Source organism: Triticum urartu, chromosome 5 (genome assembly GCF_003073215.2).
Source record: "Triticum urartu cultivar G1812 chromosome 5, Tu2.1, whole genome shotgun sequence".
In the NCBI taxonomy this organism is placed as follows: Eukaryota; Viridiplantae; Streptophyta; class Magnoliopsida; order Poales; family Poaceae; genus Triticum; species Triticum urartu.
This window is the reverse complement of record NC_053026.1, coordinates 573630546-573702634: the sequence shown is the minus strand read 5'-3', so window position 1 is coordinate 573702634 and position 72089 is coordinate 573630546. Positions and strand designations below refer to the sequence as shown.

The 72089-nt window shown below is 45.7% G+C and overlaps 4 protein-coding genes across 5 annotated transcripts; 1 reads left to right on the top strand and 3 right to left on the bottom strand.

The window, feature by feature from the left end:
- Positions 1–36671: 36671 nt before the first annotated feature.
- LOC125506079 lies at positions 36672–37669 on the bottom strand. Its single transcript, XM_048670956.1, has 2 exons — positions 37407–37669; positions 36672–37305 (listed from the first exon to the last, which is right to left on the bottom strand). Exons 1-2 carry the CDS (start codon positions 37640–37642, stop codon positions 36672–36674), a joined length of 870 nt encoding a protein of 289 aa, XP_048526913.1. The 5' UTR covers positions 37643–37669.
- A 992-nt stretch (positions 37670–38661) lies between these two features.
- Positions 38662–45006, bottom strand: LOC125510864 (cullin-4-like). The gene is given in 17 exon segments (XM_048676138.1): positions 38662–38862; positions 38864–38950; positions 39044–39124; positions 39406–39486; positions 39581–39661; positions 39732–39869; positions 39962–40093; positions 40164–40224; positions 40465–40571; positions 40693–40746; positions 40837–40938; positions 41406–41531; positions 42699–42986; positions 43199–43321; positions 43422–43602; positions 44459–44805; positions 44886–45006. Coding segments are annotated over 16 exon segments (1911 nt in total). The 5' UTR covers positions 44635–44805; positions 44886–45006; the 3' UTR covers positions 38662–38769.
- A 4726-nt stretch (positions 45007–49732) lies between these two features.
- LOC125510863 (protein WHAT'S THIS FACTOR 9, mitochondrial) lies at positions 49733–54768 on the top strand. Of its 2 annotated transcripts, none has more exons than XM_048676136.1 (2): positions 49733–51237; positions 54019–54768. In XM_048676136.1, the coding sequence occupies exon 1, from the start codon at positions 49880–49882 to the stop codon at positions 51089–51091; it is 1212 nt and encodes a 403-aa protein (XP_048532093.1). In that variant the 5' UTR covers positions 49733–49879; the 3' UTR covers positions 51092–51237; positions 54019–54768. The 2 variants fall into 2 exon arrangements, with proteins under 2 accessions (XP_048532093.1, XP_048532094.1); XM_048676137.1 differs by lacking the exon at positions 54019–54768 and adding an exon at positions 52101–54010.
- A 1334-nt stretch (positions 54769–56102) lies between these two features.
- On the bottom strand, positions 56103–56876 carry LOC125506078 (protein TIFY 5). The gene is made up of 2 exons (XM_048670954.1): positions 56666–56876; positions 56103–56552 (listed from the first exon to the last, which is right to left on the bottom strand). The coding sequence occupies exons 1-2, from the start codon at positions 56840–56842 to the stop codon at positions 56277–56279; spliced, it is 453 nt and encodes a 150-aa protein (XP_048526911.1). The 5' UTR covers positions 56843–56876; the 3' UTR covers positions 56103–56276.
- Between the last annotated feature and the right edge of the window lie 15213 nt (positions 56877–72089).

Genomic DNA, 72089 nt, shown 5'->3' with positions numbered 1-72089 from the left:
GATCAGAATGAAGAAGATTATGACGACTCCGGATATCTAAACAACACCGGGGAGGGTGATATGATATTCGATCGCGACGACCGAATTGATGAAGTCATGAACTATGATTACTAGTCGTCAACCCGTGCATTCGCACGGGCACCTCAAAATAATCATGGTTGACCATATTACATATGGTGAGCTAAACATATAACAGCTTCATAGAATAATTATTTTCCTTTCATACAAAAAAACATTATTATGAAGTATAGTATGAGCGATCGAGACTTCCTACTATGTAGCCGACTACTTAATTAAGAAATAAATCCACGTGAGAATCGGCGAAAAATGTTTGTAAAATCCACCCTACCAAACCAAATCAATTTGTAGATAGGATATGTAAACTGGAATTGCGGTGAAAATCATAAACAGAAGTATATAATGAGACTACCTAAAATAAATAATAAGTCTGAACTAAATTAATTTATAGTAAGACATGTATATATGGTCATATACGTGAATAATATATTGTGCTTATGACAGTCCATGAGCATTCATTTTATTCCTGAACAATATGAGTCTAATTTATATTCTTTTTCTAAATTATACTCTACCACATTACATTTTTGCAATGATAATACCGGATATGCCGAAACAATCTACAATTTTCCAATTTATACTATAGGTTAGACATGCTAATAATTATATTTTCACATGATTATTTCTGATACTTCGATTATAGTTGACATGTATTTATGGCTATATACTTGAAAACAAATTGTTCTGATGACCCCATGAGCATTCACTTTTTTCCTGAACAAAATAAGAGTCTAATGTATATTGTTTTCCTCAATTATACTCTACCACCTTTCATTTTTGTAACAATAATACCAGATATGCCAAAACAATTCTGACTATAATTTTCCAATTTATACTATAGGTTAGACATATAAATATGGATGAATACGCTAACAATTATATTTGCACATGATTAGTTTGTTACTTCGATTTTATGTGGATAAATTATTGTTTTATCCTAGAAACCATCACCACATGGTGGAACACAAACATTTCGTCCGTGCTGACAGCTTGGCTTAGAAGTCACTTCTATTCTTCTTCACGATCAAATCAGCATGATCATTGGCATGTGAATATTACATGGATTTCACTCTTGTGTGGCGGAGGACAGAAGATGAGTGACACATGAGAGGATTTGGATCAGTAGAACCATAAGAGCAGAACAGAGGCCCAACTATAAAAATATACTGACCCGCTGTCCTAACATCCTGCTAATCACATCTCATCATTATACGCGCACACGCATCTATGACCTGCAGCAAAGGGCATGTCCTGGTGGACTCGACCGTTGTGGTTGCGGCAGGATCCGGAAATCCTGGCCGTTCAGCCACACTTAGGCAGTACTTGATGGGTTGATTCATTGCTCTCGCAGTTGGAGTCGATGGTAGGCATGATTGTTCTTCTAGCTTACCTGATGAATTGCTAGATTTTATGCATTGGACAACGTCTAATGGCTGGCATCGATGACTGTAACTAATAAATATGACTGTAAAAAATCATATATAGCTGCTGAGTAGGTTATATAACTGATGATTAATGTCTAGTTATATTTTATATTCGTGTGCTTTATCGAATCCGGATGATCCTGTTACCCTTTGGTACGCATGGTCAGACTGACCATCCTATAGATGTGCGGCGTGCTTTCACTCAAATCTACCATATCCCCCATCCGTATAGATCCCATCACCTAGCCATGAAATCAATAGTAGAACAATGGTTAGATTAATGTAATAATGATTTACTGATTTAGCATGGAACAAAAAGAATCAGATTGAAATTTAGCCGATCTATGCACGCATGTGTGCCTGCGCAGCTCCTTGTTGCTGGTGAGGGCTCGAGGCTATCATTCAACCTATGCCGACTGCACAGGCTAGCATCTTCTAAAGAACACACATATCAAATATTTTCATACAAAAAAATTATTTTAGTGAAAATTATGAAAGACGTAAAGCTTGAGGATGTAATATTTTATAGGAGTTGTCCTTAGGGAAAAAGGAATTATTATACCCTTCCAATTTCTTTCATTATATTATTGGAAGGGGATTGCCTCCCTACTAATCATATGTGTTCCTGGTCCTTGGATAAATATTCAACATATAGTAGTACTATCTTATTAAGAACATCAAGCTAACATGTGAATTCATGGATACAAAAAAAAGGCACTCTTGAAAAAGCAGCTGCTATATAGTATACTGAGCTAGAGAGAGCACTAATTCTGAATGTTCTAAGAGCAATGAAATGACTAACTGACATCTCTAAAGCTAAAAATAATACACGAAACTATAAGGGACCGCTTTTAGCAGTAATAAAGAGTGCGGAATTTGCATAGGGTACCAGTAGAGCAATAGAGCTGATATAACCTTAGTCTGCTATGTGATGCAAGTATTTTTATTGTCGATGAGAATAAACTTAAAATTCCATTAGCAAATCCGCAGGTTTGGAATGAACTGAAGTTAATTGATGCGGGATATATATATATAAATATCACCCAACGCAATTTGCTTTACACAAAGAAGTCAAAGAGAAGGGGAAATTACATTACGATTCAGAAGAAAAAACTCACTCTGATCCCAGTTAGAATAGCAGGAAAATATCATATGAATTTTCTTCTTTGTGTCAATCCAGAGCCTTTTTCCTGTACAATAGGAATACTGTAACTGAAAATATATGAAGCTGATAGGTTGGATTCTCGTAATGTATGGCCAAAGAAAAAATGATTCAATATTACCACACAGATAATCAGAACTTTAATTAGCATTTATTTTAAGAAACATACAATATGTTGTTTCTATATACATAAAAAATATCAATAAATTTGGCTGTCTAATATGGGTTAAGATAACAAAACATCTGAAATTAAAGCCTCCTATAAAAAAGTGAGTGGCTTGTCTCTGATATACAGATTAGAGTTCTCATAGATACAAATGTATGCAATTGCTTTTTGCTTGATCAAACAATTGGGATCGGACCAAGACAATTTTGTGTTCGTGAGAGGATTTAATAGCCAGAGAATAGACTTACACCACCTATCATCTACTCCACTTTCTCCAGTTGGCAGCCTCTGCAGCAAGAGAGGGCAGTGTGATCTAGTTAAAAGTGGCGCCAATAAACCTCCTCATGTGCCACACCAACAATCTCGATGTTGTGTTGCAGTTTGGAGGGTGGTTGGAACTTTAAACATGAAGAGATTCAAACATCAGAGAAGAAGGGATTGGTGAGAAGCCAGATTGAATTGTGGCTTCCATGCAACTTTGGTGTACAGGACGACCTGGCAAAGAGCCATGCGGGAGCTTATATTCTGCGGCCTCTACTAAATCCACAAAGGAATTGAGAGTTGAGACCCCTGATCTAAAAAAACAGGTGATTGAATCATACCAGAGGAAGATCCATATGTGGGGTGTCCTTCTGCGCCTCTTGGCTCTTGACGAACAGATCGAGGGCTCAATGCTGCCATGAACAGGGCGGTGTGCTGGAGGAGGAAAAGCTGGATAAGACCATCGTATTTAACAACAATAGTTATAAAGAGAGGAGGAGGACTGGAGTTGCTGAGTAATGACTCACATCGCACAAACGCCCGGCTGCCATGCACGTACACATAGCCAAACTTATTCCCAAAGCAGGTTGATCTATTCTGGCTATAGATACATCAGTAGATAGGTATGCACAGCCGTACAGGTAACGGAGATTTCTTCCAGCAGGCACGCATGAGAGGCACAATTGGTAGCAATAGGTTTTCTTAATCTTACATGCTTGCAGCTTCGCCTTGGAAACTGCCACGATCATGCATGGAGGTCAACCTAAACATATACATGCACAACGTCCTGATCCAGCATGCACTTGATTAAGCTTTGTGGACAGAAACGAAACACACGCGGACGGAACATGATGTGATTTACTCTAGCAATTAGGTTAGAGGATGGGAGAGAGATCAGGTGGAGGAGGATTTGTTGGCCGTGGCTGTAGAGGCTTGCGCCTATAGCCAATTTAGATGGATATGGGCGGCGGGTACATGACGTGAAGAGAGAGGTTAGGGAAAGATCAACCTGTCGTGCACAACATTAGAAAGATTGAGATTGATACTTCCTAAAAAAAAAGATTGAGATTGGTGCCTGAAAAAAAATCAGATTGAGATGTGATTTTTGGAGCATTACAAAGATTGAGATTGATCCTTCCTCAGAAAAAAAGATTGAGATTGATTCTTCCTCAAAAAAAAGAAGATTGAGATTGATCCCTCAAAAAAAAAGATGGAGATTGCGATGAGATTTTTTTTTCTTCTGTTTAGATTGAGATTGACCCTTCGAAGGAAAAAAAATATAAAGATTGGGATGAGTTTTTTTTCTTCTGTTTTCAGGTTGATCTACACAGTAATAACTTGGTCCCACCAAATTAACGGCCGTAAATTCTAATTAACATGGGATTTTCTAGGGAGTCTAGGATGATATTGATGACGAAGAAAATGTTGATCTTGAAACAATAAAGACCGGCGAGGTATATTTATATAAGCAGGCATCTGGTGATCATCACATGTTTTAAATGACTTGAAGATATATTAACGAATCGATCTTTCTTCTTTCAGCCTTCAGGATCGAGCAAATCTTCAGGCAGCAGGAAATGAGGCCCGAACAAAAAGTTGAAGCAGGGCATAAAGTACAATATCGAGGCCATCAAACCTAATGGCGAACCATTAGAGCCTAAGAAGATCGCGGACAAGTTCATTCATCAGTGCGGAGTTCTTGTGAAGGACCAACTCCCGATCTCCCTTCAAGAATGGAGAGAGCCAGCAAAGCCACGTCCAGATCTTACTTTTGTCGACGACAGACAAAAAGTTCTGCTTTGGGAAACTCTCATGGAACATTTCACCCTACCAGATCATTTCACAGATGCAGATGTGGAGAAAGTCAAGGACGCTGTTCTTAGGAAGATGGCGGTTGAATTCAACAACCACAATGTTGGGGATATTACTGCTGGGCGTAAACCGGCCTATCTGGGCTGGGTCAACTTCATCAGTAGTTCCAGAAGTGATAAAGCCCAAGAAGGCAGATGAGGGCCTAAGGCCCGTAGCCGGTTCAAGACTTGTAGCTGTAAACCGGAATTTGTATATAAACTTGTATTGTAAGTTAGGAATAAGGAGAGACCAACCCGGATACAAATATCGACCGGTGTTGGGACTCTGTGAACCGACGGGTGTCACCTGTGTATATAAGGGGACGACCCGGCGGCGGTTTAAGGACAACAGACAACAACTCGAGACATAGGCGAAGCTTGTTTGCTCCCTAGTCATCAAAACCCCATCAATTCCATCACAACTAGACGTAGGCTTTTACCTTCATTGAAGGGGCCGAACTAGTATAAACTCTCTTGCGTCCCTGTGTCCGCTTTAACCCCTTCAAGCTAATCCGGCGCGATGGCTCCACGACTAAGTCCTTTCTCTAGGACATCTGCCGTGACAAAACCACGACAGTTGGCGCCCACCGTGGGACATCTGCCGTGACAAAACCACGACAGTTGGCGCCCACCGTGGGACATCTGCCGTGACAAAACCACGACAGTCGGCTCAGGTTCTATCAGAACTATTTGATGCGTTGGCTGTGCTTATGGCGGAAGTTAATCCGCCGGATCAGGACGTTCACAACACGGAGATTGCAAAGGTAAAGGAACAGATCACCCAGGCCAAGGAGGATCTGGAGGCTGAGGACACCAGGATGGCCGCAGAGCGGGCCGCTTTAGACGCACAGGCCTACAGGCTTATGTTGGACCAGAGTGCGTCGCATGAAGTCATGAGGAGGAAGCACAGATCCCGCTTACCTCCGGTTTTCGAGGCCAGAGACCTTTTCAACACTCCAGGACCAAGAGCCGGCAATCCGCTAGAGGGAAACCGGGCAGAAGCCCCTGGGACCGGTGCACCGGTTCAGCCTCGTCAGATGGACCCGCCTCGTCAAAACACCGTTATACCTCAGGCTGCTTTAACACCTCCGGGTCACTACTCCAACCCAATGGACAATCTTGTTGCCGCTGCTACACGGCTGGAGGCCATTCCAATTGAGGGTGACTCGCCGCAGGCAGTAGATACGCGACGGGTCAAGGAACTTCTAAGGAAAGCTTTGGCCCAACAGGAAGCGTACTCGTACAGCCGCGACCGAATCCACTCGACCCCCCGTCCAAGCCGGAGCTATAGCAGACATATGGATGAACCAGCAGTGTCGAGTAATGAACGACGTGGGGCACCCCATGACAACAACCCGGCGGGTGGTGCTGATAACGCTCAGGGAGTGGTGGACCGGGCCCGCGCGCGCAGGGAGGCCGAGTTAGCCACATAGCATCAGGCTCAGCAGCTCACGCCGGTTCGTCCAACCACCTTGACTGAACCTGGTGTTACTTCTAGTTCTTTGGGGGTGCCTTGCCTTATCCCCACTTTACGCAATGTGCGCCTGCCCAAGGATTTCAAAGGCCCGCGCAAGGTACCAAATTACACGGCGGATCAACCTCCAGAGACATGGGTGGAGAGCTATGAGATGGCCATGGAGATGCTTGATGTGGATGACGTGGCGTGTGCGAAATACTTCACCATGATGCTTGAAGGAACGGCCCGTACTTGGTTAAAAAACTTGCCGGCTAATTCTATCAGTTCATGGGCCCAATTACGAGCCCCGTTTATCAGCAATTTCAAGGATACCTGTAAACAGCCTATGTCGATAGTGGACTTAGCTGCATGCGTCCAGGAGGAAGGAGAATCAACGACTCATTGGGTGTGCCGGGTTTCACAAGTGTTGCACTCCTCAGACCGCATCAACGCTGACACCGCAGTATTAACCCTAGAAGGCAACTGCCGGTTTGGGCCCCTGAAGCTGAAGTTGGGACGGATGAAGCGTCATTGCACCGACATGGGGACCCTCATGGCCGCTTTGGTGAAATATACTGATTCTGATAGTACCAAGGATCCCGAATCTGATGATGACAAGACAGGGAAAGGGAAGAAGAACAGCAGCTCCAAAGGTCAGCAGCATCACTAGGCAGGCAATGGTGGTGGAGGCAAGCGTAAAGCAGATGGTAACATGGACTTTGTGGCTAATACCAACGCACAGGACAATGGCCAGCGACGCAAGGGTAGACCGAAAAATCGTAATGGAGCACCCAACTGAAAGTGCAACTATCCCTAGGTGGTTTTGGTAACTCATAACAACATATAGCTCATTGAGCTAATGCTATTCCAAGATGATTATTTCAGGAAAGCTCAATGATTGGCATGGCATGGATGTGAAAGTGGAACCCTCAAAAGGCTAAGGAAAAAGGATTGGCTCAAGCTCAAAAGCTCAAGACTCTTCATTTTATATTTTAGTGATCCAAGATCACATTGAGTCTTTAAGAAAAGCCAATACTATCAAGGAGGGATGAGGTGTTGCTTAATGAGCCTCTTGCTTCATGTGCTTAGTGATATGCTCCAAAAACCCTCAACTACTTTCCCATATCCACATATGAACTAAACTCTAAGCCAAACTCGGTCCTACCGATTCCTATCCGGCGCCACCGAGTTTCACTTGTCATTAGCCACTGCCAAACCCTAGCAATTCGGTTCTACCGATAGGGATCTCGGTCTCACCGAGATGGGATTGCAAACTCTCTATTTCCCTTTCGTAACTTTTCGGTCTCACCGAAAGAGCGAATCGGTCCCACCGAGATTGCAATGTAAATTCAGGGTTTCCCCTTTGTAACTTTTCGGTCTCACCGAAAGAGCAAATCGGTCCCAACGAGTTTGCCTGACCAACTCTCTGGTTAGCTAATTACCAAACTCGGTCTCACCGAGTTTGTGTAATCGGTCTCACCGAGATTACGTTATGCCCAAACCCTAACCATATCGGTCCTACCGAGTTGCATGTCAGTCCCACCGAAAATCTCTAACGGTCACTAGGTTTACATTTTTGGTCCGACCGAGTTTGTTGATTCGGTCCCACCGAGATTGGAAAACTGTGTAACGGTTGGATTTTGTGTGGAGGCTATATATACCCCTCCACCTCCTCTTCATTTGATGAGAGAGCCATCAGAACGCATACACCATTCCAACTCATATGTTCTGAGAGAGAACCACCTACTCATGTGTTGAGACCAAGATATTCCATTCCTACCATATGAATCTTGATCTCTAGCCTTCCCAAGTTGCTTTCCACTCAAATCTTCTTTCCACCAAATCCAAATCCTATGAGAGAGACTTGAGTGTTGGGGAGACTATCATTTGAAGCACAAGAGCAAGGAGTTCATTACCTACACACCATTTGTTACTTCTTGGAGAGTGGTGTCTCCTAGATTGGCTAGGTGTCACTTGGGAGCCTCCGACAAGATTGTGGAGTTGAACCAAGGAGTTTGTAAGGGCAAGGAGATCGCCTACTTCGTGAAGATCTACCGCTAGTGAGGCAAGTCCTGTGTGGGCGATGGCCATGGTGGGATAGACAAGGTTGCTTCTTCATGGACCCTTTGTGGGTGGTTGCTTCTTCGTGGACCCTTTGTGGGTGGAGCCCTGTGTGGACTCGCGCAACCGTTACCCTTTGTGGGTGGATCCCTGTGTGGACTCTCGCAACAGTTATCCTTTGTGGGTTGAAGTCTCCATCAACGTGGATGTAGGATAGCACCACCTATCCGAACCACGGGAAAAACATCCGTGTCTCCAATTGCGTTTGAATTCTCCAAACCCTTCCCTTTACATTCTTGCAAGTTGCATGCTTTACTTTCCGCTGCCAATATACTCTTTGCATGCTTGCTTGAATTATGTGATGATTGCTTGACTTGTCCTAAAATAGCTAAAATCTGCCAAGAACTAAAATTGGGAAAAGGTTAAGCTTTTATTTGGTCAAGTAGTCTAATCACCCCCCTCTAGACATACTTTCGATCCTACACCAACCCTAACCCAAACCGCCTAAACTATCTGCTAAGCCAGTCCTGTCCAAGACATGGGACGAAGGAGGCGCCAGCAAACCACCTTTGGAAGGATTGCTTTATTATGCAGGAGTTCAAGAATTCTAATAATTTCCGGTATGATCACGAATCTGGCAGTGGCTCAGGATCCGGGCCGGGTTACGGTGGAGGAAGTTCCGGTTCAGGATTCAATGGTAATCCGGGCAGACATAATGGTCAACATAGTCAGAACAACCAGGGTGGTTACAACCAACAGCAGCAACAGTCAGGTTACCAGAGCAACCCAAAGCAGTTGAGTAGTGGGCAGTACCATGTCTTCACCACTAGCTTGGACAAGCGAGACCGGAAGGTTCAGAGGCGGGCGGTCAACTCTGTTGAACCGGCCATACCCCGTTATCTACGTTGGTCGGAACAACCAATCATATGGAGCAGAGAGGATCACCCTCCCCAGGTCGATAATCCGGGTCGGTTGGCTCTAGTGGTGGCGCCTCAGGTGGGAGGTTATAAGTTCACCAAGGTTCTCATGGACGGAGGGAGCAGCATTAACATCCTGTATTATGAGACCTTCCATCGTATGGGACTAACAGATAAAAATCTCAAACCGTCTAATACAGTGTTCCACGGCGTAGTGCCAGGCAGATCAGCGTATCCCGTTGGTAAGATAGCTCTGGAAGTGGCCTTTGGGGATGACCATGATTCCAGGTCGGAGACATTGACGTTTGAAGTGGTGAAAATCCAGAGTCCATATCACGCCCTGTTTGGGCGACCGGCTTACGCCAAGTTTATGGCACGGCCCTGTTATGTGTATTTGCAGCTCAAGATGCCGGGTCATAGGGGGACAATAATGGTTCACGGAAGCCGCAAAATCGCTTTGGAATGCGAGGAAGGAGATGCGGCTTATGCAGAGTCGGTTTGTGCCACCGAGGAGTTGAAGTACTATAAAGACAATGTTGATCCGGCGGACATGACTCCGTTGAAGAAGCCAACTACGGAGCATGATCTGGCCCTGAAGTTCAAATCGGCAGCAGAAACTAAGCTTGTTGACTTCGTACCTGGCGATTCGTCCAAGCAGTTCAGCATCAGTGCCAACTTGGATCCGAAATAGGAAAGCACTCTCATCGAGTTCATCCGTGAGAATCGGGACATTTTTGCATGGAAGCCCTCTGACATGCCAGGTGTACTGAGGCAACTTGCTGAGCACACACTTAATGTGGATCCTAAATATAAACCGGTGAAACAGTTCCTCCGCCAGTTTAACAAAGAAAGACGCAAGGCGATTGGAGAAGAGGTAGCCAGGCTCTTAGCAGCTGGCTTTATTGTTGAAGTTTTTCACCCTGAGTGGCTTGCCAATCCGGTGCTGGTCCTCAAGAAAAACGGCACCTGGCGCATGTGTGTGGATTACACAGATCTTAATAAGGCTTGTCCAGCAGATCCTTTTGCCCTCCCCCGTATTGATCAAATTATTGATGCTATGGCGGGTTGTGAGCGTTTAAGTTTTTTGGATGCGTATTCTGGCTATCATCAGATCAAAATGGCAGTTAAGGACCAGGAGAAGACGGCATTTATAACTCCCTTTGGAGCCTTCTGCTATGTGTCTATGCCCTTCAGGCTCAAGAGTGCCCAAGCAACTTACCAACGGTGTGTACAAAATTGTCTTCACAAGCAGATTGGCTGTAATGTACATGCTTACGTGGATGATATCGTGGTTAAGTCCAGGGAGAAGGAGACTCTGATTGATGATTTGAAGGAAACCTTTGATAACCTGAGAACATACAAGATGATGCTTAATCCGGACAAGTGTGTCTTTGGTGTACCGGCGGGCAAGCTATTGGGTTTTCTGGTGTCCAACAGGGGAATTGAGGCTAATCCGGAGAAGATCACGGCTATCACCTCCCTGGCTAAACCGAAATGTATCAACGATGTTCAACGCCTGGCAGGCCGGATTGCCGCGGTAAGCCGGTTTATCAGTCGTCTTGGTGAGAAGGCAATCCCTTTGTATCAGATGTTGAAAAAAACGTATCAGTTTGTTTGGAGCTCCGCCACTAATGAAGCATTTGAGGACTTAAAGCGGCAGTTGGCCAATCCACCTGTGCTCGCCGCTCCCATTGACAAGGAGCCGTTACTGCTATATGTTGCTACTAATGCTCGGGCGGTCAGTGTGGCTATTGTGGTGGAGCGAGAGGAGGCAAGCAAGGAGCATCCGGTTCAATGACCGGTCTATTATATCAGCGTGGTGCTAATAGAGTCCAAGCAAAGGTATCCGCATTGGCAGAAGCTAGTGTATGGAGTTTTTATGGCAAGCCGGAAGCTTAAACAATATTTCCAAGGGCACCCAATTACGGTGGTCAGTTCTGCTCCTTTGGGAGATATCATCCAGAACCGGGAAGCAACTGGCCGGATTGCAAAGTGGGCCATAGAGCTGGGGCCGTACGGTTTGAAGTATGTGCCTCGGACAGCGGTTAAGTCTCAAGCACTTGTTGATTTCATCAATAATTGGACGGAAATGCAAGCACCTGAAGAAAAGCCGGATCACACATATTGGACCATCCATTTTGACGGATCCAGGCAACTGGAAGGCTCGGGGGCTGGAGTCGTATTAACTTCCCCACGAGGTGATAAGTTTTGTTATGTTCTCTGCTTAATGTTCCCTTGTACTAACAATGCAGCTGAGTATGAAGCCTTGCTCCATGGTCTCCGGATGGCTAAGGAGATGAATCTAAGTTGAGTTAAGTGCTTCGGTGACTCGGACCTTGTGGCTCAGCAAGTGCCTGGCACTTGGGACTCCAAGGACCCACTCATGGCAGCATATCGTCGTGAGGTGGATACTGTTGCAGGTTATTTCAAAGGCTATTAGGTGGACCACGTGGACTGGCGGAAAAATGAAGCGGCGGACGCTTTAAGCCGGCTGGGCTCTCAGCGCAAACCGGTCCCGCCCAATGTTTTTCTGGATGTGCTGCACAACCCGTCGGTCAAGATCCCTGGTGAAGAGGATTTGGCTATTCCTGATCCGGAGGCTCAATTGGTGGCGGCTCTTCATGTTATTCCGGATTGGACGCTTCCTCACCTGGCGTACAAGAACCGGGGCGAGTTGCCAGAGGATGAGATTCTGGCCCGGTAGATAATCCGGCGATCCAAGTCCATGGCTATCATCAACGCTGAGTTGCATCATTGCAGTGTATCAGGAGCTTTTCAACGCTGCGTGTCTCCTGAAGAAGGCCGTGAAATTTTGCGTGAGATCCACGAAGGAGATTGTGGTCACCACGCCGGTTCAAAGTCTCTGGTGGCTAAAGCGTTTCGCCATGGCTTCTATTGGTTAACTGCTGATGCTGATGCGGAGGATCTGGTCAGACGATGTGATGGTTGCCAAAGGTTTTCAAGACGTGCTCATGTATCGGCTCAAGAATTGAGAACGATTCCAATTACTTGGCCGTTTGCAACTTGGGGGCTGGATATGGTTGGGCCTTTCAAAAGGTCCAAAGATAAGAAGACCCACCTCCTGGTGGCGGTTGACAAGTTTACAAAGTGGGTGGAGGCAAAACCTGTTAGCAAGTGTGATGCGGCCACGGCGGTTTAGTTCATCAAAAAGGTGATTTTCCGGTTTGGCTTTCCGCACAGTATTATCACAGATAATGGTACCAATTTTTCCAAAGGTGCTATGAAGGAGTTCTGCGAACGGGAGCACATCCGGCTCGACGTTTCATCAGTGGCACATCCACAGTCCAATGGTCAAGTAGAAAGAGCTAATCAAGAGATCTTGAGAGGCATCAAGCCCCGGCTCATGGTTCCTTTGCAGAGAACGCCGGGTTGTTGGGTAGAAGAATTACCATCTGTGTTATGGAGCATCAATACAACACCCAACAGATCAACAGGATACACACTGTTCTTCATGGTTTATGGAGCGGAGGCGGTTCTCCCCAGTGATATCCGTCATGACTCACCTCGTGTAATGGATTATATTGAAGCGGACAACGAGACAGCACGGCAAGATGCTTTGGACCGGTTGGATGAAGAGCGTGACATCGCAGCAGCCCGATCGGCGATTTACCAGCAGGATCTTCGTCGTTATCACAGTCGCCGAGTCAGAACCAGAACCTTTCAGGAAGGATATTTGGTGCTTCGGCTCATCCAAGATCAGACTGATATGCATAAGTTATCCCCACCTTGGGAGGGGCCTTTCGTGGTCAGCAAGAATCTGCACAACGGGTCATACTATCTGATCGATATTCGAGAACATAAGGACTCACGTACATCAGAGGAGGAGACCAATAGGCCGTGGAACATAGCTCATCTTCGGCCTTATTATACCTGAGCCATTGGTTCTACTTATGTACATATTACAACGATGTATATATTAACTATAATAAACCGGAACCTCAGCTAAAGCGGGGTATCTGTTCTTTTACATCATGTGTGGTTACACGGAGTTGTTCTAAAGCGGCTTCCGGTTTACCCCTTGAGTTCGCTTTGCTAAAAGCATCGTGTTATATCACTTGGAGGATTGGTCGTGTCCGAACAAATACCATGCCTCTTGATAGGCGAGAGCCACCAGATCACTTGGGGACTTGGTCATGTCTGAACCAGTCATGCCTCTTGATCGGCTTAAGGCCACAGAATCACTTGTGGGCTTGGTCGAACCCGAACCATGACCATGCCACTTGATCGGCATAAATGCCACGGTTTCATTTGGGGACATGGCTGACTAGAACCATAGTTACACCTAACGGGAGCTTGGTCGTGTTCGGCCATGGTAACACCATCTGATCAGCTCAAATAAACCTTTTTTTGCAATGTTTTGTCATTGCACTTGATTTACACTTTTCTTTGAAGGGGGGGTTTTGCTTTTTATTGCGTTTTTTAAACTGACAAAGTTTTTAACCAATCCATTGACGGAACACAGTTCATGTCAATCCGGAGAATATTTGCCCGGTTTGATCCTTGTTGTTAACATCCTCTTACGGAGTAACACGATGTTTATTATAACCCGGCACGGTTTACATGGTAAACCAGAGTTATATATATACAGGAGTTGTTATCTCCTTAATAGTGTGGGTTTACAAAACTCCGCTTCAAGATTGGCCAAGCCAACTTCACGCTCAACGATGGCAGGTATTATGTATCTCAAAAATTTGATCATATACTTAAAATTTTGTTTTGGATGTTTTGATTTCATATATGCAGACATCATATTCCGCCTGACGGTACAACCGCGGTGGCACTTGACGAATTTCTCATTTCAGAAAGTGCTTTGGAAAGTTCATCACCACAGGAAGAACAAATTATGCACGAAGGCATATCAACATCAAAAGTATCAGCTAGCCTATTACAAGGCAACATGGTGCCCATAATAATATAATTGTTTTTCGCAAAGGAGAGGCAGTTTTAAAACCGGCTTCCGGTTCAAGCTTGGTCACCAGCCTGGCCTGATGGCTGTGGGTCATCCTGCGCCGCTTCAGCCTCCGTTTCTCTACCCAGTGGCTGGAAATCCACAGTTGTCCAGTCGATTCCCATTAATGCTTGAAAAACAGCTTCATCATGGATCAGCAATGACGGGTAAATATCGGGAGCGTAAGTATGCTTACGGATTGGAGGGATCAGATTTTCCGATTCATGGATTGGTGCAGCTATTCGCTTGTTCTGACTGTCATATTGGGCTTGATAATGAGACAAGTCTGCTTCTTCAGCTAATTGACAAGCTAACGGACGTACCTCCCGGTTTATTGCTCGCAGATCCGCTTCACCAAATTCTGACCCATCTTCCTTCAAGCTGGGATAGCCCTGAGCAGCTTCAATAGGATCAAAATCCGGCACCCAGGCTTTTGCCCGGATTAAGGCATTGATTGCACTGGTTCGAGCAGCAGATTTCTTCAGCTCTTCAACCCGGGCAAGAAGCACCGACAGTTTCATCAGAGTATCTTGAATCAAAGTGGGCGCCGGTTTGTTATGAGATGCGGTATAGATGATCCGCTGGGCACCAGTATACAATTGTTCAACCAATGTATAGGCGGCTTTCAGTTTCTTCCGCACATCTAACCCCAAGTGACCAATGTGTGTCCCTGAAATACCATAAAGGGTTAATAAACCGGCGACTCTGTAAGAAGGCAGAGCCAATTCGGAAGGCAAACTGGCTTACCAAAGATAGCAGTAGTCATGGCATGCACGTGCCGCTTTATGCTGGTCAATTCATCCGCCACTGGTTTTAGTGCAGCCTCGGCATCCTCTGCTCGTTTGATCAAAGCGGACTTTTCAGTGGCCCAATCCGCCCGTTTCTTCTTGAAGCTCTCCTTAAGCTGTTCCATGGCGCTTAAAGCGCTGGCCAATTCCTCTTTTGCTTGGAGGTTTCAGCCTGTTGGGTTTTCAGGTTTTCTTGGAGATCGGTGACTTGGTTTTATTTCGTCTTCAGCTCCGCCTGCATGCATACAGATATATGCTTCAACAAATCGGTATAAGGATTCAAGTACCAATCACATAAAAAGTTATGCACTTAGCACTTGGGGGCTAATGCATATTCGATCTTCATCTTTCAATTGCTTGCAAAGTCCCAAGGTCAATACAAGTATTCAACTTGGCACTTGGGGGCTAATGGTTATTTGCTCGTATATATATTCTGATGCGGCAATCTCAATTACTTAAAGTACCGGTTTAACTACGCTAAGTTGAACCGGCCCTTGGGGGCTACATCGGCAAAAGTTCAAAGTATTAAGATTTATGTTAGTAAGTCCCGGTTTGAAAGAATATTACAAACCGGCCCTTGGGGGCTAGGAGAGTCAGCAAGAATGGAAGCATACAAGCAGGAAGGAGCATATGGAAGTTACCTCATATTTATCTTTCATCATTTAACCAGACCGGCTTCATAGTTGCGACTGGTATACAACCGGTTCAGATAGCCGGAATGGATATCTTGGGCGTTCAGAGCAGCATAAGTCGTCAGATCAGCGTTCCACTTGCCTTTGCCAAAGGCAGTAAATTCTTCCTTGGCAGAATGTTCGGATAAAGCGACAGGATTGCTTGGCTCAGTATGGCCAGTGCCAGTAATGACAACCTCATCATCCTAGGTACCGCCGGTTTGCACTGGGGCTGTTGGCTTGTTAGTAGGTTTTGCTGGACCGGTGGAGCTTTCAATCCGGATGGAACCTGTGGGCTGATTGATAGGACCTGAGGCATCAGTAGGTCTCTCTTCAGCAATAAGATCATCGTCTTGCTGCGGTGGATCGTTGGGTATATCATCAGGAATAGCCGCTTCAAGATTGGGTGTCTTGCCTGCTTCAAGAACGACATCTTCTTCGGCCGCTTTGTCCAGGCGGGCCTTCTTGCTTAGCCTAGGTTTGGCCCTGAGAAGAATAACAAAATCAAATACAGCATATGTTTTAAGGCGATGTACTGCAAACATCACAATAAGTATAGCTTACCCAAGCACCGTTTTGAGCGGTGGGAGCTGAGTAGCCGATGACTCACCAGAAGATGAGTGGGAAGTAACCTGCTAATCGGAGTCAGACGGATTAAGAGGTTGACGAAAGCAGCCCGCTTTGGGACAAGCACTGACAAGCAAATTAGAGACCTCTGAATGGCGTTTCCGAACCGGGCTGTTCGGTAAACCGGCGGAGGTAACTACCTGGCCGCTGTGCCGGGTTGTGCGACGAGCTTCGTGTTGTTGGGTCTTCATAAGAAATTTAGGATCCAAATAAGCAAGAGGATGAGAAAATTTAACTTTCCGGTTTGCCTGACGGATTTTTTGTGAAGGTAAAGTTTCTGAATCGGAAGAGAGAATAATTACCTCTGCAACATCCGCGTGGCTAGCTTCGGCATCATCCTGACAAATATCATCATCAATAAGACGCATGAAAAATAAACCAAGTGAGTCAAGCTCTACCACAAAGTCCGGATTATCCACATCATCATCAGGGGCCGGATTAGAAGATGCAGTGGTTCTTTTCCTGTGGGCAGTCTTCTTCACAGCTTTAGTCTTTTGCCGAGTTGCTCTTTCCGGTTTATCTGGTTTTTCTGGTTTCTCCTGTGGTAGTTTTTTGCTCCAAAACGGATCATTGCCCTGATTACACAGACACTGATATTAAACAAAGACCAGATATATCATTAACAGATTCAGCAAAAAGAAAAATCAAAGTCTTACAGCTGGCGGTTTGTTGGTGGCACAGAAGGGAAGCAGGCCGTTTCTAGCACAAACGTGTTCCGGTTCATTCAGCATCTTATTCACAGCCTCTGTGATTTCTTCATCGGTGAGCTGGATTTTGGAATGTCGCAGTGGGTCATCAACACTGCCAGTATACTCGCACATCAAACCGAAGCGCTGACTAAGGGGCAGTATGCTCCATGATATCCAACAGCGAGCGAGATCAACCCCTTTTAAACCGTTGGCCATAAAGGCTCTGAGCTTTGACAGTTGAGGAGCATATTTGCTTCTCTCCTGTGCAGTCAATCTTTGTGGAAAAGGGTGTGTATTGCTGAGCCGCTCCGAATGAAAGCCAGGCAAGGGATTCTCACCAGCAGGGGAGGTGTCTTTGCAGTAGAACTATGTCTGATTCCATTCTTTGGGGTGGCTATGCAGTTTGGCGTGAGGGTATGTGACCTCTTTCCTTTTCTGAATCGCCACGCCACCCAACTCCGTATTGGAGCCGTCAGTAAACTCAGTACGGCGGTTTAGATGGAAAAGGTCTCTGAACAATTCCACTGTGGGCTCCTCTTGAAAGAATGCTTCACAGAGCACTTGGAAGTGACACATATTTGTAACAGAGTTGGGGCCAGTATCTTGTGGATGGAGCTAGAAATCGGCTAAAACATCCCGGTAAAATTTAGAATCGGGCGGCTTAAAGCCCCGGGCTAAGTGATCTACGAAAACAACAACCTCTCCTTCTCGAGGTGTGGGAGGGCATTCTTTGCCAGGAGCCCTCCAATGGATGGTATCTTTGCTGCCTAAAGCGCCAATTAGGACTAAATCGTCCAGTTGAGCCTCGCTGACGCGAGAAGGAACCCAATTGCACTCATACACTTGCTTGGCCATGATGGAATCTACAAGGTAGAAGATCCCGGTTCAAAAATGCATTTGATCAAGATATATTGGTATGGTCACTGTTAAACCGGAGACAGAACTATCTGAACCGGAGTTTTATGAAGCAACAAGCATCTAGCGGTTCAATAAGGGGACTAATGGCATATACCGGTTTGGAAAAAAAATTATAAGGTTAAACCGCCTGATCTAAGCATCGCGGATGGACAAGTACGCAGAAACAGGTTTCACAAGATTTCCTTATAGCATTGGATCTGAAGCAAGTTTAGAAAAGAGATAAATACTTAGAGGTTCAAAGGAGCAGTACCGAACCAATGAGCAAAATGTTCATATAGATCTATGGTTTTGAGATGCATAAGTGAAGGAGAAGGTCAAACAACTATCATTGCACAGAGTAAAGATTTGCGGATTCATCTAAAGATCTATCGTATGAGCAAGAGGCAGACGATAATACTGAAGAACTGTGAAACCCTAAAACAGATCTGCAGGGGAAAGGATAGAAGGTTTACCGGAGCTGAGGAAGATGCGGAAGGTTGCCGCGATGCTCTGGTGCGCCCAGGTTGATGTAGCGGCCAAGGTTGAGGCAGAGGTCGACGGTGGCGGCGGAGCTCTGAAGTCGGGCGATGCGAGGAAGACGAAGCAGAAGGGGAAGAAGGGAAAGAGAAAGGAATGACCCTTCGGTCCTATTTATAAGGCAAAAGACATGTGTCAGGCGCGACAATCAAGGGGCCACGAAATGGAGCTGTCGCCTCGATTTCCGCAGATATATTAAATAAAGAAGCATAATGAATATCTTCGTTATGACAGGTGACGTCACTCCGGTTTACAGTAATCAGAGAAGATGACATCATGGCGGTTTACCAATTTATGAGAAGATGTTGAAGATGAAGTTTTTGTTAAAGGATTGACATGAACCCGTTCAAATCAATCTGGGGCCTAATGTTGGGGATATTACTGCTGGGCGTAAACCGGCCTATCTGGGCCGTGTCAACTTCATTAGTAGTTCCAGAAGTGATAAAGCCCAAGAAGGAAGATGAGGGCCTAAGGCCCGTAGCCGGTTCAAGACTTGTAGCTGTAAATCGGAATTTGTATATAAACTTGTATTGTAAGTTAGGAATAAGGAGAGACCAACCCAGATACAAATATCGACCGGTGTTGGGACTCTGTGAACCGACGGGTGTCACCCGTGTATATAAGGGGACGACCCGGCGGCGGTTCAAGGACAACAGACAACAACTCGAGACATAGGCGAAGCTTGTTTGCTCCCTAGTCATCGAAACCCCATCAATTCCATCACAACTAGACGTAGGCTTTTACCTTCATTGAAGGGGCCGAACTAGTATAAACTCTCTTGTGTCCCTGTATCCGCTTTAACCCCTTCAAGCTAACCCGTCGCGATGGCTCCACGACTAAGTCCTTTCTCTAGGTCATCTGCCGTGACAAAACCACGACACACAAGAATCGTGTATGGGACAAGTACGTCAAGGGAGGAAGGAAGACTCCAGTATTCGAGGGAACACTAGAGAAGCAAAGTGCTCATTGGGACGATTTCGTGAAATTCAAGGATTCGGAATTATCTAAGGAACGGTCGAGAATAAACAAGGCCAATGCCGAAAAAAGGATAAGTTCCATAAGCTGGGGCCAGGTGGCTACGCGGTGGCAATGCCTAAGTGGGCTAAGTCTGAGAAAGAGATGGAGGATGCAGGTGTCACTCCAGAAACATTGAGCTGGCCCCCCAGGTGCAGGACTTGGTTCTATGCGCATGGGGGGAGTTGGACCCGAAGACAGGCAAAGTTTCGAAGAAGGCATGTCTGAACGGAGCCGAAGATAAGCTACTTGTTGCAATAGAAGAGTCTCGGTCGGGGGTGTTCCAGCCCAACAGAGAGAACGACGAGCTTACGCGTGCCCTGGGAAATCCTGAACACCCGGGAAGAACACGAGGCAAGGGCGCTATTCCGTGGTATCAGGGGTTTTCGGACTGGAACGCCGACTATAAAACCCGTGCGAGAAAGAAGAATGCGGAGGAGAATAGGAGGAAGATGGAGGAGGAGCAGAGGAAGCTGGACTAAGAACGCCTTCAAGGCCTAGAATCAGCACACGCGGACTTGGCAGTCAAATTCCAGTGGCAACAGGAGCAGATCGACTCACTTAGCCAGCAAAGGGGGTCTCAGCAGCTGCAGCAGCTAGCGGATGATCCAGCATTGGATAGCACCGTCCCATCCATGCCGAGAAGCAGCGTGGGTTTCGCCCCGGGCGATGCAATGCTAGATAGATACCCCGTGGATGACATCATGGAGAACACTAACTGCGAACTACACTTCAAAATGAAGAACATATCCATGAAGGTGGCGGACGCCGTTGCTTTTACAAATCCCCCCGAGGCAACCTTCCATTGCAACCCGATTCCAGCGGGCTATGCTCGTGTCTTGGTTGATGAGGTGTTGGACCAATATTCGGGGCTAGAGCTTGAAATTCCTGGAGGTGACGAGGAGCACACACTGGGAGAGGCCAAACATCGTATTATCCTATGGAGAAAGGATTGCATCATCTTTCGAAGGCCACTGACACCGCGTCCGCCGACTCCTCGTCGAAGTCTGCCACCGAGTTAGCAGACTCCCGCTCCTCCAAGTCCACCAACGCGTCAGGCCACTCCTCCTCCAAGTCCGGCAAAGCGTCAGGCCACTCCTCCTCCAAGTCCGACACATCGTCAGACCACTCCTCCTCCAAGTCCGGCACAACTTCAGGCCACTCCTCCTCCAAGTCCGGCACAGCTTCAGGCCACTCCTCCTCGTCCAACTCAGCCACGTCAGCCATCTCCGCCACCTCAGCAATCACGGAAGAGAGCCGCCGCAGCTATGGTGCGTAGCGGTACAAGTCGAGGTAGGACGGGAGGTACAGGCGGAGGCAAGAGATTTCAATATGGTCCAAGCAGCCTCGCGCCTCTTCCGTAGAGGCCTTACGACAAGTCCGAGGAGGAAAACACAGCCATATCGAAGACCGAGGTGGAAGCCCATTTTGCACCGAAACCGCCACCGCCGCCAAGGGAGAAAGTGCCTGAGGAAAAGATTGACCACTTCATTCGTATGGCTAGAGCACCAGCTCCCAAGCCTGTTGACACAGACTATGAGCGCCACCTCAGGAAGTTAAATCGAGCACGTCTACAGAATGAGGCGAGCTCGAGCTCGAGCAAATCAGCTAGCAAAAGGAGCGGTAAAACCGTTCCCCAGCTGGGAGAACAGGCGGCGCAATCAATGTTGGAAATATGCCCTAGAGGCAATAATAAATTGGTTATTATTATATTTCCTTGTTTATGATAATCGTTTATTATCCATGCTAGAATTGTATTGATAGGAAACTCAGATACATGTGTGGATACATAGACAACACCATGTCCCTAGTAAGCCTCTAGTTGACTAGCTCGTTGATCAATAGATGGTTACGGTTTCCTAACAATGGACATTGGATGTCGTTGATAACGGGATCACATCATTAGGAGAATGATGTGATGGACAAGACCCAATCCTAAGCCTAGCACAAAGATCGTGTATTTCGTATGCTAAAGCTTTTCTAATGTCAAGTATCATTTCCTTAGACCATGAGATTGTGCAACTCCCGGATACCATAGGAGTGCTTTGGGTGTGCCAAACGTCACAACGTAACTGGGTGGCTATAAAGGTACACTACAGGTATCTCCGAAAGTGTCTGTTGGGTTGGCATGAATCGAGACTGGGATTTGTCACTCCGTGTAAACGGAGAGGTATCTCTGGGCCCACTCGGTAGGACATCATCATTATGTGCACAATGTGACCAAGGAGTTGATCACGGGATGATGTGTTACGGAATGAGTAAATAGACTTGCCGGTAACGAGATTGAACAAGGTATCGGGATACCGACGATCGAATCTCGGGCAAGTATCGCACCGATAGACAAAGGGAATTGAGTACAGGATTGATTGAATCCTCGACATCGTGGTTCATCCGATGAGATCATCGTGGAACATGCGGGAGCCAACATGGGTATCCAGATCCCGCTGTTGGTTATTGGTCGGAGAGTTGTCTCGGTCATGTCAGCATGGTTCCCAAACCCGTAGGGTCTACACACTTAAGGTTCGATGACGCTAGGGTTATTAGGAAGACTTGTATGTGATTACCGAATGTTGTTCGGAGTCCCGGATGAGATCCCGGACGTCATGAGGAGTTCCGGAATGGTCCGCAGGTAAAGATTTATATATGGAAAGTTGTTGTTCGGGTTCCGGGAAAAGTTCGGTTTTTTCCGGTATTGTACCGGGAAGCTTCCGAAAGGTTCCGGAGGATTCCGGAGGGGTCCAGAGGTCCGGAAAATGTTCCACCACGTCCAATACAGCAGCATGGGCTGTAGGGGGCGCCCTAACCTTAATGGGCCAAGGGCACCAGCCCCCCCCAAGGCCCATGCGCATGGGAGAGGGGAAACCCTAAGGGGGAGGGCCTCCACTTGACTTGGGAGGCACTCCTCCCCCCTTGGCCGCCGCCCCCAACCCTAGATGGGATCTAGGGGGGCGGACCCCTCTCTCCCCACCTATAAATAGTGGAGGGGTGGGAGGGCGGCCACACCCTTGAACCTGGCGCAGCCCTCCCTCCTCCTACACCTCCTCCTCCTCCATTGTGCTTGGCGAAGCCCTGCTGGAGAACCACGAACTCCATCACCACCATGCCGTCGTGCTGCTGTTGGACTCTCTTCCTCAACCTCTCCCTCCTCCTTGCTGGATGAAGGCGTGGGAGACGTCTTCGTTCCGTACGTGTGTTGAACGCGGAGGTGCCGTCCGTTCGGCGCTAGGATCATCGGTGATTTGGATCACGACGAGTACGACTCCATCAACCCCGTTCACTTGAACGCTTCCGCTTAGCGATCTACAAGGGTATGTAGATGCACTCTCCTTCCCCTCGTTGCTAGATTACTCCATAGATTGATCTTGGTGATGCGTAGAAAATTTTAAATTTCTGCTACGATCCCCTACAGTGGCATCATGAGCTAGGTCTATGCGTAGTTTCTATGCACGAGTAGAACACAAAGCAGTTGTGGGCGTCAATTTTTGTCAATTTACTTGCCGGTTACTAGTCTTATCTTGATTCGGCGGCAATGTGGGATGAAGCGGCCCAGACCGACCTTACACGTACTCTTACGTGAGACTGGTTCCACCGACTGACATGCACTAATTGCATAAGGTGGCTAGCGGGTGTCTGTCTCTCCCACTTTAGTCGGATCGGATTCGATGAAAAGGGTCCTTATGAAGGGTAAATAGAAATTGGCATATCACGTTGTGGTTTTCGTGTAGGTAATAATCGTTCTTGCTAGAAACCTATAGCAGCCACGTAAAAACTTGCAACAACAATTAGATGACGTCTAACTTGTTTTTGCAGCATATGCCTTGTGATGTGATATGGCCAAAAGGATGTGATGAATGATATATGTGATGTATGCGATTGATCATGTTCTTGCAATAGGAATCACGACTTGCATGTCGATGAGTATGACAACCAGGAGCCATAGGAGTTGTCTTAATTTATTTATGACCTGCGTGTCAACATAAACGTCATGTAATTACTTTACTTTATTGCTAAAGCGCTAGCCATAGTAGTAGAAGTAATAGATGATGAGACAACTTCAAGAAGACACGAGGTTGGAGATCATGGTGTCATGCCGGTGACAACGATGATCATGGAGCCCCGAAGATGGAGATCAAAAGGAGCAAAATGATATTGGCCATATCATGTCACTATTTGATTGCATGTGATGTTTATCATGTTTTACATCTTATTTGCTTAGAACGATGGTAGCTTAAATAAGATGATCCCTCGCAATAATTTCGAGAAAGTGTTCCTCCTAACTGTGCACCGTTGCGAAGGTTCGTTGTTTCAAAGCACCACGTGATGATCGGGTGTGATAGATTCTAACGTTCGAATACAACGGGTGTAAGCCAGATTTACACACGCAATACACTTAGGTTGACTTGACGAGCCTAGCATGTACAGACATGGCCTCGGAACACGAAGACCGAAAGGTCGAGCATGAGTCGTATAGAAGATACGATCAACATGAAGATGTTCACCGATGTTGACTAGTCCGTCTCACGTGATGATCGGACACGGCCTAGTTGACTCGGATCATGTTTCACTTAGATGACTAGAGGGATGTCTATCTGAGTGGGAGTTCATTAAATAATTTGATTAGATGAACTTAATTATCATGAACATAGTCTAAATTGTCTTTGCAAATATGTTGTAGATAAATAGCTCATGTTGTAGCTCCCTGTTTCAATATGTTCCTAGAGAAATACCAAGTTGAAAGATATTGTAAGCAATGATGCGGACTGGGTCCGTAGTCCGAGGAGTGTCCTCACTGCTACACAGAAGGCTTACGTCTTTGATGCACCGCTCGATGTGCAAACCCCTACAACATCGTCTGTGGATGTTGTGAACACCTGACAAACACATCCTGATGACTACTTGATAGTTTAGTGCACCATACTTTACGGCTTAGAATCGGGATTCCAATGACGTTTTGAACGCCATAAGACATATGAGATGTTCCAAGAGCTGAAATTGGGATTTCAGGCTCATGCCCGTGTTGAGAGGTGTGAGACCTCTGACAAGTTCTTTATCCAACAAGATGGAGGAGAATAGCTCAACTAGTGAGCATGTGCTCAGAATGTCTGGGTGCTACAATCACTTAAATCAAGTGGGAGTTAAACTTCCAGATAAGATAGTGATTGATAGAGTTCTCTAGCCACTATCACTAAGCTACTAGATCTTCGTGATGAACTATGACATGCAAGGGATGGAGTTGATCCCGAAGCTGTTCGCGGTGCTTAAGACCGCAAAAGGTAGAAATCAAGAAGGAGCATCAAGTGTTGATGGTTTAACAAGACCACTGGTTTCAAGAAGGGCAAGGGCTAGAAGGGAAACTTCATGGATGGCAAACCAGTTGCCGCTCCAGTGAAGGAACCCAAGGCTGAACCCAAACCCGAGACTAAGTGCTTCTATTGTAAGGGGAATGGTCACTGGTAGCGGAATTACCCCAAATGCATGGTAGATAAGAAGGCTGGTAACTTCAACAAAGTATATACGTGTTATTAATGTGTACCTCACTAGTACTCCTAGTAGCACCTGGGTATTGGATACCGGTTCAGTTGCTATTATTGGTGACTTGAAGCAAAAGCTACGGACTAAACGGAGACTGACTAAGGGCGAGGTGATGATGTGTGTTGGAAGTGTTTCCAAAGTTGATGATATCACCATTGCACGCTCCATCTGCCTTCGGGATTAGTATTGAACCTAGATAAATGTTATCAGGTGTCTACGTTGAGCATGAATATGATTAGATCATGTTCATTGCAATACGGTTATTCATTTAAGTTAGAGAATAATGGTCATTCTGTTTACATGAATAATACCTTTCATGTTCGTGCACCCTATGTGAATGGTTCATTGAATCTCGGTCGTGGTAATACCCATGTTCACGCCAAAGGATGTACAGTTAATAATGGTAGTACCACTTTCTTGTGGCACTGCCGCTTAGGTCATATTGGCGTAAGATGCATGAAGAAACTCCATGTCGATGGATGTTTGGAGTCACTTGATTTTGAATCGCTTGACACATGCGAGCCATGCCTCATGGGCAGGATGACTAAGACCCCGTTTTCAGGTACAATGAAACGGGCAAGTGACTTGTTGGAAATCATGCATGCTGATGCGTGTGATCCAATGAGAATTGAAGCGTGCAGTGGATATCGCTATTTTCTCATCTTCACTGACGATTTGAGTAGATATAGGTATATCTACTTAATGAAGCACAAGTCTGAAACGTTTGAAAAGTTCAAGCGATTTCAGAGTGAAGTAAAGAAACACATAACAATAAGATCATGTTCCTATGATCTGATCAAAAAGGGGATTTTCTGAGTTATGAGTTTGGCAATCACTTAAGACATTGTGGAATTGTTTCACAGTTGAAGCCACCTGGAACACCACAGGGTAATGGTGTGTCCGGACGTCGTAATCAAACCTTATGAAATATGGTGCGATCTATGATGTCTCTTACCGATCTACCGCTATTATTTTGAGGTTATGCATTAGAGACAGCTGCATTCACTTTAGATAGGACACCATATAAGTCTGTTGAGATGACGCCGTATGAACATTGGTTTGGAAAGAAACCAAAGTTGTCGTTTCGTAATGTTTGGGGCTGCGATGCTTAAGGCTTCAGCCGGAGAAGCTCGAACCCAAAGCGGACAAACACATCTTCATAGGATACCCAAAGGTGACAGTTGGGTACGCCTTCTATCTCAGATCCGAGGGCAAATTCTTTGTCGCTAAGAAGGGGTCCTTTCTCGAGGAGGAGTTTCTCTCGAAAGAATTGAGTGGGAGGAAGATAGAACTTGATGAGGTTGTCGAACCTTTACTTCAACCAGAGAGTGATGCAACACAGAAAGATGTTTTTTGTGGAGCCTACGTCTGTTGAATAGGAAGTTAATGATAGTGATCATGAAGCTTCGGATCAAGTTGCTATCGAACCTCGTAGGTCGACAAGGATATGTACTACTCCTGAGTGGTACGGTAATCCTGTCTCAGATATCATGTTGTTAGACAACAATGAACCTGCGAGCTATGGAGAAGCAATGGTGGGCCCGTATTCTGACAAATGGTTAGAAGCCATGAAATCCGAGATAGGATCCATGTATCAGAACAAAGTATGGACTTTGGTGGACTTGCCCGATGATCGGCAAGCCATTGAGATAAATGGATATTTAAGAAGAAGACGGACGTGGGCGGTAATGTTACCGTCTATGAAGCTCGACTTGTGGGAAAGAGTCTTTTCACAAGTTCAAGGAGTTGACTACGATGAGAATTTATCACCCGTAGTGATGCTTAAGTCCGTTGGAATCATGTTAGCATTAGTTGTATTTTTCGATTATGAAATCTTACAGATGGATGTCAAAACAAGTTTTCTTACCAGTTTTCATAAGAAAAGTTGTATGTGATACAATAAAAGGTTTTTTCGATCCTAAGGATGCTAAAAGGTATGCTGGCTCCAGCAATCCTTCTATGGACTAGAGCAAGCATATCGAGACAATGTTTGTTAGAAACTTGTATATGTTTTGATGGAGTGATCAAAGCTTTTAGGTTTATACAATGTTTGTTAGAAACTTGTATTTACAAGAAAGTGAGTGGGAGCACTACAACATTTCTGATAAGCATATGTGGATGACATATTGTTGATCCAAAATAATGTAGAATTTCTGGAAAGCATAAACGGTTGTTTGAAGAGTGATTTTCAAAGGAAGACCTGGATAAAGCTGCTTACATATTGGGCATCAAGACCTATAGAGATAGATCAAAACGCCTGATGATACTTTCAAAGAACGCACACCTTGACATGTTTTTGAAGGAGTTCAAAATAGATCAGTCAAAGAACGGGTTCTTACCTGAGTTGTAAGGTGTGAAGTTGAGTAGGACTCAAAGCTTGACCACGGCAGAAGAAAGAGGAAGGACGAAGGTCGCCCCTATGCTTTTGTCATAGGCTCTATACGTTATGTCATGCTGAGTACCGCACCAGATGTGTGCCTTGCCACATGTCTGGCAAGAGGGTACAAAGGTGATCTAGGAGTGGATCACCAAATAGCGGTCAAAATTATCCTTAGAGGAATAAGGAAATGTTTCTCGGTTGTGGAGGTGATAAAGAGTTCGACGTAAAGAGTTACGTCGATGCAAGATTAACACCTATCCAGATAGCTCTGAGTAGAGATACCGGATACGTATAATGGAGCAACAATTTGGAATAGCTCCAAGTGGAACGTGGTAGCAGCATCTACGATATAAAGTTTTGCGAAATACATAGGGATCTGAATATGGCAAGACCCGTTGACTACAACCTCTCTCACAAGCATAACATGATCAAACCCAGAACTCTTTGAGTGTTTATCACATAGTGATGTGAACTAGATCATTGAGTCTAGTAGACTCTTGGATGTTGGTCACATGGCGATGTGACCTGTTAATCACATGGCGATGTGAACTAGATTATTGACTCTAGTGCAAGTGGGAGACTGTTGGAAATATGCCCTAGAGACAATAATAAATTGGTTATTATTATATTTCCTTGTTCATGATAATTGTTTATTATCCATGCTAGAATTTTATTGATAGGAAACTCAGATACATGTGTGGATACATAGACAACACCATGTCCCTAGTAAGCCTGTAGTTGACTAGCTCGTTGATCAATAGATGGTTACGGTTTCCTAACCATGGACATTGGATGTCGTTGATAACGGGATCACATCATTAGGATAATGATGTGATGGACAAGACCCAATCCTAAGCCTAGCACAAAGATCGTGTAGTTCGTATGCTAAAGCTTTTCTAATGTCAAGTATCATTTCCTTAGACCATGAGATTGTGCAACTCCCGGATACCGTAGGAGTGCCTTGGGTGTGCCAAACGTCACAATGTAACTGGGTGGCTATAAAGTTACACTACAGGTATCTCCGAAAGTGTCTGTTGGGTTGGCACGAATCGAGACTGGGATTTGTCACTCCGTGTAAACAGAGAGGTATCTCTGGGCCCACTCGGTAGGACATCATCATTATGTGCACAATGTGACCAAGGAGTTGATCACGGGATGATGTGTTACGGAACGAGTAAATAGACTTGCCAGTAACGAGATTGAACAAGGTATCGGGATACCGACGATCGAATCTCGGGCAAGTATCGTACCGATAGACAAAGGGAATTGAGTACGGGATTGATTGAATCCTCGACATCGTGGTTCATCCGATGAGATCATCGTGGAACATGCCGGAGCCAACATGGGTATCCAGATCCCGCTGTTGGTTATTGGCCGGAGAGTTGTCTCGGTCATGTCTGCATGGTTCCCAAACCCATAGGGTCTACACACTTAAGGTTCCATGACGCTAGGGTTATTAGGAAGACTTGTATGTGACTACCGAATGTTGTTCGGAGTCCCGGATGATATCCCGGACGTCACAAGGAGTTCCGAAATGGTCCGGAGGTAAAGATTTATATATGGAAAGTTGTTGTTCGGGTTCCGGGAAAAGTTCGGTTTTTTCCGGTATTGTACCGGGAAGCTTCCGGAAGGTTCCGGAGGTCCGGAAAATGTTCCACCACGTCCAATACAGCAGCATGGGCTGTAGGGGGGCGCCCTAACCTTAATGGGCCAAGGGCACCAGCCCCCCCAAGGCCCATGCGCATGGGAGAGGGGAAACCCTAAGGGGGAGGGCCTCCACTTGACTTGGGAGGCACTCCTCCCCCCCTTGGCCGCCGCCCCCAACCCTAGATGGGATCTAGGGGTGCCGGCCCCCTCTCTCCCCACCTATAAATAGTGGAGGGGTGGGAGGGCGGCCACACCCTTGAACCTGGCGCAGCCCTCCCTCCTCCTACACCTCCTCCTCCTCCATTGTGCTTGGCGAAGCCCTGCTGGAGAACCACGAGCTCCATCACCACCATGTCGTCGTGCTGCTGTTGGACTCTCTTCCTCAACCTCTCCCTCCTCCTTGCTGGATCAAGGCGTGGGAGATGTCTCCGTTCCGTACGTGTGTTGAACGCAGAGGTGTCATCCGTTCGGCGCTAGGATCATCGGTGATTTGGATCACGACGAGTACGACTCCATCAACCCCGTTCACTTGAACGCTTCCGCTTAGAGATCTACAAGGGTATGTAGATGCACTCTCCTTCCCCTCGTTGCTAGATTACTCCATAGATTGATCTTGGTGATGCGTAGAAAATTTTAAATTTCTGCTACGATCCCCAACAATCAATCCCTCCGCTTGTTGTGCCAACAACACATGAGAGTACGCGCGCCCAATATTATTGTGGGCAAACCGTTAACGTTCCCGGGCTGGGCAATGTGGTAATAACCGAGGAGCATATTGAGCAGGCTGAAAGGCTCATGATCACTGTTGGACAACTCCTCGACATCGAGCCCATGCCTCTACGTAGAGAGGAGGAAATAAAACGGAAATATGTTTGGGGCCAACCTTTGGTCGAGCCAGACAAGGTCAAGAAGCTCCCAGCGAGAATGTATGAATTGCATCAATGGTACATGAGCATTACCAAGATTTCCAATCGAGAGTCCCTCATGGTGAATGTCAAGAAGGATCATTACTTCCATGAGAAAGCCGTGTCCGTTGAGTATTCAAAACTATTTCAGTTATACAATCAAGACGCACTCGACAAATCTATCGTCAGTTGCTATTGTCTGTAAGTGATTTCTTTCTGTAATTTAAGTCTCAAGCTAGTTGTAGTGATCATTTTGATCAATCATTACCTATAATTATCCTCACTATATTCTTTTCTGTGGTATTATGCAGGATGAAGATGTATGAAATGAAAAAAGGTGCATGCTATGGCATTGGGTTCATTGACCCAAATACCATTAATGAATACACATGGAAATTAGATGCATATTATGAAAAAGTGTAGAGAAAAGCATGCTAGAGTTCTTCAAGTGCCTCAATACCAATGAAGATATACTACTTCCTTACAAATTCGAGTGAGTCACACTGTCTTGTACTACAAATTCTATTTTTGCCTACTAGCTAGCTACATATTTTTGCTTACATATGCCCGCTTAATTAAGACATGCAAACGTGTGTGCATGTAGATTTCACTGGATCTTGTTAATCATTAAAGTTGATGAAGGAACAGTTGAAATACTGGACTCACTACTTAAAAAACAAAGTGACTACACCATCTTGTTTGGGATAGTCAACAGGTAATTGCAATCATTATTAACTATATCTCGGCCTATTTAGTTCGTCATTTCCTGATATGAACTATTTAATAACCCCTTTATTCATTTTCTTTGTCGGCGGGCAGGGCTTGGGAAAATTTCATCAGCGTCACTCCAGGCCAATGGAAACGAAAGCTGAAATGGTATCGACCCAAGGTAAGTAATTAAATAGTACTAGCTAGCTAGCTGCCATCTCTTTAATTATCATGCTTGATTAATTTTTATCTGATCAAATTCCATTTTCGTAAAGGCGCTGGAGCAGGCGCCGGGGAATAATCTGTGTGCATACTACGTTTGCGAGAACATTCGCATGATGGCGTCCGAAAGGAGCAGATCTCAAAGACAGGACTGGGTACGTTTGTCACACTATTCACAATTTTACACCATTATCGATATCTAGTCACAGAACTAATACACATGCATATTGATCTCCTTCTTAACAGTTCAGAGATGTGCGGGAGCAGCTCCTAGCAGAGGAGCGCATAGAAGCAATTCAAGAGGAAATAGCGGGATTTTTGCTCGACCAGGTCATAGATCCCAAAGGAGAATACTATTACCCGCTACCGCCCCCATGAACCACTTCCAATTCTCATCGTGCTCCGAAGGCATCAATTAGGCTAATGCCACTGGCTCCGAAGGCACCAATTAGGAGAAATTGTATATAGCTAGCTAATTGTATATATATATATACATGTGTGTGTATATATGTGTGAATTAATGGTGGTTGTGAGACATTCGATGATATATATATATATATGTGATCGGTTCTACTAGAAATTCTATTTATATATATGCATAACGTGTACAATATGTAGTATCGTAAAATACCAGCAAACGAAAAAGAATTAAATGGAAAACACAAAATTAAATGAAAAAGAAATCATAAACCCAAAACCCCCCAACCTTTTAATACCGGTTGGTGTCACCAACCGGTACTAAAGGGCTCCTTGTCCCCGGAGCTGGCTCGTGCCATGTGGTTGCCCTTTAGCACCGGTTCGTGCTGAACCGGTACTGAAGGGGGGGGGCTTTAGTGCCCACACTTTAGTGTCGGTTATCGAACCGGCACTAAAGGGCCTTACGAACCGGTGCTATTGCCCAGTTCTGCACTAGTGACATGGTTCGAGCTATGAAAGAAGCACACATAAACCTACCCATTTCTCCCTACGCGTGAAAAGAAATCCCATCAAAACTCTCTCATTGCGAAAGGTGGCGCAAATGTGGTGCCTCACTTGTCACCAACAAAGGAGATGGGAGTGAGCTCGGCAAGGGGTACCCATCAATTAGTGGTGAGCTCGGCAAGGGGTACCCATCAATTAGTGGTTTAGAACTACTGTGAAAAAGGAAGTTATATGGCTGGGCCTAGCATAGTGGGCCTTTGATAGAAAACAAACCAGTGCGTCGTGAAGAACGATTTGGCGAAAAATAATCGCCAACAAAGCGATGCGTCGGGAAAGCTGATTGGAAAAAATGTAAAGATCATGTTGTTGACATAGCACATATGATTGTTGGGGAGCGTTGCATGAAGATCAAAAAAATCCTACGAACACCCAAGATCTATCTAGGAGAAGCATAACAACGAGAGGGAAGAGTTTGTCTACATACCCTCATAGACCATTAAGCGGAAGCGTATATTACGCGCTCGATGTAGTCATACTCATCACGATCCAAACCGATGAAGTACCGAACGGACGGCATTGATACGTCTCCGTCGTATCTACTTTTTCTAACGCTTTTGCTCTTATTTTGGAATCTATTTTGCATGATTTGAATGAAACTAACCTGGACTGACACTATTTTCAGCAGAACTACCATGGTGTTGTTTTTGTGCAGAAATAGAAGTTCTCAGAATTGGATGAAACTTTTTGGACAATTATATTGAAATAAAAGAAAATACTGGAATCAAGACCCACTTGAGGAGGGGCTGAAGGAAATATGCCCTAGAGGCAATAATAAAGTTATTATTTATTTCCTTATATCATGATAAATGTTTATTATTCATGCTAGCATTGTATTAACCGGAAACATAATACATGTGTGAATACATAGACAAACAGTATGTCACTAGTATGCCTCTACTTGACTAGCTCGTTGAATCAAAGATGGTTAAGTTTCCTAGCCATAGACATGAGTTGTCATTTGATTAACGGGGTCACATCATTAGAGAATGATGTGATTGACTTGACTCATTCCGTTAGCATAACACTTGATCGTTTAGTTTGTTGCTATTGCTTTCTTCATGACTTATACATGTTCCTATGACTATGAGATTATGCAACTCCCGTTTACCGGAGGAACACTTTGTGTGCTACCAAACGTCACAACGTAACTGGGTGATTATAAAGGTGCTCTACAGGTGTCTCCGAAGGTACTTGTTGGGTTGGCGTATTTCAAGATTAGGATTTGTCACTCCGATTGTCGGAGAGGTATCTCTGGGCCCACTCGGTAATGCACATCACTATAAGCCTTGCAAGCATTGCAACTAATGAGTTAGTTGCGGGATGATGTGTTACGGAACAAGTAAAGAGACTTGCCGGCAACGAGATTGAACTAGGTATTGAGATACCGACGATCGAATCTCGGGCAAGTAACATACCGATGACAAAGGGAACAACGTATGTTGTTATGCGGTTTGACCGATAAAGATTTTCGTAGAATATGTAGGAGTCAATATGAGCATCCAGGTTCCGCTATTGGTTATTGACTGGAGACGTTTCTCGGTCATGTCTAGATAGTTCTCGAACCTGTAGCGTCCGCACGCTTAAAGTTCGATGACGGTTATATTATGAGTTTATCTGTTTTGATGTACCGAAGGATTTCGGAGTCCCGGATGAGATCGGGGACATGACGAGGAGTCTCGAAATGGTCGAGACGTAAAGATCGATATATTGGACGACTATATTCGGACATCGGAAAGGTTCCTACTGATTCGGGTATTTTCGGGAGTACTGGGGAGTTACGGGAATTCGTATTGGGCCTTAATGGGCCATACGGGAAAGGAGAGAAAGGCCTCAAAGGGTGGCCGCACCCCTCCCCATGGGCTGGTCCGAATTGGACTAGGGAGGGGGGCGCCCCCTTCCTTCCTTCTCCTTTTCCCTTCCCTTTCCTTCCCTCCTACTCCTACTACTTGGAAGGGCTCCTAGTTCTACTAGGAAAGGGGGAATCCTACTCCTGGTGGGAGTAGGACTCCCCTAGGGCGCACCATAGAGAGGGCCGGCCCTCCCCCTCCTCCACTTCTTTATATACGGAGGCAGGAGGCACCCCAAAGAAACAACAATTGATCGGTTTGATCTTTTAGCCGTGTGTGGTGCCCCCCTCCACCATAGTCCACCTCGATAATACTGTAGCGGTGCTTAGGCGAAGCCCTGCATCGGTAGAACATCAACATCGTCACCACGCCATCGTGCTGACGAAAATCTCCCTCAACACTCGGCTGGATCGGAGTTCGAGAGACGTCATCGGGCTGAACGTGTGCTGAACTTGGAGGTGTCGTGCGTTCGGTACTTGATCGGTCGGATCGTGAAGACGTACGACTACATCAACCGCGTTGTGCTAACGCTTCCGCTTTCGGTCTACGAGGGTACGTGGACTACACTCTCCCCTCTCGTTGCTATGAATCACCATGATCTTGCGTGTGCGTAGGAAATTTTTTGAAATTACTAAGTTCCCCAACAGTGGCATCCGGGCCAGGTTTTATGCGTTGATGTAATTTGCACGAGTAGAACACAAGTGAGTTGTGTGCGATATAAGTCATACTGCTTACCAGCATGTCACACTTTGATTCGGCGGTATTGTTGCATGAAGCGGCCCGGACCGACATTACGCGTACGCTTACGCAAGACTGGTTTTACCGCCGTGCTATGCACACAGGTGACTAGCGGGTGTTAGTTTCTCCAACTTTAGTTGAACCGAGTGTGGCTACGCCTGGTCCTTGAGAAGGTTAAAACAGCACCAACTTGACAAACTATCGTTGTGGTTTTGATGCGTAGGTAAGAACGGTTCTTGCTAAGCCCGTAGCAGCCACGTAAAACTTGCAACAACAAAGTAGAGGACGTCTAACTTGTTTTTGCAGGGCATGTTGTGATGTGATATGGTCAAGACGTGATGAGATATAAGTTGTTGTATAAGATGATCATGTTTTGTTGAAGTTATCGGCAACGGTAGATATCAAGAGAATCCATGCATGGAGCACTGGAAGATGGTAAAGAAAGCATTGCGTTATGCGCAAGGCACGAAGGACTACATGCTAATATACAGGAGAAGTGATTCCCTAGAGATAAAAGGGTATTCAGACGCAGATTTTGCGGGGGACAGAGATGATAGAAAATCCACGTCAGGATACATCTTCACTCTCGCTGGGGGAGCTATTTCGTGGAAAAACTCCAAACAGTCGATAGTTGCATCATCCACGATGTATGCAGAATTCATAGCATGCTTCGAAGCCACGGGGCAGGCGATATGGCTAAAGAAATTTGTACCCGACTTGAAAATGGTAGATTGTATTCACAAACCACTAAAGATGTACTGCGGCAACCAACCCGCAGTATTCTATGCTCACAACAACAAGTCGAGTAATGCTGCCAAAACAATAGAGATAAGGTATTATGTTGTGAAAGATAAAATCCAGGATCAAACTATAAGTCTCAAGCATATAAGGACAAAGGATATGCTTGCTGATCCGCTAACGAAAGGCTTACCACCCAATGTGTTCAAGGAATACTTAGCCGGCATGGGTTTAAGGGAAAGCCATATGATTCCTGGATAGGCCCAAAAGGAACAGAATTTGTTTCTGAACAAAATGTATGTTGTAGCTGTATGATTCTATCGGCATTTAAGCTGTGACGATGCAACATGCTCTATGTACCAATACGTGACGAAACAAATAAACTAGAAAGTATAAGGTTAAAAGAAAAAAGTTAAGATCAAGGGGGAGAATGTTAGGTTGATCTCTCCACCGAGTGGGCCCAACGATCCATCGGCCTTGATCTATTCGCGCCCTGATCGGGGGCGCCCAACCCTCTTATGGTTGGTGGGCCCCTGTGACCTGCGATATATAGAGAGGTGGAGGCCGGGGCACACGGTACGAGGTTCACCGCGCCGCCAGACTCCCCACCCGATATCCCCTTCCGATCTAGGGCAATCGCAGTGCTCACGGGAAGCACCACTGCCACCTCTCCATCTCGATCTCTCTGCTACCACCGGCCTCTACTACACCATGGCCGGCTCAGGATCGAGCTCATCCGCACCCAAGGAAGGTAGGTTACCGGGAAGATCTAGCCTACATCGATCTAGTGGATCTAACAGAACATGCATGGGGAAGCAATCAAATTTCACCTCTAAAAGAAGACAGACTTTGAAGAACACAAACTTTGGATCACCAGTTCATCACACACCCAGCGTCATGGATCATATACAGCAAAAACTGAACGCGTGTGAGCAACCAAACGTCCAAAAACTCCACAAAGGAGTTCCAAGTTTCCAACATTGTACTACGTATCATGGATCATCTGCAGGACAGGAGTATGTTCTGAAACAAGGCAAAAATCCTAAGGTAACCGGCGCCGCCAGTGCGAGGATGCTAGTCGAGCACCAGTGTGAGGAGGCGAGAGGCGGCATCGGCCGCAGGAACGCTGCACACCATGGACATGGTGCTCTCCTCCAGGTCCACGGCCACGATCTTCACAGTCTGATCTGCCGAAGAGGAAGAGATGAGGAGGTAAATGGTGCGCGCGTCCAGTGGGTGCACAAGCGCGATGCGGTCTGGTCGTGGGAGTCGCGCGGCGGCAGCCATCTCCTGCAGCCCAACAGCAGCATACTGCTCCCAGTCCTGACCCTGCTCGGTGACGGCGAGCTTCCAGGTGCGGAGCCGTCCCGCCTCGTCCATGTCCGAGAGCACGAGGTGATCCTCGGTCACGCTAACTGACCGGATGTACTGGCCCGCGCCGGCGCCGGGGAACAAGACGAAGCGAACACCCGTAGGGCCTGGAACCTGATGAGCCCTGAAGAATAGTCGATGAAGAAGACGGAGTCGCCGTGAGCGACCGAGCCGTCGCGGCCCCAGGGGCGGGCCGCCCCCGCTGGGTAGGGTGCTCGCGCAAGGCGATGGCAGGAGGTCTCCGCGAACGCTGACAGGCACATCATCTCCAGGGGCTCCTCCCCCTGCTGCTGTCCCCCCTCCTGCAAGATGGCGGGGACCAGCACATCGTGCTCGCGCCGCATGACGCCCACGCTCGCGAGCGGGTGCTCGGAGAAGCGACCTGGAAGGACAATAGCTGAGCTGGTCGCGATGTCCAGCACCATATACACTGCAGGGCGCTTGGGCTGGGTGCGGCGCACCAGCAGCACGTCTCCGTGGCTAGCCTGGACCTCGTAGATGGCACCGGGGGCCGCCGCCGTGGAGCGAAGCAAGCACACGGTAGAAGGGCGCGGTGGGACACGGCACAGGAAGCCGAACTCATGGCCGGAGAAGTCCATCACGTCGGAAACCACGACGAGGCCCCTGAGCACCAACCATCCCTGCCCAAATGGGTCATCCGGTTCTCCGCTGCAACCAACGAACCAAATTCCGTTCCGAGGTCACACCATACCCTGCCATCATCATCCAGCGGAATTGAACTTGAGAATCGCAAGGGACTGAGTACTCACCAAGCAACCCGGACGGCCTCCCCCGCCGTCCTCTGCCCCGCGACCGCCGCCTGGTGCTGGTGGCCGTGCTGGTCCAGGAAGTCTCGAATCGGCCGCGGCGGCGCCTGAACCTGACGACCCCGCTGCTGGATCTGCCGGTGGCGTCTGTAGATGGTCTCCGGAGTCCGGTGATCGATGACCTGTGTGGCCGCGCGGTAGATGGCTCTCCCCGCACGGAGCACCCACGGCGGCGCCATGGCTGCGGGGCGCGAGAAGGGGAGGAAGGCTCTAGAGGGGGAGGGGGAGGGGGAAGAGCGGGAGAAGGTAGGGAGGAGAGGGATGGCGATCGGCTGCTAAATTGCAAGGGGGTGCGGCTTATATGTGGATGCCGATAAGGGCGAGGGGCGGTGGGAGGCCGGGCTCGGGAGGGATGGCGAGGGCGAGGGCGGGCGGGGCGCGTAACCGACATCGCGTCGCCTGCACGCGCGGGGCGCGGCATGAGAGGGGAAGCGAAGGAGAGAGGAGGGAGGGGAGAGCGCGAGCCGGTCGAGGAATTGGATGGGAGGGGGCGGGCGGTTACGGCAGCGAGCTGGATTGGCAGGAGGGAGGCCCAGCTCCCGCCTCGCCGGTGCGGCCGACGCGCAGCCCAGAGCCCCGCGGCTGGCCGAGGAGGAGGAGTGCCTCCTCCCAATCTCTCACCGATTTCTGCTTGGAAGCGGCCCCAAGTGCCGAGCTGCCGAGCGGAGCGAAGCTCCATCTCAATTTGTGGAGTTCCTCGCCGTTGCCGTTGCCGTTGCCGGGCGACATTTGAATTTGAACTGAAGTCTGTCTAGATAGTATCTATAGGTCTGTCATGTGCAAAACATCCTACATCTCCGTGTGTCGGGATGGCTAGTCGCTTTGAGCTTATCTCTCTTTGACTCAAGAGGGCAAGGGTTCGACGCCTGCGCCTCGCGATCTCTCTCTTTATCTTCTTTTTTACATGGTCTTTCCCTCTTTTTCTGTTGTCTTTTTTTGGGCCAATCTTTTTCTGTTGTCTTTCTTTTCGTTTATCTACTGATCTTTTTTCTTGCAAGCGGTTTATCCATTCATCTTGCACGAGCACCTGCTCGCTTTGAAAAAACAGTGAAATCTGCTATCTGAAGTAAATTGCCCTCTACTTGGTGAAGAACTATTGCGTTGCTTTGCTGGGTCAGTTTTAGTTTTGCCTGATATTCATATAATATGTGTACGTAGTGGTGAATTATAGGGAATATCACAAATGTGAGGATTCATGTACGCATGATGCCCAACTTTTATATCCAAAACTCGTTCGTATACAGAAAAGATGCAACTGCTGCAACTCCCAAAGTGAGAGAACAAGGAACAGCAATACGCAATTACTTTACACAGTGTGTTTCTGACAATAAAATAAAATTAACATGACCATCTCTTTCACGGAAATGCTTCTGTCAAGCCAGATAATTGTATATCTGGGGGTTACTCCGGTCTCTCTCCAGGTACTCCCTGTCGATTAGGCTCTCTATTCTCTTCTTCATATCCGCTGGCTTAATCGGGAACTTGAGCTGAAAGGGGGGAAATGGAAACCAGATACTAGGTCAAATTGCTGGGCAGGGAAAAGGGTGCAGGGAAATCATGTCAATCACTCCGAGTGTTACCTGCTGGAAAAGCTCAGTTATTAGAAGGGTGTGGCTGAGAGTTTTCCTCGTCTTCATAATTCGAACTATGGCTGCATCAACCTGCATATAATAAAGAGAACCAGGTCAGGTTATGCTTTGAGATTGTAAGACACCAAAGACATGACTGGCAATCAGATTTCTACAGAAAGACTTTTATACAGAGGACTACCTTTTCTACCATAAGCAATAAAGCACTATAATATCAGCAGAGCAAGCAAATGTAGAGCATAATAGCTACATCGACCATGCAACTACTAGTCTTACAGGGATAATTGATTGTGTATTTATCTGCCTATTCTGACAGTTAAACCACAAAAGTTTCTGTTTGCAAGTTCAGTCACCTGATACTGACGATCTTGAAATACTCTCTCAGTGGTGCTTGTGTTTTCTTCTACTGTTTCCTTCATCTGAATTGCATTCACCTGCAAATACAGAACAGCACCTTAGTTACACACTTAAACTCGATGCCATCTGAAGTTGCCCTTCTCATCCAAAGAAAATTAAGGGGAAATATACCTTTATGCGATAAAGGGGAGCACTAAAATCTTCATTAAATAAGAATTCGTCCTTATCATCTATATCTCGTCCTTTTGGTGTCTGAAACACAAATGATGATTAACCAAGCTGCATGCCGAAAATTTGTCAAAGACAAACAAAAGAGTCACACCTTTTGGAGAACCCTAACTTTGCCACATGCAAGTGACTGGAGTGTTCTTCTCAATTCTTTATCCTCAATACCAGTCGACTCCTTTATGTCGACAAAGCTTAGCTTTTGTGCATCGTTGAACAACATCAGGACTACACTCTAATAGAAGGAATAAAATCGGAGTTTAGTTATTGCTCTCAGATAATTACCACATGATAAACCACGAGAGGGGGAGGGGGCAATAATCCAACCTGAAATAGTGACACTGCAAGTTCCTTTCTGCCTTTGGGGAACTCTACTTTTAATACACAATGACCCAAAGAATTCTGCCACATTAGACGCCTTCCACTGTACTTGCTCAAATAGAACTCTTTAAATATATCCTGTCAAAGAGAAGGGTTCAAAAACAGACTTCAAATTTGCTGCGACCATGTCAAGTCAGCCCAGACTAACCTGATAGACATTGAGTTCATGTGGGAGCTTCACATCCATCGGTGGATATGTCGGCCAGTAGCTGCAATTCAACTGATTTATCAGAACCGCATATATATGATCAAGACAACATCAATGATTGCATGTTAGTATGCTCCGCAAATGCTAACACTAATCCATTGCATTCAGATACCAGCTACATGATCTTCTTATAATAAAGCCCATACAAGTAACAGTTTCAGACTCAGACTTTAGACAACTGTCATATCAATGGAATGTGCTTCTTACAATGCATGTAAATGTGAGGGCAAAGGTTACTTACCCTGTTGTAAGCACATGTACACTCATTTCAATGCCAGTCGGAAGTTTTGTCCTTGCCTGAGATGATTGCTTGAAAGAATCATTTATTTCTTTGGATAATTCAATGTCCTGTGAACCAAATTGAGATATGAAGAAATTATTATATATAGTATAAATGGATATAGTATATAAGCAAGCATCAGAAGAAGACAGGATAAAAGAGAATCGTCAGTGACAAAAACTATGCTACCTTGAACATTCCCTCTAGTTTGTTGGTAAATTGACTTCCGCACTCAGTTTTAAGCTGCAAACAGCAACATGTTGCTCAAATACATCATTATAATTTGGATCACATGTAAAATAGTAGCTTAACCCTCGGATAAGAAATTATTACCTTTGTAATCATTGATTTCTCAGCATCTATAGATGCGCTCTTTCCCAGCAGCAGCCTCTTAGCTAGATCCTTCTTGTAGAATGCCTCAAATACATCTTTTCCCTGTCCATGATGAAAATACACTTATTTTATTTACACTAGAGAATAAAGGGATGTACATTTAGGTTTGTTACATTTAATTCTCAGTTAACAGTTCTTTGCAGTGATTATCACATTATGTACTGGTAGTTTTAGGGCCTAAGCTTCTCTTACTAGCTCTGTAATGTACGTTATGGGCCATCTTGGAATTTGGCCTAGCATCACCCTGCCTGGGAAGGCCCAATTATATCACCTTTGAGGGTAGGGCTTAAACTCATTTAGGTATCGATTTGTACATGTTGCATCTTAGATATCTGAGCTCCTAGCTCATCAGACCGCAGCCTAGTTAAGCTATGTTCTGAAGACATGTGTGTCAAAAGAAACTGGGATGATCTCTACATTTTTCCTCAATTGATATGAATTTGCTTTCAGTCAGGCTCAGCCCAACCAGTTCCATGGATATAATTGCATCAAATAGCTCAAAGACTTACTTGTATAAATCGGAACAGAACCAAAACTTTGTCGAGTATTCCCTCCAATTCTTCTTCTGAAGTACCTTTATTTCCAGCTCGAAGTTTCTCATCGAGAAACTTTGCGATCAATTCAGCCGGTCGATTCTGTTGTTAGGGGACAAGCTGTCAGCCTTAATCTTTTGAAAAGAAAACATAGGAGACAGAAATTATAAGTACACTAATTTGGGTACTCAAGAGTCTTAAGACCGACATACAATTTTACCCAGTTAACAATGTGATGAAAGAACATGCGCATCAAAATGCATCACATAAAATCCAAAATCATGCTTTATGCCTATCAAATCTCACAACTGACTGAAAAAAACGGCAGCCCAGTGCACGTAACTCCCGCTTGCGCAGAGTCCGACCACTTTGGGTCTTCTGACCGCAGCCTTTCCCTACATTTCTGCAGGACGCTGTTTCCAGGACTTGAAACATAAAGCGTGCTGTACAAGACTAAAAGTATGACCCATGTTTGTAAATTAAGCAATTGCAGGATTTAGCAAGGCCCAAAAGAGAAGATATGACAGGAAAGACAGCACACGAACATTGTGACACTGCATTCAAGAACAGATACCCCATGGAGCTCCATTTTGCCTTGTACAAACTGCTGCAGTGCGGTAGAGCATTGTATGTGTAACAATACTCCCGTCTAAAAAAAATTACTAACACATCACTATATCCATAAATTATCCGTAATAATATATATTAGCAAAATTAGAATGATATGGAAGCATCTTTCTTCAAGACGAATGGAATACCATTATTTCCATATGGGTTATTACATATTTTACATACATTAACCTACCAACGTTTCAAATGCTTGAAAGCAGATAACAACCAATATCTGGTGACAGGGTTACTGAGGACGATTCTTGATGACAGTCTTTTGACTCTATGCTACTACTCCCTCCTGTCACAGATTTTTTATGCTTGATATTCAGTTTGAGATACAATTTTACCATCAAATTTTTATCAGTATTTTACTACTGTGAAAATTCAAGACATGTATAAGAAAACATTATTTATTGCAAATTTCATCGAACAATTCCCATACAAGTACCCAGCTGTATAGTAATAGACGAGAGAGAAGAAAATGCTGACCACAACTTCCCATGATGATTGGAAAGAGTAATAAATATTTGACCAACGAACAATAAAAATAGAAGAAAAAGAACTATTACATCAAACTATATGCATGACAAGATATCCACTTAGTACTCAACAAAAAGAAATACATATAATGAAGCAGAATGGTAAAATCTGGCCCACCTGGCGTAGATTGATAAGATGCTCGAATGACTCCTTTATAGTATTGGAGAAAGCCTCATTTTTGGCAAAACTTTCTTCCAATATTTTATCAAGGGATGCCTTAAATTCCAGAAGAAAGGGAACCAAATCCTTGTCTTTCTCTTCATCCATGATAATGCCCTGGCCTGTGCCCCGGATATATAAACTAAGTGCTTGCTTTAGCATCTCAATGGCATCAACCCTCTGAAAAAGGGTGTACATCCTCGACAGGTCCGTTACACGATTTGCTTCCATAAGCACTGTAAATCCCTGAGACCCCACACATAAACGCCAAGAAACACAAAGATTCATAAGTGGAGAAGCAGCTAAAATAGATTAGTTGCATAATAAAAATAATACTGAGAAAGTGAACATCCTTATTGGTTTATCGATCTTATAGCCAACAAGAATACTGTTCTACCATGCTTGTTCAGGCTACTTGCCACAAAAAAGGTCTTACGATTCTAAAAGCAGATGCCCACCTTCTCAATAATTGCGGATGTGTGTCGCTGTAGCAATTGTTTCTCTGTAGTTGCTATAAGTGGCTTCCTCGTGTTAGCTTCCAAATACAGAATGCACCTATCATGTTCTTCTTGCAACCTTGACTGCATTAACTCGCATGCAATACCATCAGTTGCAAGCTACCTGACTTTCATGGTTCAGTATGAACAAAGTACATGGAGAAGAAAAGAAACCAATCATTACCTCCGCGTGCTTTAGATAATCTGGAATATCAGACTGCTGCAAATATTTGACACCTTCAGTAGCATAAAACTCAGAGGTGCATTCAAGAAAAGGCTTTTCGAATGTCTCGGAATACATTCCAAGATCAGTAAACATCTTCAGAAGATGACTAAGTAATGTCTTATCTATTGCTTCACCAAGCCTGATCAGGAAAGAATAATCTTTGAATAAACAGTTTTCCAGGGAAAGATAAAATAAATTGATAAGAAATTTTAATTGCAGTGATCCTTCATGTTCACAATCCCTATTACATATAATAGAATAATGGATTTCAACACAGATTCTATGACCAGGAAAGAGAAGACAAGTACATTCCTGCACAGGCTGGTGTTAGTTTATTTGATGAGCATGCATATAACAGATGCAGTGACAAAAATCCAAGTGAATCAAAACATGAGAACGCGATGAGAGAGACATAATACATTCAGTAACCGTATTTAGCCTTTACCCATTGACATTAAGATGAATTTGGATCACAATAAAAAAAGTATAGGCCACACATTTGTTAATCTGGAATTTTCCCATATTGAACACATATGCATCATTAAGCATTTGTGTTTTTTCACTTGCATTAGTAGCAGTGTGAACCATGATACGAATCATTCGCCTGATCCACATTTTTCACAGAATAGATATTCCAATTAAAGGGGTGATAGTAGGATTTAATGATCACAAAAAGGATTGTTGCTTAGGATTCATCAAAAAAAATACTACACAATCATATGGTATGTGGGGATATGATAAATATATTATTAAGTTGACTATAGTTGAAGTTAAGTTAATCAAACCCAATCAAATATAAGATGAATCCTACTTCAGATACGTACGCTGGCAACACTGCGGATTTATTTGAAAGCAACAGACATCTGGTTATATAAGAGAACCTATGCCGGGTGTAGGTCAGTAGTAGTACATCTCCACACATGTACACACACACACACCTGATCACCAGATTTCTATATATAGCACAAGAGCTTGCAACAGAATAGTAGGCATACCTCTCGCTCTCAATCAATCTTAAAAGACCAGTGACGGTTTTGTGTTCAATCTCCAGAGACAATGATATATGCTTGCGGAACAGCTGCAACCCCATATCCCACACTGAAGAAAGATTTGCAACATTCTTGACATATTTTACATCAAGAAGTAAAGCGATACCACGGATAATCAACATCTGATCACAAAAATCTTGCCATGTTCTTTGCACCAACGACAAAAATACAACCAGGTCTGGACTTTGACCCACTAATGCTGAGATTTTTGCTGATATATGTATTTCGCATTCTTTCTTGACTCGCTCGTATAAATTTGCCCCTAGCTTGTGTAGACAGAGATCACCAGCCGCCTATTGTGAAGAAAAAAATTCCAGGCTTAAAAATTAACGTGGGAGCATCAGACCTTATGGGGTAAACAACAAGGAATAACCTGATAAAGTTTCTCAACATCGCAGGAAAGCTTCTGCTTGAGAAATATGGCTGTAATGGCATCCTTCAAAATTGCCCAAGTATCTTCCTCAAAGTTTTTGGGTAATTTTGGCTGACCTATACATGAAAAGCAGATGGATGATATAACATACTCCCTCCGCTCCAAAGTATAAGGTGTACTGATTTTTTTCAAAGTCAAGCTTTCCTAGGTTTGACCAAGTTTATAGAAAAAATATCAACATCTAAAATACGAAATAGAAAAATTAAAGGACAAAACCAGTGCTAGAAGCCCCCGCACCAATACCAAATAAATAGAATATGGAAAATTATTTCATGATGCATGCAATGATATGATTTGATATTGTAGATATTGATTTTATTTTCTTTCTATTATCTTGGCCAAAGTATAAATGTTTGATTATTAAAAGAAATACAGCTTATATTTGGGGGGGGGGGGGGGGGGGGGAAAAAAAAAAGTGAACAAAACAGAAAAGTATTGCATCGGGAAGCCTAATTCAGACTACAACTTTAAATATGTGACATTTATATGAACTAAGGTTGCAGAAAGAGCCCCGACAGCCCGTTATCTGAGAAAGAACATGAAAAATAACAGAGATTGAAGATTGAAGAACCACTAAAATCCATGGTGGAGAATACTGGACAGAAATAAGAAGGTTGAAGGTTGCATAGGCAGTGTTAAGTTTTATTCAATGCACAGAAAGAGACACGATGTTTCTTGAGAATATAATACTGGAGATGCCAAGACTAGCTACCGATGAACGCTGGCAGTCATGCCCGCTAATAATGCTAAAGGGAGTGTGTGTTGCACATACAATCTAGCTAGAAGGCCAGCTGACATCATAGCAGTCATCAACCAGCCAGACTCACCCTTCAAGTGCATCAAGAACAACAGAAGGCCACATCTACTGTAGAAAATCTGCCAGCTCAAATACAACCAAGCAGGCATCAACCAGCCACACTCGGTCTTGAAATGCATCAAGAACAACATAAGAGACACATTTACTGCAGCAAATCGTTGTCATACACTCACATCCAGTAAGAATCAATTATAAACAATCACTGCGAATTTCACATGACATAGACATGTGCAGAGCCCCTCGAGATAAAAAGCACTGCACAGATCTAGCTAATTTTATTGGTGCAGGCAACTAGATACATAGGCACGCCAATTAGGGAAAACCAATACTGACTAGTGAAGTTACAACTTGGTGGTCCGTTTGTCCGTTTGTGGGGAACAACTGAGAAACACCGCCAGTCTCTTGCTACTAGAGGAATTTAAACTCAAGTAGGCTCGCAAAGTAAAATGGATGTAGTTAGTCAGCAAGTGAACTCAATAACAGAAATAACAGGTTACCCTTCAATTGGCACAACAAATCTACACTCCCCTGGATGATATCCTGCAGAACGAATCCATGGGGGGAGAGGGAGGGGAGGGGAGGAGGGTTTCGCTCGACTACCTTTCCATTTTTCTTTCTTTTCGGATTTTTTTTGAGGGGGCTGGGATGGGAGGCTGGACCGCCGGACTGGACGGCTGGAGTGTGTGCGCTTACATGTAGGCCTGGAGTCTCCCACGCCACCCAGCAGAAACAAAACAAAAAATGATTGCAACGGAGCTGAAAACTCAAGACTAATCGTTTGAAAAGATGAGTGTGCGCGAACCAATTTGTGGTGGGATGGTTAGAGGAATAATGATATCCCTAACCCATCAGGGTTTAACTCCTGGTGCTCGCATTATTCCGGAAGTAAATTTCAATATGACATGTCGGCTCAATCTCTCGAAGGTGCTCATAGGGGTAGGGTGTGCGTGTATGCGTGTGTGCGTTCATAGGGATGAGTATATGCGCGTATGTATGAGCGCTTGCGTTTATATTGATGTTAAAAAACAAAAAATACGAATAAGGTGTATGTGTGTGCGTTCATAAAGGAAGTATATGCGTGTATGTATGAGCGCTTGCATGTACTGATGTTCAAAAAAAAGATAAGTGTGCACCAAAGTTACATTTTTCCTTATAAACATAGGATGGTTCTCATGCTCACAACTCTCGATCAACGTTGTAGAATTGTGGATTTGTCTTCTTCATTTTCTCATCACCCCTATTTTAAAACCCTCTGAACTCTTTGTGAATTTTCCTCCATCACTTGCTAAGGAAGGCGGAGAGGAGGGGTGTATAGTATGTAATTTCCGGGATTCAACATTACATGGAAAACCTATAACACTTTTTCTTCTGAATCTACATACGCAACTTGTGTATCTTTATCCATTTTTTGAATGCTTGCATGGTGTTACTCACCTTTCTTAAGTGTAACATGCTATCCATCGTTGTATTATGTTCGGTTTGGATTTGTCATGACTCATGCAAAAGTGTGGTCTCTTAGGCTTCATTGCTATAGTATAATCCATATTTGAGTCCAATTCAAAACCCGGGAAAAACACATGGAATGTGAAGTGGAAAATAAACATCCAAACATTATTGCCCGTGCCATCCAATTCAAGAATGTGTGTGGGAGAAGGAGCTAAGAGGAGGAGAGAGATGACAATGAAGGAGAAGAAGAAGCCATCTAGCTAATAACTATGGACCCGAAGGTTTGTGGTAAACTACTCACACATCATCGGAGAGGCTATGGTGTTGATGTAGAAGCCCTCCGTGATCGAATTCTCCTCCGGCAGATCGCCGGAAAAGGCCCCAAGATGGGATCTCACGGGTACAGAAGGTTGCGGCGGTGGAAAAGGTGTTTCGTTGCTCTCCCCGAAGGTTTCAGGGTATAAGAGTATATATAGGCGAAAGAAGTAGGTCAGTGGAGCTGCGAGGGGCCCACGAGGGTGGGGGCGCGCCCTCCTACCTCGTGGCCGCCTCGCTGCTTCCTTGACGTCCACTCCAAGTCTCCTGAATCACGTTTGTTCCCAAAAAGATCCTCGCGAATATTTGATTCTGTTTGGATTCCGTTTGATATTCCTTTTCTGCAAAACACTGAAATAGGCAAAAAAAATAGCAATTTGCACTGGGCTTTCGGTTAATAGGTTAGTCCCAAAAATAATATAAAAAGGTATATTGAAGCTCATTAAACATACAAAACAGATAATATAATAGCATGAAACAATAAAAAATTATAGATACGTTGGAGACGCATCAGGCATATTTCCTTCAATGCGGTGCCGCTCGACGCATGCGTAGCAAAATCGTGCAACATTGGGGCTCGATGGTGCATCTCCGATGCGCGCGACAACAGGCCTCCGCGGTTGACGGTTCGGTGTGTGGCCACCGACGGCGCATCCAATGCCTGTGAAATCGGCCACAAGCACGAGGTAGTGGTGTGGTTTCGTCTTGGACGACTTGCCTCGGTACGTATTGTTTGTCTGCGACGAGATGGACGGCGAAATCCATGTTTGGATATTTTCTAGGCCGATAGTGGTCAATACAATTCTTGCCTACCCGCCTGTTTCTCTGGAGGAAACCCTAGGTATGGGTGATCTCAGCCCATATGATGATGCCAACGGTGTTGTTTTACTCTCCTGGGAGCATTGTCTTGGAGTTTGCATCGGTTAGGTGGACCAGTGGATGTTGGTAGGTTCATGTTCCGGCGGATGCTTCCATGTTTTGTTGGTGCTCTGTTCTGGGTGGGTGAGGGATCGAGCATAGCGTAGCGATTGGTGGCGGAGATCCTTCTTGAGATGTCGCGCTACGAAGATGGTGCGTGGCAATTTGCCGGTGATAAATCGCGGCCTTGGCGGGACAATGATAGCTCATGTTGTGTTGTTTGGGATGCCTAAATTTATCACTACAGACACCGGCGACGAAAGCGTGAGACTGTCGGGTTGTCTTCAAGGTGGGATTTCGGCGATGGCGTCGCGTCTTCTCTCGCTCGACGATCAATGGCTCCGCGACATACTATTTATTGGTCTGTGCATGGTTTACAACTCGCGTGGATATCGCATCTGGACTATACACGTTTACATAATTTTCGGTGGTTGCAACTTCTCGATGAGGATGTTCCTAAAAAAAAATCTCGACCAAGATCAACATTGCTCTTTTTTTTTCATCCGTCTATACATGGTGTCCGTCTTCTATGGCTTCGCTATTTGCCGGCGTGATCTTTTATGTGTGTTGATGTTGGTTGTATGTATTCTAACTATGCAGAGGTGAAGTGTATGCTCATGGTGTTTTGTATTTCCTTAATGCTTCATTATGAGTTAATAAAAACACTTTTTTAGAAAAGAAGAAGTCAACAAGCTTAAGGGCATGTACAATGGTTGATAAGGCAGTCTTATCTGAAGTCTTGCATGTAATTTAGAGATGACAAAAAAATATGTCTACAATGAGTTATATCTTAGCCCTATCTTCAATAACTAGCAATTCCTTAAAACATGATGAAACAAATTGTGTTAAGAGATCATCTCTTGTCGTATCTTAAATAAGAGAAGACAAACCTTTTCTTATGAATTCTCTCTTCTCCACCTCATCATGTATTCTACGTGTCACTTTTAAGATAACACCATTGTACATGCCCTAACACGGCGAGAATGACTTTTTTTTGGAACAACCAGCCATGCTTTATTACTGAAAATAGGGATGTTTTCAGCAATGACAATAGGATCACGAGAGTATCCTGACCACACATGTCCCATGCCTAGCCAACTTGCGAGTTGCGAGTTTCAACATAAAGGTCTTCATCCACTCCTTAATCTCCTTGACGAATCCACCATAATTTCCTCCAAATCCTTCAATGACAGCAGCTTTGCAGTCAGAAGCAACGAAAAGATGTTGATTTTCAGCAAGCACCAATCCACCACGAGCACAGGCCCAGCGCTGTCAAGAGGTCCCCGACTCCGACCCAAAGGCCTGGCCCATGAGAAGCCAGGACGGGCGTCCGTTCTACTAGCCTCCTTCTTCCACCTCCGCCTTCCCCCACCTCTTCACCGCCGACGGCCTCCTCCCCCTTCCTAAACCCCTCCGCGGAAACCCCTTTCCCCGCGCCATGCGGTCCCTCGCGCGCCCGCCGAGGCCGCCCAAGCCCCTGCCCCCGCTCGCCGCCTTCGTCCAGTCCATGGAGTACGTGGAGGTGAAGATGCGGTGGAAGAAGGACGCGTCCTTCGACGCCGTCCCGGTGCTCGCGCACGCGCGGGACCTCCGCCCGCTCGCCGCCCTCGCGCGCCTCCTCTCCCCGTCGCCGACCCCCGTCTCCGCGGTCTCCAAGCTCCGCCGCTCGCTCGAGACCTCCGACCGCCGCGTCGCCTCCTTCCTGCGCCGCTTCCCCGCGGCCTTCGTCGAGTCCGTCGGGCCCGAGCACAACCACCCATGGTTCCGCCTCTCCCCCTCCGCCGCGCGCCTCCAGCAGGAGGAGCGGGACGTCTTCGCCGCCCACCGCGCCGACATCACCTCCCGCCTTCGCCGCCTCATCCTCATGTCCCCGGCCCGCCGCCTCCCGCTCACCGTCGCGCAGGGCATGCTCTGGCACCTCGGCATCCCGGAGGACTACTTCAAGCGCCCGGATTTCGACATTGGGCAGGATGGGTTCAGGATTCTGACCACTGGAGATGCTGTTTTTTCCGAGGATGAGAACCATGGTAAGGAGCTGGGGCTCATCGATGATGGGAAAGATCAAGAAATGCCACTGTCGGTGCTTCAAATGGGTGCCATACGGAGGTTCGGATCGGCGGAGGAGGTGCCCTTCCCGCTGTTCCCGTCCAAGGGTCTTCGGCTGAAGCGGAAGATTGGAGACTGGATGGAGGGATTCCAGAAGCTGCCTTGTATCTCTCCCTATGAGGACTTCAGCAACATTCATCGGGGTAGCGATGTTTCAGAGAAGCGGGCGGTTGGGGTGCTCCATGAGCTGTTCAGTCTGTTTGTGACATGCTCTGCCGAGAGGCGACGGTTACTCTGCCTCAGGACACACCTGGGGCTGTCACAGAAGTTTCACCTGGTGTTTGAGCGGCACCCGCATATATTCTACTTACTGTTGAAGGAGAAAACGTGCTTTGTTGTCCTCAAAGAGGCATACATGGCTGGGGGACACACATCAATTGAGGAGCACCCCATGCTGGAGGTGCGGAGCAAGTATGCCAGGTTGATGCAGGAGTCACAGGAGATCATAAGGCGGCGGCGAAGCGGGAAGCCTGCACAGTTGGATCCTGAGGATCAAGAGAGTGAGGGTTCGAAGGGTGTAAATTCAGCTGCAATCCCTTCATAGGATGTTAATTATTTTTGACTGATCAGAAAATAAGGAAATGGGCAATACGGCTTTTTACGGATTTTTGCAACAAAAATGAGGGGGCTTTACCCTTGGAAGCAGCAAATTTGCATGCAAATAAAGGAGTTGTGCGCCTATGCAAAGAGGTTGGTGCAGTATCTATGATTTACCGTGTTCATCTAGAGGTTCTAGATTAGTTGACTGACACTTGGTGATAGCTTTAGTCCAAATTTCTTCTGGTAGATGTCGAGTGAGGTGATACATGACGCAATATGCTTGGCGAATGACTTTTACTTGTTCACTGGATGCTGTTGTGACTTTCCAATGTATTTCGTGAACATCTTTTCTTCCTGCTTACAAGTGAAAACTAACAACAGAAAGTGTACAAGTGCTATTCTTGATTGGGAAACCATTTAGGAAAACGCCGCAACATCTACTGGCAAATAACAGGCAAGATATTTTCTTAATATTAATTAAGCTTCAACAGTTTAAATGCTTGGTGTCGAAACTTTAAGGGAAAAATAAATATGTTTCTTGATCATATTACGTTGGTATGTGCAGAATAAATAAATTATTGATGATATAATAGAAGTTGCTGCCTTCTAAGGTGTAGTTTTGGTGTGTGGCCCTGTGTTGTTGTTTGGGGTAAGGCGAACTCGTCATATCTGACAAAAACATATATAAAGATCTGAGTTGGTGGTGGTCCATTCACCCTCAGAGATTGCCTCTTAAGTCAGCAAGAAATTAGTTACTGCAATTATCATACATTCTATGTGGCAGACATATCGTGATCTCATATTTAGTTGTTGATTTGGTTGATGCATACCTCTTTTTTTTTTACCTGCACAAAGTTAGAGACTACGATGACAGAAACGTTTAACCAACTCATGCAATAAAAAAACTTCTTAGCAATGCACGAGCATATATTATCTGTAGCATTGCACGAGTATTTAGCTAGTGCAACAAAACATTGCTGTTATGCTTCTTAGCAGAGGTTTTTTTTTTGCAGAAGTTGACGAATAACCAAGCAGGTGAAATTAGTCTGGTGAAAGCTACCATCTTAGACATGCATGAATTACTATAGCTTTGTTCTATAGTTAGTTACTTACTTTCCACATATAAAATTTACTAAGATTATGTGCGCTAGGATAGGTAAAATCGGCTGAATGGGCTGCGAATTTGGCTGGTGGTTGGATCACAGTACTATCTCACCATAGGTTTTGCTTTTTATCTTTTCATTGACGCTTCAGTATTCTGCAAGTTATCTTTTGAGGAGTTGCTATGAAACACTATACTATTGATTTTACAGATGATAGTGATAGGGTCCTCACGTTATACCTTCAGGATCATCTAGTAATTTTAACAATTTTAGTCATATAATTCAATATATTATTATCCTATATTTTGTTGTATGTGTATAATTGGACCGCTAGTTACATGCGGTTGGTGCCGCATTTAATTATTCACTGAGAAATGCTATATATGGGTTATGTGATAGAGGCGTAAAGTTGCAAAATCCATCACAAGGCACCTATTTTTGAGAAGTGAACCACGTAGTTGGCACTTGGCAGCATGGAGTCTATCATTGTACGTTCCAATGATCTGTTGCTGGACAAGTATGAGAACTGGATATGTTTATTGGTACTTCCGTATCAGAGTATTTATGTCTACTCTCTACTAGATGAACATCTACACCTACGACCATCAGTTCTGCCGTGGCAGTTGTACATATTTGATACAAAGCTAATGAATTGCCAAAAGTGAGATATTTCTTATCGGCTTGTGCGATGTTCATCTAATGGTTGTTATTAGGGTGCTTCTCTTTGGCTGTGGTTTCTGAATCAGCATTAGGTGCCCGGTTATGTGCTCCAGGGAAGATGTTCCTTGATGGGGCTCACCTTACCAAGGAAGATCATTGCCCTGTGCCCAGTTATGTAAAACGGCTGGCAGGTTCTCCACTCATATTAGCAAATTCTGCTCCAGATGTTGCATAGAGGAGGATGATCTTCACCTCTTTTTTCTATGCCACTTCGCAAAGGCTGCTTGGTTCTCACATCCTTTGTTTCTAAGATCAAAAGGCTTAGTACAGAACTCTAGAACTGTTCGCATAGAGAAGGATGATCTTCACTTCTTTTTCCTATGCCACTTTGCTAAGGTTGATTGGTTCTCACATCCTTGGTTTCTAAGGTCAGATAGCTTAGTACAAAAAATTAGAACTGTTCCTGAGATCATTCATAGCCTGCTTACGTCTGATCATCCACGTGTTTCCGTTAGCAGCATTTTAACTTTTATGTGGTGTATTTCGAAGTCCAATGATCTCTTTGCAGGAAAGCAGGATCTCCTTTTCAGGTTGTTCATGCAGCACAAGCAATTCACATTGCTTATCCCCTGAAACCCAAGCAGATGCCATGGCTCAACGGAGCAGTGCAAGTTCGTCTTGGGGTCTCTGTTAGGCAGAAAAGTTAGAGCATTTTCAGATACCCATGAAGGTTAATTTCCCATGCTGTAGGGGAGCAGCTTAAGTAGGAGCTTGATTTTCGGTTGTTTTGCTTTGTATTTCAGCCGGGAAACGTGTAGTAGCTGGAGTCTTGCAGTTAGTTTTTGTATTGTAGTTGTGCCTGTGCTGGTGCCTTTCTGTAGTAGCTGGAGTTGGCTCGTTTATGCTGGTGATGCACTGTAATTTGCTGAAGGATACTGTTTTATCAGTTATTACAATGAATGGAAATTGGGGACAATGCTCCTTAATTCGAAAAAGAAGATATCCATGAAGTATAGTTGAAAACATGCAAGAGATAGATTGTCCATTATCTCAGCCTATCGAGTTCTTTAGAGAGCAAGTTTTGTGTAGAATTTCCAACATTGCAGTTATGTGTATGTTGACATGCATTTTGTTGGATAGAAGGGAATACCAATAATGCGGTTTGCAGGCCTGTTTCGTCAAAGCCGTGGAAAAATGCGACGACCGCTGCTCTCTTGAAAGTTGAGCTGCAAGTGATTTAAAGGCATTTAGCAGGTAATCCGAGGTTAATATAATGGTACTTTTTTTGGAGTTGAGCTGCAAGTTGAGAAAGGCATGCATGGCATGTCACCTTCTGGTAAGAAGGGTGGGCTTCTTCAACAGCGACGGCGTTTTCTGGAGAGGAGGGAGCCTTGGCGTCGCCTCCTCGGGGCTAGAGGAGGGAACAAAGAGCAAGCTGGAGGGCCCAGTTCTCGCGACGACGATCACGTGGGATTTCAATTTATTTTTTCCGTGTTGTCATGTGGCAGATAGCAAGTTAGTAACCATTAATTTGTACTTCTATGCTGATATCACTCTGTTCAGTTAAGGTGAACAGGTCCACCCTTCAAACAGCCATCATAGATCTTAATCATGTCCCCAGGAATGCGAACTGGGATGTTGCTGTTACTCAAGCTCTTCAGATGATCAAAGGGAGGCAAACAGCACAACTTCATCGGCTTAGAGAAGCAATGGAGCATCTTTCAACAATGGTTTCTTTAGTTTTACCTTTTGTTGCTGGTATGGTTGTCTCAGTTTAGTTGAGAAGAGAGAATTCACAGAATGCAATTTTTTTTAGTGATGAAAATGTATTTCTGAGTCTGCCCCCTGTTGCATATGCACAGATATATGTAATCTGAATGCAAGCTTTTCTTGCTGCCATGAATGAAAGCTTTTGTTAACTGGAAAAGTACTCTGTTACTGTATCTATCACGGTTGCAGATTGGCAGCATTTTTTTTTACCTCTGAATTTTTACTAATCTCTGAAGCTCACAAAACATTGATTATGCGAGACAATGAATCAAAAGATTACTTTGACACGGTCTAGCTACGCATATTCGTAATAGAACATATTTCATAATCTAGCTGTTAGATAGGCTACAGCGTACAGGTACGAGAACAGGGAAAGCAACGCAGGCTAGCGGCTGCTGATAAGTGATAACAGATTAAGTTTCGACAGTGATGACGATCTGAGATGCCAGCACAAGTGCACAACAGTGATAAGTTTCGACGACGATCAGATCTGGTTACCTAAAAGATGAACGATCATGATAGAGCAGAGCTGCGCCGGGGCGAAGAAAATCGAGCATGAATGATCATGACTGTTGGTCGGGTAGCTCACTTGACCATGTTAATGCTATAAAGTCTTGTAGTACTTTTTTTCTCTTGTTTTGGTACAGCATTGTACAGTTCTATTTCTTCAGTCGTATCATGCCTTGCTTGGCAGCGTTGTTCAGACTCGTTTGTCTATCTTATTAATGCATTGACATGCAGTTCCTCTGCATGTTCTCGAAAATAACCTCCCACAAAACATGTTTGATTGATTAAGGATTTTCTCATTAAGTGCTGGCAACAAGAACTCCGTTGCGACCCAAACCGCTCTGTCAGCCTCCCCAAACCCCAGGGTTATGTGGACTTCAAATTTGTTGTCCTAGGTCTACTCAGATGCTTCTTGGAATAGAAGATCCTTGCTGAACAATGCAGTCCAGCTCCCACAGGATTAGGTGCGCTTGTTCAAACTGAAGATGGAGGACAGAGAATCGATGTGCTAATCTCAGCCTCAAGTTCCACTGCAACATCACCTCTGCAGGCTGAAGCTCAAGCTTTGCACCTTGCTGCTTTGCTAGCTAGCCACTCCATCTTATTCGACCAGGTGTGCATTTTTGTGGTACAGAGCAGGAGGCACACCTGCTAGCCTCTGCTTCCCTGATGAACATGTTGTTCAAAGCATGGTCTGATCGTATTTTGCGTGCTAGATAAATCTTGCGTCTCGTGATCTGATCGTATTTTGCGTCGTATGGATACGACCGGACGTCCGGACCACACGATTTTGCGTTCGATCCTAATGGACCGGCACCACGTCTGCGTGTGTCAATCGTGTACGCCGGGAGGAGCCTCACGTACGGTGATTTTGCGACGAATTTCGCAGGCCGCAATTCGCGTGTTTTTCAAACAAATCGATACCGAAGCAAAGCGCCTTCTTTGTAGGAGGTATACCAGAATGTTGTTAGGCATATCAAATGGTAGCATATTGCGGTGTTACAACCTGGGCACGCGATTCGCGAGGAAATGGGGAAATGGGGAAAAGGGTTAGCCATTGCCGGCGACACGCACGCACGCACGCACGCACGCGCTGCCGGCCGGCGACACCTGTCTGTCGGCGGGACGATCAGATCATCTGTTCGGCCATCAAGATCTCGGCGCCCGGGCGGGCCGGTGGACGACGTACGGCGACGCGGCGCTGGCCCTCGCCTTGCGCTTCTCGAGGAACCGCTGCAGCGAGCGCTTCATCGACAGGCCCCCCTGATCGTCGAGCGGCGTGGGCGCCTCGATGCAGCCGTGATCCGGAGATGCCCTCGTCTGCGCGCGAGCGGGGCGGCAAGCCCCTTGCGCGATGCCGGCGTCGTCCATGTCTGTGATCCTCCCCGTCGTTTCCTGGTTCGCCATGGATATGATTGCCATTGCCTACAATCAACAAGGCTAGCTGCTAATTAGCCGGCCATGGCCATGGTCACCGCTCATTCATGGGGTACGTAAACGTAACGTGCGTCGCGCTTGGGACATGCATGTTGACGGACCTGTAGCTCGACCACGTCGACGGCGCACAGCACGCGCCGGTCGTAGACAATTGTGAGGTTCCTCCGTGCCGGCGCCGGCGCCGGGGCGGGGGCCGCCGTCGGGCTTCCAAGGCGGAGGCTAAGCTCCAGGCCGTCGGCACCGCAGGCTCCCATGCCGGCGTCGCTGCCGCCGGCCATGTGTCGCCTCCTTCGATCGTCAAGCCGATCGAGGGATTCAGACTGCCGCATCGGCCGGCTGGTCATATATATAGGTGGAAGACACGACGCGCGCGGCGATTTGCGCCGTGGGAATATAATCTATTCTACGTGTGACCGGCGCCGGCCGTGGCGGTTCAGGCCGTTGCGCATGTGACGAATTGCTCGAAAATCTGCACGCATCGGCGCGTTGGCTAGAGTGCTCTTCCAACACACATTTTCATTCTCGGCAACGGTGTGTGTGAATTTCCACCAGCTAGCTTCACAAACAGCGTGGGCGTGGCTCCCCTGTATTTAGCGACGAAGCTAGACCGAGCATTGTAGAATATCAGAGGTCCCTTGAACTATTCCGTGAGAGAGGTGTCATGTAGGTCATCGAATAATAAAAAGTGCCAAGTATAACCTGTAAATATGCGACATCTTTTAAATAGTTCGAGGACTTAAGTGACGCCTCTAAACAGTTTAAGAACCTAGGCGACACACATATTGCATTTCGAGAACCTAATGACGATTTTTATAATTTAAGGATCTACGTAACATATTTGAAATAGTTTAAAGACCTAGGATGCACTTCACTTTAGATCGACTTTCATCTTGATGAGCATACTGAAGTCGACATTGTGTGGAAGCACACGAGCTAACGGACTCTACTCGGCGGTCTTCGCCTACAAGGCGCAATTTCTGGGTATGACATTCTCTTCTATGAAACAAATAGTCTGGAAGGATTGGGTGCCAGGAAAGGTCAAGTTCTTTGTCTCGTTAGCCTTGCAGGACCAGATTTGGACCGCCAATAGGTTAGCCAAGCGCGGGTGGCCAAATTGTGGTCTTTGCCCTCTCTGCAAGAGGGAGCAAGAATCGGGGTCTCAGCTTTTCTACAAATGTTGCTTCACCATAAGGCTCAGGACCTTAGTCATTGAGAAGCTAGGGCTTGCCCACCTGGATGCATCTACTTCGCACGCGGACGGCTCCATGGAGGAATGGTGGGCCAATAGAACCACCGCAAACACCCCAAATAGGAAGGCCATGGCTTCCCTCACCATACTTGTTTCTTGGATTATTTGGAACGAAATGAACTCCAGAGACTTCCGTCAAAACAGCGCCCCATCGATGATTTTGCTCAATAACATTCTAACGAAGGCCCGGCTTTGGACCACGGCGGGTGTGAGGAAACTAGGGAAAATTCTAGTGCGAGAGTAATTGCCATGTGACTTGTTGTATGTGTAACGATTGTAAAATGAACAAACCCTATTCCTTCTTAATGAAATGATGGGGCAAACCTTGCGCCCCCGTTTAAAAATGACCGGGTGACCTTTTTTGTGTGTGTGGAAAACCGGGTGATAATTTTTTGGCGCTGATCAAGCATTTTTCTTTAAAATTTTGAACCAAAAAGGTAATGAATTATTTATTTGTGATATGGAGGAAGTACATTAGTGATGGAGTTTCATGATGGTAGAGACGGGTAAAGTTAGAACTTTGATTAATTTGGAATGGAGTAACTAGACTAGATATTCAAAATGTATCCTCTGTTTGGGGCAGGCAGCAAAGATGCGATGCACAAATTCACCTACACGATAAATATGCACACTAGGCAACCCCCTCACTTGTAGTGAACTTTAAGGACAATTTCAACTAACAAGTAAGTAGTGGAATAAGGCAAACAACATGCACATTTTACACATGATTTAACATGGAAAAACCTCCTCAACTTGAGGAGTAAAAAACCACAGCTATGGACCGACTGGTCCACACAACTTCACTATAAGAAAGGTGAGTACAAACTGAAGGAAATATGCCCTAGAGGCAATAATAAAATTGTTATTTATATTTCCTTATATCATGATAAATGTTTATAATTCATGCTAGAATTGTATTAACCGGAAACTTAGTACATGTTTGAATACATAGACAAACAAAGTGTCCCTAGTATGCCTCTACTTGATTAGCTCGTTTATCAAAGATGGTTAAGTTTCCTGGCCATAGACATGTGTTGTCATTTGATGAACATGATCACATCATTAGAGAATGATGTGATGGACAAGACCCATTTGTTAGCTTAGCATAATGATCGTTTAGTTTTATTGCTATTGCTTTCTTCATGACTTATACATATTTCTCTGACTATGAGATTATGCAACTCCCGAATACTGAAGGAACACTTTTTGTGCTATCAAACATCACAACATAACTGGGTGACTATAAAGATGCTCTACAGGTGTCTCAGAAGGTGTTTGTTGAGTTGGCATAGATCAATATTAGGATTTGTCATTCCGTGTATCGGAGAGATATCTCTGGGCCCTCTCGGTAATGCACATCAGTATAAGCCTTGCAAGCAATGTGAAAAATGAGTTAGTTGCGGGATGATGCATTACGGAACGAGTAAAGAGACTTGCCGGTAACGAGATTGAACTAGGTATGATGATACCAACGATCGAATCTCGGGCAAGTAACATACCGATGACAAAGAGAATGACATATGTTGTTATGCAGTTTGGCCGATAAAGATCTTCGTAGAATATGTAGGAGCCAATATGAGCATCCAGGTTCCGCTATTGGTTATTGACCGGAGATGTGTCTCGGTCATGTCTACATAGTTCTCGAACCCGTAGGGTCCATACGCTTAACGTTCGATGACGATTTGTATTAAGAGTTATGTGTTTTGGTTACCGAAGTTTGTTCGGAGTCTCGGATGAGATCACGGACATGATGAGGAGTCTCGAAACGGTCGAGAGATAAGGATTCATATATTGTAAGGTAGTATTCGGACATCGGAATGGTTCCGGGTGATTCAGGTATTTTTCTGGAGTACCGAGGGGTTACCGGAACCCCCTGGGGAAGTATTGAGTCAACATGGGCCTAAGGGAGAGAGAGGGAAGCCCGCGGGGGTTGGCCGCGCGCCCCCCTCCTTGGGAGTCCGAATAGGACAAGGAGGAGGGGGCGGCGCCCCTTTTCCCTTCCCCTCTCCCTCTCCTTCCTATTCCCTCCGGTGGAAGAAAGGAAAGGGGGGAATCCTACTTGGACTAGGAGTCCAAGTAGGACCCCCCCATAGCGCCCCCTCCTGGCCGCCGGCCTCTCTCCCACCTCCTTTATATACATGGACAGGGGCACCCTGTCGGTGTCAAAACCGGCAGATCTCGGATAGGGGGTCCCGAACTGTGCGTCTAAGGATCGATGATAACAGGAGACAGGGGACACGATGTTTACCCAGGTTCGGCCCTCTTGATGGAGGTAATACCCTACTTCCTGCTTGATTGACTTTGATTAGTATAGGGGTTACAAAAGTTGATCTACCTCGAGATCGTATGTTGTGGTCTAAACCCTACAGGTATGATGAGTAATGTCATAATAATCTACCCCCTAGCCTGGCCTCGGCTTATATAATGTACCAGCGGCCTAGGATAACAAGAGTCCTAGTCGAATACGCCGGTGGAGAGGAGTCCTTGTCTTGATCACCAAGTCTTATGGAATCTTCCTCGTGTATACATCGACTGTCCGAACTGGCCCATGAGCATACGGCCATGAGGGTCCTTGGCCCAGTCCAACTGATTGGGAGATGACATGGTGAGTACCCCCTAGTCCAGGACACCGTCAGTAGCCCCCTGAACCGGTCTTCAAGTTGGGGACGCTCCTTGATTCTTTCGAAATGTTCTTCATCTTCAGTCGTCGGTCTTGAAAACTGGTTCAACAAATCTTCCCATCTTCGATCTTGAGAATCGTCGAAGTAAATCCAAAGAGTTTATACGTCGGGTATCCGAGGAGCCCCTTTAAGTTCTCGGCCTTTATGAATGCCTTATTATTTTTATGCCACACCTCGGGTTTGAAGTTGTTCCCGGGCGGCAGCGTCCTCTTGCGTCCGAGCTCCCAAGCCGGACTGCATTCGAGGTATCTTTTGCAGCCGAGCACCAACGCCAGACTGCTTCCGAGTTCCAACGCGGGAATGTATCTGAGCTCCAACACCGGACTATGTCCAAGCTCCAACGCCGGACTGTATCCGAGCTCCAACGCCGGATTATATCCGAGGTGTCATAAATCGCATTGGTTCAAAAAAGTTGAAGGAGTTTAGCCGAGCTTAATGCCAAAAATGCGCTCTATGGAGCACGCCACTAGCGCCCGAGCTTTATGCCGGACTGTGATACGTCTCCAACGTATCTATAATTTTTGATTGCTCCATGCTATATTATCTACCGTTTTGGACATTATTGGGCTTTATTATCCACTTTTATATTATTTTTGGGACTAACCTATTAACCGGAGGCCCAGCCCAGAATTGCTGTTTTTTTGCCTATTTCAGAGTTTCGCAGAAAAGGAATATCAAACGGAGTCCAAACGGAATGAAACCTTCGGGAACGTGATTTTCTCACCGAACATGATCCAGGAGACTTGTACCCTACGTCAAGAAATAAAGGAGGAGGCCACGAGGTAGGGGGCGCGCCTACCCCCCCAAGCACGCCCTCCACCCTGGTGGGCCCCCTGTTGCTCCACCGACGTACTCCTTCCTCCTATATATACCTATGTACCCCCAAACGATCAGATACGGAGCCAAAATGTCAGGACCCCGATTCCAAGTCACATCGATCTAGCCGGTAACACCTCATATCACTTTGCGGCCTCACGCACGGTATTCCCACGGGTGTCGCCTTACCATGGCCTGGGACCGTTTGCGCCTTTTGGCTCACGTATATGATAGTGTCGCTAGCATCCATATGACAGAGAACCCGGGCCGACATGGCTAGTCGTGAACCGAAAGCGGCACTAACCCATGGGGACAGGCATACATGAATCAACTTCGAGCATGTCGGTCAGCAGCGTGCAAATCCGGGCTGTAGCACTGGGCTAACAGGACTCCGGTAACCCGGGCTGTAGTAGGCTAGGCAGGACTCCGGATGTCACCGCGTGACATTTCCCCGAAGGGACACACACATGAACGAAGTGAAACACATGCCGGCCAGTCAAGTGTCCTGAGCAGTAGTGCTGGGCTAGCAGGACTCCGGTGAACCGGGCTGTAGCGGACTACTATGGCTCATGAAAGCACTAGACTACATTCTAGACTACATTTCCCCATAAGAGAGGCTGCCAGGGATAAACAACTAGATTGTCGGATCCCACACATACCAAGCATTTCAATCATACACACAATATGCTCGATATTTGTAAATACAACATGGCATCACAACATAACTCTACGACTCAAAGTATTTATTCATTAGGCTCCAAGGAGCGAGATATTACAAACATGGGTCTCATGACCCAACATTCAGAGCATACAAGTCAAAGCACACGCGGAAGCTTAACATGTCTGAGTACAGACATCTACAAATGAAAAAGGCTGAGAAGCCTGACTATCTACTAGATCCTGCCGAGGGCACAAGATCGTAGCTGAGGTAACAAGCTAAACGTCGAAGTCCAAGCGGAACTACTAGCGAGACTGAAGTCTCTCTGCAAAACATAAAATTAAGCAAACGTGAGTACAAATGTACCCAGCAAGACTTACATCAGAACTAGCTACATATGCATCAGTATCAACAAAGGGGTGGTGGAGTTTAACTGCAGCAAGCCAGCTTTGACTCAGTGGCTAACCTGAACTACGACTGCAAGTAACTCTTTTGAGGTGGCGCACACGAGTCCACATATTCACCATCAATACACCACTATGGATCCGCTCCCGTCTCCCTGCGAGAACGCCATCCATAGCACTCACATTATCTTGCGCATTTTAGAGTATCCACTTTCACTTGTCTATGAACTATGCAAGGGGTCCAAGTTTCCATATCCGAGGAATCCGGCTATTCGAATAGATAATGATAACCCTGCAGGGGTGTACTTCTTCACACACGCTCTCGCCACTTATCGCCCTGTACACGTCATGTACCTCGGCAACCTTCAAGCGGAAGCCGGGCGGAGGGAGTCGGCCACGACCTGACTAACCAACAGTCTCTAGTCCAGGTTTATCGCCTATTCGGGTTCCATCCGCAAGGAGATCTGGCCGGGGTGTCGCTCACGGCCCCAAACGATGTGTGCAGGGTTCCCAAGCCCACCATCCGGGTGCCACTTGGTACACCGTGCCACTGTGCCTAGTCTGTCCCAAGCCCACCTGTACCGGGTGCCACTTGGTAGACTACTAACACTACCTACAAACACCAGAAACTAGTTGCAACTCCTGGACAGAGATCGAGTTGACTAATAAGCCGAGAGGGGCCGAGTTACCGGAACCCAATGTGTGGTAGTAACTGTTCATGGATCACAAACACAGAACTCAGTTCCTGAGGACGGCTGCAATGAGACAACCCACCATGTACTCCTACATGGCCTCTCACCGCTACCTTTACCAAATCGTGTTCACACACTTAGCTCACACACAGTAGGACATGTTCATCACCATTCCAATTCATCCCCGATGAATCAGACCTGACTCAACTCTAAGCAGTAGCAGGCATGACAACAAGCATGAATGAGTAGGCACATCAGGGCTCAAACAACTCCTACTCATGCTAGTGGGTTTCATCTATTTACTGTGGCAATGACAGGTCATGCAGAGGAAAGGGGTTCAACTATCGCAGCATGCAACAGTTGAAATGTTGTTGTCCTAATGCAATAAAGGAGAGCAGGAGCGAGAGAGTGGGATTGTATCGAAATGAACAAGGGGGTTTGCTTGCCTGGCACTTCTGAAGATATTATAGCTCTTCATCGGTGTCATCGAACTCATCGTCGGAAGCACGTCTATCGGGGGGAACAATCACCGGCAAACACAAAAAGAATATAATCAATGCAATGCACAATATGATGCATGATCATGACATGGCAATATGCTGTGATTTGGCTAATGCATCTAGCTATGATTTAAATGAAGTTGGTTTGAATACATGATTCAAATTCCAACTCCATATATGATTATTTAAATGCCCTTTATTTCTTTTGTCCAAAACAGAGGAAAACATTGTTCAAACATGCATGAAAATGGTACAGATGGATTCCTTGAATTTTTCTGATAATTTTTCATATATAATTATTTCATTTGGCAGATTAATTTCTATGATTTTTAGAAGTTTTGGGCATTTTCTGGAATTTCCTGAATAAACCTAAATCCAGAAAATGATTTATAGCGTCAGCATTGTGCAAGCATGACGTCAACGAGTCAACTGACGCTGACCAGGTCAAACCTGACGACCGGGTCCCACATGTCATTGGCTCACTATTAACTGGGAGTTAATCCCGTGTTGACTGGGATTTGACCCGCTGCGGGGCCCACCTGTCAGTGTCTGTTAGAGAGGGATTAGTGGTGATTAGTGCCTAACTAAGCGACCACGTCAGCCTGCCGGAGTTCGGCCCGCGGCGACCTCAACTACGGCGGAAACTCGCCGGAAAACAGCTACGGGGCTCGGTTTTGCGCGTGGTTTGCATCTACGGATAGCTGAAGGTGCGCCGCATCCAACTGGGCGAGCGACAGTGGCCGGGGTGGCCTATACTCGCCGGAGACGAGCCCGCGGCGGCGGCCGGAGTATGGGCTCGACAGCTAAGATGCTACGGTGCATGCGAGGTCGAACGGACGGTAGTTCTGGGCTCCTGGGAGTGTGCTGAGGACGATAGCGTCCTCGGATGCGACGTGCGTGGGCTCTCGCCACGGCAGCGACATGGATGGCGGCGAGCAAGCTTTCGGTCATGGCGGGGCTACGGCCTAGAGGGTGCGGGGAACAGCGAAAAAGGGGGAAACGCAGCAGAAGCTCACAGCGGCTCGGTGGAGAAGCACGGCGGGGTTGGGGAGGAGCTGGAGCAAGCGAATCGACGGCGGCGGTAGTCGGTGTGGAAGCTTGATGACGACGAAGATGCCGGCGATGAGGGGCTCCCGAGGTCGTGGCCGTTGGCTTGTCGACGTGTGGTGATGAGGCGGAGCCGATGGGCACGCTAGTGAGTCGGCGGGGGCACGCGGGGGCACGGTGGCCCCGGTGGTGACGAGCGGCGACGATGAGCTCCGCTCGGGGAAGAGGCTAGAGGGCGAGGGAGAGAGCAGAGAGTGAGGGAGAGGAGTGAGGGGTCTCCAGGGGTGTCGTGGCGCTCGTAGCGGCATCGGGGAGGCAAGCGGCAAGAAGGAGGTGGCTGGCGCGTGCCGGCGCGCGGCGAGCACACGCCCCTGTCCTACTGTCTCGAGGAGGTAGACGACAGGGAGGGCGCAGGTGGGCTGGGCCGAGTGCTACAGCGGATGGCTGAGCTCTCTGGTGGGCTGCACAGGTGAGACCAGGTAAGTTTGTTCTTTTTAATTTTTCTGTTATGTTTCCCTTTCATTTTATTTTGCCACTGTTTTCAAATTCAAAATAATTTCAAACAGTGCCAAAACATTCTGAGATATTTTATGTTACATCTCTGGACTATTCCAAAAGTACATAAAACATTTCAAAGCTTTTGAAAATATATTCATTATATATTATGAATATATCCCCAAATTCAAATAGATTATTGATTTAAATTTAGAGACCAAATAATTCCTTAAAAATGTTCCAGAATTTTGGTTTGATATATAACTCTTGCCAAAATTCACAAAACTATTTTTAGGGCATTTTGGATTCACAGAATGCAATTTAAAGGGTGCTTGCCCTTCTTTTAATCAGATTTCTGAGGTTTCAACAATCCTCAATTCAAGTTTCAGAAATTTAGACATGATGCAGGATGCTTATGAAACTAATTGCAATCAAATTCTAGGGCTGTGACAACTCACCCCCACTAAACAAGAATCTCGGCCCGAGATTCAAGACGTGAGGTAAGAAGGAAGGGGGGGGGTCACAAAACTATCGCAGTCTTCTCGATCCAACTGCCCTTCCCAAGGATGTTGATTCATTGCGTCATCTTGATCTTGACGTCTTTGCTTTCGGGATCTTCATCCAGCATGATGACGGCAGAAAGAAAGGAAAACCCTACAGGAATCGATCTCCTCAAAGATCGAGCACTCAAGATCAGCTCACAGAGTGAGACGTAAGAACATCTCTTGAGTTGAGACATAGCACACACATCAGGAGCAATGGAAAGAGGTAAATGACAAAGGTTCAATTGGATAGGCAACAATTCCACGCTGGAGTAAGATGGTGCATGGTTTCAAAGTAGCGAGGAGATAATTGCCATGATACCATAACGAGACATCTTAAAGAAGGTGCCTCGCAGAAATATTCCCTTAAGTGGCAAAAAGAATTACTTTTGATTCAGAGATCATTGAAACTCTTCTCACCAGCCTGAGGCAATCACAAACGATCGCGTGAAGGAGCTTGAAGAAATGGCATACTCATACTAGAATGGATGATGTGGACTACCTTGTTGAAGACAACACAATGGATGATTTCTTCTTATCATCGAGAAAGGATAGGGTCTAGGGTAAGCCCACTTTTGAGGATGATCCTAAAATAAAAATTACTGAGAAGGCAGACCATAGTAAAAAGGCACAAAGGCGGGTGCAAGCCGGGAACAAAATGCAAATGCTGGGAATGATTCTAGTAACTTGAGAAAAACTCAAAGTGATTCCACTTTTGAGTAGTTATAGAATAACTGAAGAAACTAAGAGCACAAGAATCCCCAAGGAACAACTCCTAGAATAAGTTGCACTAAATCCTCATGGAGAAGATGGTTAAATAACTCAATCAAGTTACTACAATGATAGACCTTCCGGCTAGGTGTGTCGGCTAGAACGTCAGCCTTGTCGGGGCCTACATCATAGATCTTGGAAAAGTTCCAACCATCACATCTGCCCGAGATTCAGATCTGGTTGGTAACACGATATTCCAGACTCATCAAGTCTAGAAAGACAATGAAAATTTGCAACACAAATCGACGAGATGACATTGCGAGATTCTCAGGGAATGGACTATGGTAATAAGCTCCAAAACATGAGCTAGTTCTGCTAAACACACGTGAACACGCTGTCCTAGACAAGCATGACCACATGGTGGTCTTACAATGAAACACTACCGAGTCCTGGTTGGGAACCATCGTCAAGGATATCGAAGTCCTTGCATAAGACATATGATTAGCTCTTATGGAGAACTTCTTCTCCCTGAACAAGTCAATCAGTGGCTTGATGTGCTAGGGATACATATGGAATGAAGATGATCAATCTATCAGACCATAGAATACTTCGCACATGCATGACTGACTTGGGATGATTCCAGAGGAAGCAAAACAAACTTTCCCGAATTCACGATGGCAACTTACATCAAATGCACGTGAATTAAAGGAAGTCACTTCTTTCATCCAAACATATACTTCATGAACAGGGCGTGAAGAAAATGCTTAAACAAGTTTCCAACACTAGCTGGATGTTCAACACAAATCATGGAGGAGACAAAATGCCGCTGATGGGCTCAATAGCAACTCATCGGAGTTTCCATATCACTGGACTTCCACCACTATGTGAACAATGTGATAGTATTGGTCAGACCAAAGATGTAATGGTGTATGCTCGAGGAGTCAACCACGAGTAAGACAACATTACGAACATCGTTGGTTCTGGTTTGATTTGAGGATAGCCCACACTCAAAACAAAGTTTGGACAAGACAATAGATCCCACAACTGATCACGAGGACCAATCGATGAAGATATCATCTTTCTTCAACACACACACAAAAGATATCCCGTGACACGAACTAAGTCAGACAAGCTTTTATCTTCCAACTCTCCAAGTTGTTGTTTAGCTTAACCAACTAGCTCAGGGGTATCCAACGCAGATTCTTGGAGAATGGGTGGTTTGGAGGAAAACCAGCATGATCATGAACTCAACATAGTGGTCAGGTGTCAACCTGGTAATACTTCCGAGAAGATATTCGGAACATCAAGAACCACCGATATGTTACTATGCTCGAGAACAATCTTGCTTTCGAGGCAAGATGATATGATCAAATAAGAAAGGGGTTGAATAATCCTAACTCATTGATCGAAGAGTGCACCAGAAATAAGGACTAGGTAGCACGATCAACCTTAGGGTGATGATTCAATAATCAGCACACTAAGAATGATATTAATGTCCATTAACTACCAAGCAGCGGAGTTGCTAGGAGTATTTATTTCACACATCATAGTTCACTTGTCGGCATTCCGATTGCGACAACACGGGACCGAGGAATGAAAAATGATGGCAAGAGTATCACTGCGTCAAGAATTCATAAGAGGTGGTGCAATTCTCATGACATTCTTGAAATAAATATGGTAACACTCCAAGGTAGAACAGAGCAAAAGCTGGGTTGGCATTTTGATCCATGGAATACAACTACTTCGACCCAATGCTAGATATGGATAAGGTACTGGAGTTTGTTTCTCCTAGTCATTCTGGAATAGAATGGCTTGACGGACCACAAGAATAGCAGTCATCGATGAACACGATCGCACAACTACTCCTGACCATCAATTGATAGACGATGGTCGGAATACAAATGAAGAGGGACAACTCAAGAGGACATATATCTTTCTGAGTTATGGATGCATAGATTAATATGTCGAACCAAGTTCAACAGGTTTCTTCCAGATAACCCATGCAGGAAGGTAGAACTGGCAGAATCACAATTATGAATGGAGAACTCCTCAAGAGTACTCTGATTGTGATATTTTGGTTCAAAGAACTTCCGCCTTAATGGTTCATGGTATTTGGAAGAAGGAAATACCACGGACCTCGAGGACTATCGCAAAGGTTACTAATATCCTAAAGGAACTAGCAACAATATCAACACGAAGTGAACAGAGTGATTCTTGGGTCAAGAACACAGGAGTAGAATACCTACTACTAAATGGCATCACGGGATGCTTTCAAGAATGATGGCCGGAATCATCACACGGGGAACACAAAACATAGCTAGATTACTAGGTAATCTTCTGAGACACCTAGGATCATAATAATAACTCCAACATATATGTCAAGGCAATAAATTACCTCAACGCATTGGATAGTATGGTTAGACTGGCACAAAAGACATCGAACATAGGAGAAAGGGATTTGCAAATGCATCAGATTGTTTAGAAACATGGGATGACTCGGACAGCATGACGGCTGTAAATGCTCAAAATGATTTGAGACATCATGCAAAATGGTGGCATAACCACTCAACATCACGATATCAAAGTTCTGGGATCAACGGTCAACATACGGAAGTAGTAGGAACTAAACTGAGGCTTAAACCCAACAATCCTAGGCAACTACGGTTTAGTAACACGTCATCCTGAGAGATAGAAGAGAAGCCTAGTTCTTAACCCCCGTAGAAAAGATAAGATGACTCAGATCAGAAGGTCATGAGGATAAGGAGTAAAAAGAGCCTTACGTTCCCTTCCACAATCAATTCCCTTATATAACTAAAGCATTTCTAGACACGACTTCGACCAGTATGGCTTGGTAATCCTACACGCAGTCAGGCTCTGATACCAACGCTATCAGGACCCCGATTCCAAGTCACATCGATCTAGCCGGTAACACCTCATATCACTTTGCGGCCTCATGCACGGTATTCCCACGGGTGTCGCCTTACCATGGCCCCAGACCGTTTGCGCCTTTTGGCTCACGTATATGATAGTGTCGCTAGCATCCATATGACAGAGAACCCGGGCCAACATGGCTAGTCGTGAACCCAAAGCGGCACTAACCCATGGGGACAGGCATACATGAATCAACTTCGAGCATGTCGGTCAGCAGCGTGCGAATCCGGGCTGTAGCATTGGGCTAACAGGACTCCGGTAACCCGGGCTGTAGTAGGCTAGGCAGGACTCCGGATGTCACCGCGTGACATTTCCCCGAAGGGACACACACAAGAACAAAGTGAAACACATGCGGGCCAGTCAAGTGTCCTGAGCAGTAGTGCTGGGCTAGCAGGACTCCGGTGAACCGGGTTGTAGCGAACTACTATGGCTCATGAAAGCACTAGACTACATTTCCCCATAAGAGAGGCTGCCAGGGATAAACAACTAGATTGTCGGATCCCACACATACCAAGCATTTCAATCATACACACAATATGCTCGATATGTGTAAATACAACATGGCATCACAACATAACTCTACGACTCAAAGTATTTATTCATTAGGCTCCGAGGAGCGAGATATTACAAACATGGGTCTCATGACCCAACATTCAGAGCATACAAGTCAAAGCACACGCGGAAGCTTAACATGTCTGAGTACAGACATCTACAAATGAAAAAGGCTGAGAAGCCTGACTATCTACTAGATCCTGCCGAGGGCACAAGATCGTAGCTGAGGTAACAAGCTAAACGTCGAAGTCCAAGCGGAACTACTAGCGAGACTGAAGTCTCTCTGCAAAACAGAAATTAAGCAAACGTGAGTACAAATGTACCCATCAAGACTTACATCAGAACTAGCTACATATGCATCAGTATCAACAAAGGGGTGGTGGAGTTTAACTGCAGCAAGCCAGCTTTGACTCAGTGGCTAACCTGAACTACGACTGCAAGTAACTCTTTTGAGGTGGCACACACGAGTCCACATATTCACCATAACAATACTTCACTATGGATCCGCTCCCGTCTCCCTGCGAGAACGCCATCCATAGCACTCACACTTATCTTGCGCATTTTAGAGTATCCACTTTCACTTGTCTATGAACTATGCAAGGGGTCCAAGTTTCCATATCCAAGGAATCCGACTATTCGAATAGATAATGATAACCCTGCAGGGGTGTACTTCTTCACACACGGTCTCGCCACTTATCGCCCTGTACACGTCATGTACCTCGGCAACCTTCAAGCGGAAGCCGGGTGAGGGAGTCGGCCACGACCTGACTAACCAACAAGTCTCTAGTCCAGGTTTATCGCCTATTCGGGTTCCATCCGCAAGGAGATCCGGCCGGGGTGTCGCTCACGGCCCCAAACGATGTGAGCAGGGTTCCCAAGCCCACCATCCGGGTGCCACTTGGTACACCGTGCCACTGTGCCTAGTCTGTCCCAAGCCCACCTGTACCGAGTGCCACTTGGTAGACTACTAAGACTACCTACAAACACCAGAAACTAGTTGCAACTCCTGGACAAAGATCGAGTGGATTAATAAGTCGAGAGGGGTCGAGTTACCGGAACCCAATGTGTGGTAGTAACTGTTCATGGATCACAAACACAGAACTCAGTTCCTGAGGACGGCTGCAATGAGACAACCCACCATGTACTCCTACATGGCCTCTCACCGCTACCTTTATCAAATTGTGTTCACACACTTAGCTCACACACAGTAGGACATGTTCACCACATTCCAATTCATCCCCGATGAATCGGACCTGACTCAACTCTAAGCAGTAGCAGGCATGACAAACAAGCATGAATGAGTAGGCACATCAGGGCTCAAACAACTCCTACTCATGCTAGTGGGTTTCATCTATTTACTGTGGCAATGACAGGTCATGCAGAGGAAAGGGGTTCAACTACCGCAACATGTAACACTTGAATCGCTGTTGTCCTAATGCAGTAAAAAAAAGCAGGAGCGAGAGAGTGGGGTTGTATCGGAATGAACAAGGGGGTTTTGCTTGCCTGACACTTCTGAAGATATTATAGCTCTTCATCGGTGTCATCGAACTCATCGTCGGAAGCACGTCTATCGGGGGGAACAATCACCGGCAAACACAGAAAGAATATAAGCAATGCAATGCACAATATGATGCATGATTATGACATGGCAATATGCTGTGATTTGAGCTAATGCATCTAGCTATGATTTAAATGAAGTTGGTTTGAATACATGATTCAAATTCCAACTCCATATATGATTATTTAAATGCCCTTTATTTCTTTTGTCCAAAACAGAGGAAAAACATTGTTCAAACATGCATGAAAATGGTACAGATGGATTCCTTGAATTTTTCTGATAATTTTTCATATATAAATTATTTCATTTGGAGCTATAGATTAATTTCTATGATTTTTAGAAGTTTTGGGCATTTTCTGGAATTTCCTGAATAAACCTAAATCCAGAAAATGATTTATAGCGTCAGCATTGTGCAAGCATGACGTCAACGAGTCAACTGACGCTGACCAGGTCAAACCTGACGACCGGGTCCCACATGTCATTGGCTCACTATTAACTGGGAGTTAATCCCGTGTTGACTGGGATTTGACCCGCTGCGGGGCCCACCTGTCAGTGTCTGTTAGAGAGGGATTAGTGGTGATTAGTGCCTAACTAAGCGACCACGTCAGCCTGCCGGAGTTCGGCCCGCGGCGACCTCAACTACGGCGGAAACTCGCCGGAAAACAGCTACGGGGCTCGGTTTTGCGCGT

What these genes read in the sequence shown, in the direction of transcription:
- LOC125506079 (XM_048670956.1), bottom strand. Translation starts at nt 37,642, where the DNA reads ATGGCGCCGCCGTGGGTGCTCCGTGCGGGGAGAGCCATCTACCGCGCG. An exon ending in GAGGCCGTCCGGGTTGCTTG is followed by an intron (nt 37,306 to 37,406) that starts GTGAGTACTCAG and finishes CGTTGGTTGCAG; the next exon opens with CGGAGAACCGGATGACCCAT.
- LOC125510863 (XM_048676136.1), top strand. Translation starts at nt 49,880, where the DNA reads ATGCGGTCCCTCGCGCGCCCGCCGAGGCCGCCCAAGCCCCTGCCCCCG.
- LOC125506078 (XM_048670954.1), bottom strand. Translation starts at nt 56,842, where the DNA reads ATGGCCGGCGGCAGCGACGCCGGCATGGGAGCCTGCGGTGCCGACGGC. An exon ending in TCGACGTGGTCGAGCTACAG is followed by an intron (nt 56,553 to 56,665) that starts GTCCGTCAACAT and finishes TGTTGATTGTAG; the next exon opens with GCAATGGCAATCATATCCAT.